The sequence below is a fragment of the Quercus suber genome, unplaced genomic scaffold, assembly GCF_002906115.3.
Source record: "Quercus suber isolate HL8 unplaced genomic scaffold, Cork oak 2.0 scaffold_882, whole genome shotgun sequence".
In the NCBI taxonomy this organism is placed as follows: domain Eukaryota; kingdom Viridiplantae; phylum Streptophyta; class Magnoliopsida; order Fagales; family Fagaceae; genus Quercus; species Quercus suber.
In genome coordinates this window covers 40,733-112,821 of record NW_027070309.1, presented here as the reverse complement: position 1 = coordinate 112,821, position 72,089 = coordinate 40,733, and the positions used below count along the sequence as shown (strand labels likewise).

At 34.8% G+C, this 72,089-nt stretch overlaps 2 protein-coding genes across 15 annotated transcripts; both read right to left on the bottom strand.

Moving 5' to 3' along the window:
• Positions 1-42,544: 42,544 nt before the first annotated feature.
• Positions 42,545-46,340, bottom strand: LOC112033304 (uncharacterized). 14 transcript variants are annotated; one of them, XR_010626833.1, is made up of 5 exons: positions 45,823-46,340; positions 44,899-45,039; positions 43,182-43,326; positions 42,975-43,081; positions 42,545-42,877 (listed from the first exon to the last, which is right to left on the bottom strand). XR_010626833.1 is itself a non-coding variant. In XM_024066092.2 (5 exons), the coding sequence occupies exons 2-5, from the start codon at positions 45,912-45,914 to the stop codon at positions 42,754-42,756; spliced, it is 306 nt and encodes a 101-aa protein (XP_023921860.2). In that variant the 5' UTR covers positions 45,915-45,923; positions 46,010-46,340; the 3' UTR covers positions 42,545-42,753. The 14 variants fall into 14 exon arrangements, 3 of the variants coding, with proteins under 3 accessions (XP_023921860.2, XP_023921865.2, XP_065624116.1); XR_002885197.2 differs by having other exon boundaries at positions 43,232-43,326; XR_010626834.1 differs by having other exon boundaries at positions 43,271-43,326.
• Positions 46,341-51,575: 5,235 nt separating this feature from the next.
• Positions 51,576-56,400, bottom strand: LOC112033137 (serine/threonine-protein kinase PBS1). Its single transcript, XM_024065921.2, has 5 exons — positions 55,759-56,400; positions 54,895-55,106; positions 54,180-54,369; positions 52,707-53,098; positions 51,576-52,576 (listed from the first exon to the last, which is right to left on the bottom strand). The coding sequence occupies exons 1-5, from the start codon at positions 55,877-55,879 to the stop codon at positions 52,097-52,099; spliced, it is 1,395 nt and encodes a 464-aa protein (XP_023921689.1). The 5' UTR covers positions 55,880-56,400; the 3' UTR covers positions 51,576-52,096.
• Positions 56,401-72,089: the final 15,689 nt, after the last annotated feature.

The window sequence follows — 72,089 nt, the reverse complement described above, 5'->3', positions numbered from 1 at the left end:
GAACTTGCATTACAAAACTCTTTCCCCATATTCTCAGAAAACCTAACCCAAGTCCAATTATTAATGGGCCCCATAGTAGGCATGATGAATTCTTTCTTTCTCCTCTCTTAAGGTTTGCCGTTCCTTTTCAGGTCGTCTTCTTTCTTCAAAGGTTCCCATGCATGCATAGCTTCGGTCATGTCATACAAATCTCTGCCCTTGTTGGGGAAGTTTCTTCTTGCCTTGTCAAGGAACCAGTCACCATCATCCCTATTCCAATAGCTTATCAGCTCATCATCTCCTTCATTTCTTACGAGGTGTTGGTCGTTGTTAGAAGAAGGGTCCAAGTTGTGTTCAAGTATGATACGAGCCGGGGTGACTTAGGTTGTCCCTACCTTTGAGGGCCATTTGGGCCAATTGTGGTCCTCCTATGATCCTACGTCTCCTGATTCATTGACATGAGACCTTTTGAAGGTCCATGGTCCCAGAGCATCCTTTAGTTACAGCTTGAAGTTGGGTAGAGGTAGGCAGACCTTCCCTTCTGCCATCACGTGATAGATGCCTTCTTGGGTCAGCTCATTTGATTCATGCTTAGCCTTCCATTTCTCAGCTTCCTCTTTATCAATTTCGGAAAGGTGACCTATTATCTTCTTAAGGACCTCAGCTTGTGCCTTTACACATTCGAGCATCTTTTGCATGAAGACCTTCTCATTTGCAGCGTCCATCTTTCCCTCTCGATAAGTCTTCAATTGGGATGTCTCACCTTCCATTGTACTTGGATTGGAGTAATGTCTAGAAAAAAAAGCCCCATTTTCATTAAGTTCAACTCCCAATTAAAAGGTTCCTTTTACTCTTTAGATGTTCTTGTAAAATTCTTGAGTTCATTTTAATGAAGCCCTAATCACAGTATCACTCCCTTTTCTCTCATGGATCCTTGCCCCTTATTTCATTGGGCTTTGGTCGATTTACAATAAAGCTCTCACCTTACTCTCATGGGCTTTCGTTAGAATGTACTTAGGAATCTTCAATCCTTTGTCTCAAACTTAGGCCTACAATGTATTCATCATCTTTGGGCTTTTCATTCTTTATTCATTATTTTATCTTTTTTTTTTTTCTTGAAATACCTTCTAGCTAGAATATTTTGTAGCCTTCCTTTCAAAGTCCATGAAGTTCTCATCATTTTGGGCCTAAGCCTGCAACAAGGAGGCCCAAGATTAGGGAAGTTCATATTGGTTTTATAGGATTTTGGATGCTAAGTCCATAGCATTTTTGTTACTTTAGGCCCAAAGTTCTTGTTTTCAAAAGGGCTTTTTCCACTTGGGCCTATGATAGCAATTAGGTTATGGTCTTATGAACCTTTCAAGCTAAGATATACCTTTGGATTTAGGGACAAGCCTCTTATATGTGAGAACATCTTTTATTTTATCCCATAACATCTTAGGGTATACCATAGCTTTAGGGTCATCCTTTCCATCTTCATACAATTTATTTGTCCTTTAGGATTAGGCGAACACATGATATATGGTTGAACAAACAAGAGATATATAAAGGGTAACTTTCACGGTAGGATCTAGGATCTCTCTAGTATGGGTAGACTCTTTAAGGCTAAAGGGATGGATAAGTAGGTCGCTCACAACTAGGTGGGCTATAATTCCAACCGAGGGCCTAAGTGGACCCCATAGTGGATTGGTAGCAAACCTTTAACGTATTCAAGGCCAATTATAAGCGATGACATAGATTATGAGTTGGTGGGATGAACTTTAGAAAATTTAGGCCTGAATGGAGCCTTCCATCTTCCCACTCATCACCAACCAAGGTTAAGGGACAAAGAAAACAAGTGATGTGTGTGCAAAAAAAGTATTGAAACAATTTTTATTAAAGTTAAGACATAGGACTCATAGGAATTAAACTCACCATCCTAGTGGAGTTGCCACTATGGGTGCAAGGGAAAGGGAAAATTAAAATTTGAGTCACCACCTAATTATATGGTCTAGAAACCATGAATATAGCGTTTTTCGAGGAAGGACCTTTGATTTTACTACCAGAGATTGGGTTTGGAGTTTAGGTATGCTCTTGGGAAGGTGTTAGGCACTTAAGATCTCCCAACCTAAGGTTAGCCTCCTATCATTGTGTCCTATATCTTAACCCTAATTAAAAAATATTCAAATACTTGTATTCTAGACTCACACACACACCAACATGCATCTAGCAAACAACATGGCATCTTTGACCCTAAATACATACTTATCCATCTATCTAAACAAAAGAGATCCAAACATATAAAAGAAAACCCTAGCATTCATCTAAAACAAAACAGCAACTTAAACATGGCAGCAAGCATATTATCAAACAAAACATATCAAAAAAAAAAATGTTAACATACTAGAAACCTTAATCATACATCTAAAAACCCTAACACGAATGCATAAACATTGCTAATGCATAGCTTACCCTTTACTCACCTCTCAAGAACACAACACCTATTGCATCAATGCATGAATATGTGAATAAATGGCATAGCATTAAAACTAAGAAAATCCTAACCTAAACCCCAATCTAAACATGTGATAACAACAAACATTTTAAAAGGCAAACAAACAATCATAGGGCTTGAAACATATGGAAAAAAGGCTTATACAGAAAAACATGTGAAGGCAGAAAACAAACAAAGAATTATGGTCTTCCGGGTAATGGTATCACGCATGCTAGAACAGGTCTGTGTATGCATGAGTTCAGCTAGCGTGCACAGGCTAGATCATGCGTACGAAGATCCTTACCTAGAAACCTTCAACACAGAAACAATGTAGAAACCAAAAACGTAAAATCTAGCAACCTATCATGCTTAAAGATAGAAAGAAAACCTAAAACTAACCTAAATAAACAAATGTAAACATAAACTAAGCAAAAGAAATAGATTAAAACAAAAATTAAAGCAGAAAAGAGATAGAAAAGTTTTTAAAGCATACCTTAAAGCAAAAGCTCCTAGGCTTGATTTTTTACTGTTTCCCTTAGTCAAATCTATCACAATTAAATGAAATAGTGATTAGTAATCTTGAGGGTGTTTGGAGAAAAAATCCCTTTTGATTTACTGTTTTCTTGTGAATATTAGCTTTTTCCCATGAGATTTCTATGTGTTTTGAAAATGTACCATGTAAGGCTTTTTATAGTTGAAAATATGGAGTTTGGAATGACTCCTAGACAATGTAGGATTCATTCCAAACCTCAGCCATTATTATAGAAAACTTACCTTTCATATTCTTCCCAAACCCTAGCTGTGTACACAAGAATGTGCCTGCGTAAGCATGCTTTAGCTCGCATATGTAGGCCGAGTGCCACTTTGGTAATTTGATTTTCCAAAAATAGATTTTTGCTCATTCAAAAGGTTATTTTTTCCATTTTAACACTCCTCAAGTCAACTTAATATTTGATTGGGCTTCAAACTGACCTTGGACCTTAAAGTTTGAGCAACATCAAGGAATGGGGGCTTGAGTCATTTGGGGTACAAAATACGGTGTCTACAACTCGGTGTGGGGAATGCCACTCCTCTACAAGTTGTACTCAGCATCGGTCATGAAGCATAGGGCAAGCATGAACTCTAGAGGATTCATCAGAATCTATGGGTCATCTCTACCCACTATTTGACACTGCACCCTCTCTGCCAAGTAGAGTGCCCTTAAGCCTACTTCTTCGAAGGGTTGGGTAATCTCCAAAGCAATGATGGCAATAGCTTCCAAATCCGAAGAAGCAGGAAGGGGCTGGCTGGCCCATGGAGTCCAGTTGACCTATAATGATACAAGGTTAGAAGATGAGTATCCTAAGGGAAATGCATGAAGAAGAATGAAAACTAGAACTCTTAAACTTACCTCATCCAAAGTTAACTAGCAAGATGGGCCCTCACTTGAGGGAATTCCCTCAAATTTAGATTGGTTTCCTGAGTTATAAGGCCATACCTAACAATCCATCGCTGCAAAAGGAAACACAAACCACAAGTTAGATACAAGATGTTACAGTTTGCAAAATGGTACAGTTTACAAAATGGTATAGTTTGCAAGATGAAACTTTGCAAGATGATACAGTTTGCAAGACTATAAGCTACAAAAGAAAATACAAGAGATGGAAAGAGAGTTAACCTCAAAGAGCTTCCAAGGCCCCACAAGCTGTAACAAGGTGCCTTGGCTAAGAGTGTTGAGGCTAGAGTAAAGGTATGCAAGACATACCTGCCCTTAGTTGGCCCTATTTGCGTTCGTAAAGTCTTTAAAGAGAGTCAACCACCTTAAGGACACCGTTTTCCCACCATTAGTGAAGAGATAAGCTCCTAACAAATATAGAAGAAAAGCCCTACCCATCCGGACATGCTCCTCCGTAGTCCTTTATAGGAGAAGCATGTAATCGGACACCAAGTCAAAGTAACAGATGGTCTCAGTGGGGTACTTCCTCCTCAACGTGTCAAGACCTAGCTGGATGCCTGACACACCATCCAAATTAATGATGGCCCCTTTAAAGCTAAGGCCAGTCATGCGGTGGAAGTCATAGGGAGTCACTGTTATCTCCCACTCAACAATATGGAAGGTATGAGTAGTATCCCATCACCTCTTGATGAGGCATTGCACTAAAGTAGCACTTGCGGACTTTTCTGGTAGAAGGCTACGGATAGGCTTTAAGCTTGCTTCCCAGATGTAAGCCCTGGATTTGGGAACAAGGAGGTTGTACCAATCCGCCAGCTTATTGGTGCTTCCATTACCAGTATAAGGGGATGAGGACTACAAAAGAAGAAGATAACATTAGATTCTTGATTCAAGTGAAAATGATGAAAAATGATGTTTACGATGCAAGAATAAAGATAAAAAGAAAGATGCAATGATGTTCAGGTGCAAAAATGACAAAAATGGATGTTTGGATTGCATATAGAAGTAAAACAGTTGAAAAAGAAGTGAAAATGGGAAGAGTAAGGCCTTTGCCAAACGTCTTGTGTACATGGGTCAAGGCCTACATACATAGACAAGAGCTTGCGTATGTAGGCCAAAACCCTCGTACGTAGAGCCTCAAGAACAAAGTTGTGTATAAAAGAACAAAGCTGTGTACACATAAGTCCAAGCTACGTATGCAAGCTCGAGCCCACACACACAAAAGCATAGACAGAAAGTGTCCTTCAACATTTTCAAGCATATATCATCCAAAATCAATCTTAAACATGTTCGTACCACTCCAAATGTGTCAAGTTTTCATCTAAACCCATCCCACAACAAAACCCACACATTTACATGGCCAAAAACACATCAAAACAACATATCAAACAAAACTTGAAAATGAGAAAAGTTTGAAAAAATTACAGATTCAGCCATAAGGATGTGATTCTCTGGCTGATGTGTCAATGAAGGAAACTCTGTCAATCTCACTGCTCCACTCTAGCGGGTGAGGAGAAATGCATCAGAGGAAAAGATGTAGGAAGTATTCTTGGCCTTAGGTGCCATTGAAGGAGATGAAGAAAGTCTAGAGAGAAAATGGGAGAATTAGATGATGTGATGAAAAGAGAAAAGAGGGAAGTTTTTGTAGAGAAAAAAAATGGGAAGTTAAAGAGTTATGAAGAATGTGAAGAGATGAGGGAGATGAAGAGAAAGAAATGGTTGGTAAACGTTGGGAAAAATGAAGAGGCGAGAACACAGTTGATGGTTAAACAACGTGTAGTTTAGACCTCACCACTGAACTCTGTGTAGTTTAGTCATGATCAGTTAAAAAAAAATCTCAAAATTGCCCCAATTAGGCACAAAGTCACCAAGGACCCCCTAATGAGCAGTAAAGGAAGTAGAAGACTCTTCCCCCAATGAAGCATGTATATCCCAGAACCATTTCTAGCAGATCACATAAACTCAAGAACACTATCCCTAGTAAGGAAGCAAAAGATTCTTCCTTAATGGATCAAGCATATCTAGAACATCATCCCCACGGAGGAGGTAGAAGATTCTTCCCTGATGGACCCAAGCATATTTAAAGAATCCCCGGTGAAGAAATTGAAGATTCTTCCCTAGTGGATCACACATCTACAAAAGTTACACTACTCCTCAGCGAATTTTCATCACTAGAAGTGGATCCATCAAGACTACTCATGCACATATCCTCCAAGAATTGAACATGCAGGCACGATAGAAAAAGATAGAGATAGAGATAAAGAAAGAGACCAAGGTTAACCCAAGGCAAGAACCTCAACAAAAAAGGTAGAAACAGAAGTGAAGAAGACAAGAGGAGTGAGTCACCTGGAGAAGTTCGAGGCAAGAGCCCCAAATGGACACCATAGAGTCTATATCCTTTTGTTGTTTGTTGGGTTAGTTCAAAGAGTGCCCTTGTTTGTTTTTCTTTTTCTTTTTAAGTGACTCTAGGATAGTGAGTCACTCACCATTTGCTTGCAAGTGGCAAAATAGGTTTTGGGAAAATGAACTTGTCATTGCTTGTTTCCCAAGCAACAAAGGTGGACTTCGGACATACGAGTCCCACGCAGCTCTTTGGAGTTGCACCTTGCTCTATGTATGCATGATGTGTGTCGTGTGTGTAGGTTGGACTTGAGTTGTACGTCGAAACAAAATGTTTTGTCTCTTATTCTTTTGATTATGTTAGCAAAGTTCATAAATCAAAAGAGAGGCATTTGTAGACACCGCATTTTGTACGCTTTACGACTCAAGCCCCTGTTCCCTAATGATTCCCAAACTCTCAGGTCAAAGGCCAGTTTAGAGCCCAATCAGATATCAAATTGACTTGAGGAGTGCTAAAATGGAAAATATAACCTTTTAAATGAGCAGAAATCTATTTTTGGAAATAAAATGACCAAGTGGCCCTCGTTCCACGTATGTGGGCCAAAACATGTGTACGTAGGCACACTCCTACGTACGTAGCTAGAGTTTCAAAGACATTAAAAAGGCAAGTTTTCTGCAATAATGGCCAAGGTTTGGAATGAATCTGACATCGTCTGGGAGTCATTTCAAACCCCCATTTTTTCCATTATGTAAAGTCTTATATGGCATATTTTCAAAACACACAGAAATCCCATGAGAAAAATACAAGATTTACTAGAAAATAGTGAATCAAAAGAGAGTTTTTCACAAAACACCCTTAAGTCAATTTTGTTTGATTGGGACATTTTCTGGCCCCAATCCTTTTAGTTTAACATTGTTCATTACATTTTTGTTGAATTTTGATAGATTTGACTAAGGGGGAATGGTTAAAATCAGCTTATAAAGCTTCTCATTTGAGGTATTCAGTCTGACTCTTTCTTTTCATTCCTTTTTCTTTTCTATCTTTCTTTTCAGTTTTACTTTTGTTTGTTTCTTTATTTATGCTTACATATGTCTTTTTTAGATTAGTTTTATAGTCTTCTTTATATCCTATGCATGTTTGATTGTTAAAATTAGGGTTTTCATTTGTGCTCTGTTTTTCTGCTTTGCTATTTCTAGGTTAGGGTTTCGAGCAGAGCTATACACGCATGCCTTATGCATGCATATGTGGGCCTTCTCCTGTGTACGTAAGTACTTGGCCTGCATACATAGCCTTCAGTATGTGTACGCAGGCCACTCCCCAGATACCCCAGTTTAGTCTTTTGCTTTTGTCTCATTTTATTTTCTTATCTCAAATATTCCTATTTAAGTTTCTTTTTATGTATATCTGTATCTCATGCCTCTATTTCACATGTTTTTATTATTATTTACCTTTGATATGCTAGATTAGGGTTTCATCTTTTGTTTCTTAGTTTGATACCGTGAACATGCATTCACATGCCCATGCACGAGGCCATAGGTGCAAAGTTGTTGAAAGGTGAGTAAAGGTAAGTCATACATTCACATTCACATGCATATGTGTTGTTATGTTTTGTTTAATGAACATGTATATGTGTTGTTGTGTTGCATTTTGTGTTTAATTGATAAATGATGTATTTGTTGCCAAGATTAAGTTACCGCCTTATCTATGACATGATAGGGTTTTCACATGTTATATCAATGCTAGGGTTGTATATGTGTGGTTTGGTTTCTTATGCTTTTATGGACGGATATGTATGTGTTTTAGATAATGATGCCATGTTGTATGCTTAGATGTATATTAGTATGTGTGTGACTTTAGGACATAAGTGTTGAACATGATTTTATCGAGTTTAAGATGTAAGACACAATGATGGGAGGCCAACCTTAGGGTTGGGTGGTCTTGGATGCCTAACACCTTTCCAAGAATGTACCTAAACTTTGAACCCATATCTCTAGTAGTAAGATCAATGGTCCTTCCTCGAAAGGATGCTATATTCATGGTTCCTAGGATCATTGCAAAACTAGGTGCCAACTCCTTTGTTGTGTCCACAGTTGGCGAACGTAGTGATGGTCAAGAAGGCAAATGGCAAATAAAGGATGTGCATCGACTTCACCGACCTAAACAAAGCCTGCTTGAAGGATAGTTACATGCTTCCATGGATTGACCTCCTCATGGACTCAACAGTTGGACACCAACTATTAAACTTTATGGACGATTTCTCTGGCTACAAACAGATCAAGTTGGATGAACCCGATTAAGAGAAAACTTTGTTCGTTATGAGCCAAGGACTTTACTGCTACAAGGTCATGCTGTTTGGGTTAAAGAACACAGGAGTGACATATTAGAGGCTTATAAACAAGATGTTCACCCCACAGATCGGATGAAACATAGTAGTATACATAAATGACATGTTGGTGAAAAGTAAGAGGGAAGATCACCACCTAGACGACCTTTGGGAGACATTCGAGACCCTCTGTCTTTATGACATGAAGTTTAACCCTAGAAAGTGTGTGCTCGAGGTATCATTGGGAAAATTTATTGGCTTCAAGTTGTCCCAAAGGGGTGTCGAAGCCAACACTAACAAAATTCAAGCCATATTGGAGATAATACCCCAAAGAACATCAAGGAAGTGTAGATTTGAAATGGGAGGGTTGTTGCTCTTAATTGATTCATCTCTAGAGTGATGGATAAGTGTTTGCCATTCTTCAAAATGCTAAAGAAGGCATTTGAATGGACCAATAAATGTTAGAAGGCCTTCGATGAACTGAAGGCGTACCTAGCATCCCCGCTGCTGCTCAGTTCATCCAAACCTAATGAAGACCTCTCCCTTTACCTAGCAGTATTCCTACAGTCATTAGCTCAACTCTTATTCGAGAGGAGGACCACATTTATTTACCTGTTTACTACACTAGTCGAGCACTCAGAGCAGAAGAAAGATATCCCCCCATGGAGAAATTGGTCGTTGCATTAATCACGGCCGCCTGCAAACTTAGGCCATACTTTCAAGCACACACCATAGTAGTTCAGACGAACAAATCCCTAAGGAAGTCAATAAAAAATCCAGAGGCAACAAGCCGATTGGTTTTATGGGCTATTGAGCTAAGTGAGTTTGACATACAGTACTGGCCAAGGGTCATGATCAAAGCCCATGCATTGGCTGACTTTGTCACTGAGTTCACAATGAAGAGGGACGAAGGTTGGAAGGTAGTACCATAAGTAGTCCGAACAGACAAATCGTCCAACCAACATACTAGCAGGGTCTGAGTAGTCTTACAATCTCTACAAAGGGACGAGATAGAGTGGGCGGCCCACCTCTAATTCCCGACAACCAACAACGATGCCGAGTACAAAGCTTTGTTGACAGGCCTTGACTTGGCTAAAGCTGCAAGGGCTTCATCAATAGTCATCCATAGTGATTGACAAGTCATCATCAGACATGTTAACAGGGATTACAAGGCCAAAGGGGAACATATGAAAAAGTACCTTAGTCTTATCAAGAGGAAAAATATATCATAATTTCATAGCAAACTTTATGCAGATCCCAAGGGAAGAGAACAAGCAGGCAGATCACCTAACTAAAGCAGCATCCGCAAGACGCATGACCGTAGGTAGTCAGGTACTATCCTTCACACAGCACTACCCTGCTATTGAAGAAACAAAAGTGTAGGTAACACCCAACGCAGCTAACTGGATTACTCCAATCATCGCTTACCTCAAAAATGGAATGCTACCGGAAGACCACAACGCTTCCCAAAGGATGAAGGTACAGGCATCGCGTTTTGTGCTGATAGTAGATGTGCTTTACAAAAAAGTTTTATCACACTCGTACCTAAGATATTTAGTTCTCGACGAGGTGGACTATGTCATAAGGGAAGTCCACGAGGGGGTATGCAGAAACCACGTGGGGGAAAGATCGCTAGTTCACAAACTCATACAAGCAGGCTACTATTGGCCTACAATGCAAAAGGACGTCCGATCTTACATAAAGACGTGTGACAAGTACCAACACTTCAACAATGTTACCAAACAACCGTCGGAATCGTTCACTTCGATGAGCGCCCCATGGCCTTTCGCCCAATAAGGACTCCACATCCTGGGACCTTTCCCCTACAATAATTCGGCAAATCAAATTCCTTGTCTTAGGAACTGACTACTTCATTAAGTGGGTGGAAGTAGAGGCACTAGCCACCATCACAAAAAAGAATGTTCGAAGCTTTGTCTGGGAAAGCATAGTTTGCTGGTTTGGAATCCCTATGGTCTTTGTCTCTAACAATAGGAAGCAATTCAATAACAATGCCTTTAAAGACTTCTGTCAGCAACTAGGGATTAAGAACCATTATTCTTTACCCATTCACCCACGTGCCAATTGACCCTTGCTTGAGATAATCAAGACTCAGCTTAAGGGGGTAAAGGGGATACGGCCAGATGAAATACCAAGTGTCTTATGGGCATGTATAACAATGACCTGAACGCCAATAGGGGACAATCCTTTCCACCTTGCGTTAGGAAATAAGGTTGTCATTCCGACAAAAGTTGGGCTAGCAAGCTATAGGATAGCTCATTATGATGAACAGAAGAATGAAGAAGGGAAATGTCTACATTTAGACATGCTGGATGAAGTCAAGGCAACAGCTGAACAACGGTTGGCTCTTTACTAGGACCTAATGGCCAAGCACTACAATAAAAAGGTTAAACCTTGACGCTTCAACATAGGAGACCTTGTCCTGAGGAAGGTGACAACCACCACCAAATATCCCACACAAGGCAGGCTAGGCCCTAATTATAAAGGACCCTACAAGGTCGTTGACTACTACATAAAAGGAATCTACCACCTAGAAACACTCGACGAGCAAAGACTACACCACCCTTGGAACGTGGAACACCTAAGGAGACACTACCAATAGTACAACAACTGCAAACTATGTTATTGCTTCTCTTTTTCATAAAAGACCATTCGAATTCCTGTTTTTCTTTATTTTATTAAGGTTATTTTTAATAAACAAACTATTCTCAAAAAATGGTGCTTACAACAAAGAGTTTGATAAAAATGATAAGTCTTACCTACAAGATGGAAAAATGACTATGGTCACCAACGGGTGCTTAGCGATTCCCAAACATAATACGAGTCCTACCTACAGGATGGATGGATGGTTAAAGACACAAATAGGTGCCTAACTATTCCAAAAATATAATAGAAGTTGTTGGGTTAAGAAAGCTTGACCCTGGTTAATTAATTCAATTACCCAAGTTAATTAATTTGGTTCAATTGCGTGCAAATCGTGAAGGCAGCAACAAATCACCAAAAATACTAAGTGCAGCGGAAAAGAAATTAGACACGGTGATTTGTTGACAAATGGGAAAAACCTCATAAGGCAAAAGCCCCATTAGGTGATTTTAAGGTCACCACTCTCAAGAATCCACTAATCAACAATCAAATAGTTACAAGTATAAGAAATCTTACCAACTACCCTGGCCTATTCCGAAATACCAACCTACAGTTGAACCGTTGCTCCAATACCTAATTGGACTTGATACTGTAGTAGCCTTCTTTCCTTTGATGCATAAACCTCCAATTTGTGACTAACCTTTACATGGATCCTAGTACGTTACTAACTCTAGCAACTTGAATAGATATTGTTAGCTATAAAATTCTTCACTTAATCAACAAGGAAGACTAGGAAGCACTTGGTTACAAAATCCTATGGTGTACAAACATAGTAGCTTCACACAGAGAAAATAAGCCTCTTGGTCTTTATATTCATGTGTGACGGTTCTTAAAATAAGCCTTATATATGTATAGGGTTGTGAGAAAAGAAACCTCAAACAAATATACAAGACTAGGCCAAATTTTAGATCTAGAAATTCTGAAATCGTAATTTTCGATAGATTAAGCTACTATCAAGCTATCTATCAAGCTTCACATTAAATCTCGATACCAGGCATTTGTTAAGCTATCATTCAAGACTTCATGAACAGCTTTTCTTCACTTGTTTCTTAGACCAATCTTCATGTCTTTAATACTTGACTTGAACAACATATTTCTTGAAGTACTAAACCCATCTTAGATCTACCCAATTACAAGTAAAGTGTATTTTATGAAAAGATTAGCCAATTATAATAAATTATGACCTTAACACAAGTCCTACCTACGGGATGGACGGAATGTTAAAGACACTGATGGGTGCCTAACCATTCCAAAAATATAATGCAATTCCTACTTACAGGATGGACGGATGGTTAAAGGCATCGTTAGGTGCCTAACCATTCAAAAATATAGTACAAACCCTACCTAAGAGGTGGACGGTTGACTAAAGACACCAGGGGGGGGTGCTTAGTCACTAAAATTCAAGTCCTATTTTACAAAGTGTATCGACAAACAAGTTCCCTAACGGGTATGCAGTGTTTCGAGACATGTTAAGTCCTATCAACCAAGCCTTATCCATGACAGACAACCAACCAAAGACAGTGATGGATGTCGAGCCCTTAAAGTGAAAATGATGGGCACTTAGCCCCTAAGGGCCCCAGGCACCTGACGGGATCAAATAATGGGCAAGCATTCAATTCAAACATAAATGACAAAAACATAAAAAAGAAATGACAAATTAGAAAAGGAAGGGAAAAACCTGAAGATTAATTAAACATTGTATTCATGCCAAAACAAGGCATCCTGATCGTTCTCAAATTAAAAACATAAATAGAAATTACAAAAATATACTAAGTAGAAGGGGCGTCAGCTGCAGGCGGACCATCGGTAGGGGCTTGATTGTTAAGTGGGGCTTGGTCATCAGTCATTGGAACAACGATCTCTCCCTCGATAGTATCATCGGCATCGTCCTTAAGATCAATGGCTCTGTCACCTCCGTGAGGGGTCATTAGGATGGAGGTATCAATTTGAACAAAGAAGAAGACCAAATCAGGGTAAAGGAGGATGATGTGCTTGCAAAAGTCCCCGAAGCCCTCACCATATTGAGCCCTCAACAAGTTGAAGAAGGGTAAAGAATCCTTGAACCCCTTGATGACATTGGCCCCAGCCTTGTTAACTTGTTCTTGGAAAGCAGCAATCTTAGTTGTCAAGTTAGTGTTGGATTTGGTCAGCTCTTCAACCTAATGGACAGCACCCTCAAGCTGGCTCACTTTGACCTTCTGGGCATTAACCTTCCCATTAAGGGAACAAATGGCCTTTTTGTACACCTTCAGCTAGTCCGCCCCTTCAGCCAAATGAGTCGTTAGACAATTAACAACTGCCTCTTGGGCGACGCACCCGATCTAAAGGGCCTATATCCTCACTAGAGGCTGAAGAACAAGGGACGGTTAGTTACACTTGGAAAAGACAAAAGAGAAAGTAAATGAATAAAGCAGAAGGGCTTACCCTCGCCAAGTCGAAGAGACCAACATCCCCCAAAGGCTCCGTCTAGTGCTCGTAGCATTCATCGAGGTTTGCATCCCTAACAAAGGATTGGACCACCAAGATGGCATGCTGCTTGTCCTTCATAAGTAGGGGGACAGACAAGGCAGCCATGGTTTCAGCGTCGACAATTGAGGGAGTGACAAGGACCTGGGAAGTCATCAAGCTTTTACCCACTCCATAACAAAGGGGGTCAGAGGTTTTCCACAAGCAGCCTACACCAGCACCTGACAAGGGGTTCGTCGTCCTCTTTAAAGGGTTCTCTCTGTCACCCAAGTTTTTTCTCTTCTACGCCACCTTAGTCGAAGGGGCAGACGAGCCACTAGACTTAAGCTATAAGGTCGTTGCCTTCTTTACCTTAAAGGACCTCTTTTTCCCTAGATCCATCTCTAAAACATCAACACAAGTCAACAGGTCAGATAAACCCTGACAGTTTAACTAAAAGAGATGAATGACGATAAACTTACACAAACGGGATTGAGTGACTAATCTTCTGGCCTCGTCCATCTAGACTGGTCTACCACAAAATGTGTGCAGGGTGTCAAGCGTAACTAACTTCTTTTAACTCCTCTCCCCTATAGGAATAGCAAGAATATGCTGCAAGAAGTCTTCCTAGTCCCCACTAATCGTCAGGTGCACCTTAGTTGAAAAATAAAAGAACGAAAAATTAGTAAACAAAAGCTAGACACCAACAAACCAAGTCTTGCATAAGCTACGACGAATCAAACTACGATAGACGACTCACCAGCCTCGTCTAAAATGCCACATGTGTTATCATACTCCTTTCCTATGCTATCCCATTCATCGGGCCTACATACCTAATTCAAGCCTTGAACAAAAAAGTACCTACTCTTCCAGTTACGGTTGGAATCAGGCACATCTGATACCAAATTTAGCGATGGCTTACAAATGATGAAATTAAAGAAACCTTTCAAGCCCATGATCTAATGAGGCTTATAGCAATAGAAAAACTCTTCAAGGGTAAGCCGGTGACAACCCCCACTCATCTACCCCCGTAGCACCTCGGCCCCAATGAAAATCTTCCATACATTAGGGTAGATTTGACTAATGGATACACTTAAGTAGTCAACCAACTTTCAGTGAAGCTCAGTTAGAGGCAACCTCAAACTTGTAATGAAGACAGCCTCATAAAAGTCGACATCTACAATTCTACTAGAATAGAACTTCTCTTTCTTTCCTACCTTCCTCAAAGGTATATCCTTAGGTATTTGAAACCGAGGAAGAAGTTTGCCAAAAACATTGTCAAAGATCTTGGAGAGAAAGTCATTCATCGACCAAATCTTGGGGAGGATAAATGGCTTATAGTCATCGCCAAACGAACTAGAAGCCTCATCTTCCTCCTCTCCCTTTTTTCCTCCTTCACCTTCATCCTCTTCCCCGTCATCTTCTACACCTTCATCCACTCCCTTATCCCTCTCTTCATACTCCATCTCCTCCTTAGAGAAATGGGCTAGAGGTTCTCTCTCTTGGGAACCCGTCAGGTACTTCGTCGTTAGGGTGTAACCCAATGAACGAACCTCATCATCGCCCTCATCTAGATGGACTGACAATGAGCAGCCACTCATCTATCACCTATCAACGGACATCCTACAAGCAACGAATGAAATCTAAGCATTCATTCACGAAGGCTATGTATTAGACAAACGGCCGGATTAAGAAAAGGGGGGCAAAGGATGAAAAGCAGAAAGATTCAAAGGAAACTTACTTGGAAGCCGACGATACGATTGCTAAACTGACGTATGAGAGCACAGAAACAAAGGACAAATCGCGAAAGCAGATGATCAACCGAGAGCTCTGATGAATTCTGAATAAAACATAAACAAAAAGGTCTGAAAAGGCATTGACCTATTTATCAGACGAAGGGACATGAGAAATGAAGCGACGCATCTCATTAGCCTTGGTTAAAAGACATTCATGCTCCTATTTAATAGAACAAACTCTAGGACAATATAATTAAATAACCATTAATACTTATCACGTACTCTGAGGTTCGTCGGCAGTCCCAACGACCCACAAAATAAGAGGCAGCTAATAAGGGCATTTTCTTCTAGTAAAGCCTTCCCCATCCGTCAGAATGAATGAATGTCGCTCAAGGTTCTTCGGCCGGCAACCGTCCATCCCCTAAGAAGTCCGCTAGTTATCACCCGATTAAACCGACAGTTGGCTCGTGTGTAAAGACCATCCGACGAAGGACTACATGTGCCAACAGAGAAGTACGTTAGGCCCTATGAAACCCTTGTATAATGAGAACTCATATACCAGCAAACGAAGCGACCATGCCAATGGATGGATGGCCACACTGACGAATGAAAAACCATGCTAACGGTTGAACATAGTCGGTCCCACTAGTCTTTGCTTTTCCCTCACTTATAAGTCTCTACATGGAAATAACTTGCACACCATGCCCAAAGACCCTACTGCATGCTCGTATCTTCTCTATATGGTAAGAGGAGCCCTAAGTTTTGGGGGCCTTAACTCTAGGATCTTCCCTGTAAGGAAAGATCCTACATGTAAAGGATCTTGATCTGACCCTACACTACTATATAAGCACTAGACCTCCACCTCTTCAAGGTATGTGGAAAATCCGTAGCTTTCACACTATTGAGTTCTTGGTAATTATTCTTTCACTAACTTAACTTTCGGAGGGTCTTTGGCCTGCACCCCATCGGTTAGAGTTACACCAGGTATAACTTAAACCCAACCTATATATATATATATATATATAAAGTTTGCCTTTTGGTTGACCACATAATATTTTGCTACATAAAATTGTGACACTTTACAATTTTCCACATTTTTTCAGTACATTTTTTTTTTTTTGGTTGAGAAAAATATTACATATTTTTTAATTGAATGTAAATTTCATTCTATATTTTGAATTCCCATTAAATCTTGACACATCACATTTTGTTTAGATTGTAGAATATTTAATTCTATATACAAATACAATCATAATAAATGTTTAATGATACTCTCTCCGTCCCAATTTATTTGTCTTGTTTGAAAAGTCAAACTTTTTAATAGAACATCATTTATTGTCTTGTATACTCGTAATAAATGACAATTAATAACAATAATGATTATCTAATTTTATATTTACACAAAATAGTATTACTATTTTTGTGTGTGTTTTAATAAGTATTAATTATAGAAGTACAAAGACTTTGCATTTAGAGCATTAATTAATTGTGATGTAATAATGAAATAAATACATTAATTTTATTTATTGATTATCTTAAATAAAACTTAGTTACAATTCTTTACACATATTTATAAGTTAGAAAAAAGATAGATGTGAATAAATAAATAAACCGATAACTTTCGATGGCAAGTGCTGGGTTAAGAGTTACTATGGGTTTATATCTCTTACTAGTCCAATGTCTTTGTTTGGGCTACGATGCAATTGGAGAAGAAACAACCACAATAGAGCAAATTCAGGTACTCACATTTAACTTTTTAAAAATTACTCACTAATCACTAACTAGCTTTTATGATGTCTTCCAAATAAAAATAATTATATGATGTCTTACCAAAAAAATAAATAAATAAATGCAATCATAATAAATTTTTAATATTATAATATTTTACATATAAGTATACTCATAATAAACGACAATTAGTAACAATAATGATTATTTAATTTCATAAGGGTCATGCTAACAAGTGTCCTTAGGGCACTCATTAATAATTTATTTTAGGAAAGTTTTGATACCACTTTTATGGGAAATGAAAAAAGCTGTCAAAATATTAATTATTTTTTTTCATCTTCTATAACAACTTCTTTAAATGAATTATTAACCAGTGCTCTAAGGGCACTCGTTAGCATTTCTCTCACAAAAATAATAAGGAAAATTCTAAAGCTACAAAGACTTTGCATTTAAAGCATTAATTAATTGTCATGCAATAATGACATAAATACATTTATTTTTATTTATTGATTATCTTAAATAAAGGTTAGATATAATTCTTTACACATATTTATAAGTTAGAAAAAAGAGGTATATGAATCAAAACAACTGATAACTTTCTATGGCGAGTGCTGGGTTAAGATTTACTACGGGTTTATATCTCTTACTAGTCCTATGTTTTTGTTTGGGCTGCGACGCAATTGGAGAAGGAACAACCACAACAGAGCAAATTCAGGTACTCATATTTAACTTTTTAAAAATTACTCACTAATCATTACCTAGCTTTTATGATGTCTTCAAAAAAAAAAAAAAAAAAAAAATATATATATATATATATATATGCACATGTTTTATTTGGATGAATGTTTTAAGAATATATGTATATATCTCCCTAAAAAAAAGTATATATAAAGATTGAAGTTATATACTTAGTTTAATATTAAGTAATGTTACATTACTTAATATTTTTTTATTGGATGTGAATTTGACAAATTCATCGTTAGATTGCTTTTTTTCTAACATAGTTTATGCTTGCATATTTTCAAGATAATAAAAAATGAATAACTATATCATCAATCAAATGTTTAAACTATAAGTTTATGTATGTTAAAATTATGCATAAAATATGATTTATGGATTGAGTGGTAATTAATATTCAATTGGCATGAACTTTGATGTGTATGTTAAGAATATATAATATGTAATCCAACAATGTGATTCACAAAATATGAATTAGGGGTGTCCACATGTTAGTTTGGGTCTAGTTTGTGCCCAACCTGCAATTGGCCCTACCAAATCATGTTAAGAAGCTTTAGACCCGCTGCCGACCAATGAGGGATTCGGTTTAGACGGGTTGGATTATGCATCAAGTGGCAGTTGGTTCGTTCGAAATGGGAAATAATGGAGTAACAAAAAAATTTCCTAGATCCAGCAAAGGTTTCACCAAATCTGGTGAGATCTAGCCAAATTCAAATAAAGATCTCTACCAAATCTAATGGATATCTCATCACATGTTAGTTTGGGTCTAGTTTGTGCCCAACTTGCAACTAGCCCTACCAAATCTTGTTGAGAAGCTTTAGACCCATTGTCGACCTATGGGGGATTCAATTCAAATGAGTTGGATTATGCATCAGGTGGCAGTTGGTTCCTTCAAAACTAGAAAATAATGGAGTAATGACAAAATTTTTCCTAGATCCTACGGAGGTCTCACCAAATTTGGTGAGATCTAGCCAAATACAAATAAAGATATCTACCAGATCTAGTGGGCATCTCGTTGAATCTAGTAGATCTCCACTAAATCATCGCCTAAAAAAACTTAGATGTCATTGGATTTGGTGTTTTTCACTGTTGGATTGGGTGGTTCAGGTTTTGGAAGAGGAAACATGCCAACCGACCCACCGATGTTGGTTTGTGGCAAGGACTTGCTACAGACCACTGGAGTAATAGGTTTGAGCAGTGGATGGTTTGGGTTTGATTACCGGATGGCTTGGATACTCCTAAAGGAATTCAGTAAAAAGTTATTAGGTGATCTAATATTGCTTAGAATTAATATGAGGGCATGAATTTGGTGTGAGTGAGGCTGGGTTTCCTCATTGATAAATTGGCTTTTGGCTGCACTTTTACAAAGCAATACACTATTGAGATATTTATATTGAATTAACAAAATAGCTTTGGATTAATCAAGTGAGAATTTTTTTTATTTTTTAGGTCACAATTGATTATCTTTTTAACCCAAATTGTGATTTCAATATATTTTTGATATGGATGAAAGGTAGTTTCAGAAAATATTAGATCTAAGTATTTTTTAGAAACCAAACCCACATAACCCAAATTAAGTCAATTTGGTTCAATCAATCTTCGTGTTTACCCATATTAATATAACATTATATTTATTTTTCTAGTTTAGAAGTCATTTTTGCATCAGAAACAAGTATTGGTGCTTCGTCAGACTAGCAATGTGCCAAAAGAGTATATGGTTTTGGGTTTTTTAAAAGAGTCCAAATTTGGTAAGGATGGGGGTAAAACCAATGTTTTACACTATCCAATAAATGATTGTCACATCAGCATTTTACTTGAAATTCTATACATCCTACCATACATAATAACATCTCAATAAATTCTCAATTTGATTGAATTTATATATGGATATTAGAATTAATTGGGTGTGGTTGTGCTTATTCTTAAATATGTGATAAAATGATGTGGCATATTAGGATTGGAGGAGTAAAACATGGGTTTTACACCACATCTTTATAGAATTAATCTCTTTTGAAAAAGGATGGAAGAAGGATATAGAAATGGAGAAGAGAGTGGGGAATATGAAGTGAAGACAAAAAAATTGGGAAACTGACATTAAAAGAGCACGAAAATTCTAGGTATAAAAGTGAGAATAGAAAATAGTTTGTTTGGAATGGATAATTTATCAAAATTTGTTAAAATGTATGTTTGTTATGTTTAAACCCCTATAAACTCAGATTGTTTAACATAATTAATCAACCAAATAGTTACTTAGGTTGATTTTTCAGGTCTAGGTTAAACTCATGCAACCATATTACTAGTGCAAAAAAGTAAATAAGATAGCAATATGATGACCTAAAAAAACCAATGAAACCAACAATTTCAAAGTAAAAAAACTGAGAAAGATTTAACCTAGCTATCCTCAAGGTAAACAAATTCACTATGATAGAATGGAAGTTTACAATAGATTTTCTCCCTAAAATATAAAACTATCTCTTGTAGAACTTACTCATACAACCACGTGTAGTTCTAACTCCACGAACTCTTCTGTTTGAATTTGTTGAACACAAACACCCATGTTTGTGACTTTGAGATCCTATTCAAAGGTTTTTAATCACCATTAGTAGTAGATCTTTAAGTAGCCACTTGTTTCCACCAATTCTTGATTGTAGATTGTGTTCTAGTAGATGCTTGTAGAGTTAAAAGGTTGCAGAAACCTCATAGATCTCATTGGAGTAAGTCACAAGACTTCCAAGAGTTTCTAAAATGTAATTAGGGTTTTCCTTTTATACCTAGTAGTGTGAAACCCTAAACATTTTCATAGGCTTTAGGCCTGATTTAAAATCTACAGAATACGACTTTCAATCGGTCGAACCTTTTTTTTTTTTTGATAGGTTGAACTTCATAGAATCTAAACTCTTCTTTTTGCAGCTTGATAGTTCTTGAATCTTGACTTGAACAAACTTAAGCAATGTATAACACCTAATCTAGACATGTTTTTGTTCTCGGTTTGCCAACATACATAAATTTAGAAACTAAACATTCAATCCTAAATATTTAGAACCTAACAAAGTAGATTAAGGAAAAACAAGTATAATATTATTAACTTAAAGAAGGAAACAGTCATGCTTGTTTCTATGGTAGAAATCAAAATGAGTTTTATTGCATTAAAGAATCGAGCTATGTTGAGTAGTGAGTGTTTTTAAGCTAGAGTCAACAACTAAAGTTAAATATTTAAGTTTGGCTTGAGCTCTAACCAAGCCTATAAATGATGTTCAAGCTTGAGTTCGTTATAAAGTCTATAAGCTTGAGTACGGTTTGATTCATTAATCAACCCAAGTTCAAGCTCAATATCAAACTTTTGAGATTGAGATGTAACACAAGTACATTATGAAGCTCATATCTAGTTTATTATCAAGCATATTTATTTTAGAAGAGTGGTCCTAACACTTGTTTGTTTTATTGAAAATTTTTCTATGAAGACAATTTTCGCATTTTCCTGTATTTGGTAGCATTAGAAAAAATCAGTCAAAGAAAAATTATCTTTGGTCAATGGAAAAATCTATTAAAAATATGACTTATCTTTTAGAGATTTTTTTTCACTAAAATTTTCCGAATAACAACGCTATGTCACACCATTCTAAATAAAGGAAGTTAAAAGGCAATATAGAAACTATTAAAAACAACTCTATCTCATTTTTAAGGTCATCATCAAACATATGAAAATGAGATAGAAAAATGACTATTTAAAAAAAAAAAAAAAAAAGAATCAATAATGAAATAAACAGTGCGTAAGTCCTAACTTGTAATTACTTAAAGTCATAGTAAGATATATGTATATGTTTATTTGTCGGGCTCATATAAAGTTTATTACCAAGCCTATAAACAAGTCTTGACTCAGTTTGTTTTGTATTGAGCATTAATATTTATGAACTTGTTCGTGAAATTTTATTTTATTTTTGTATTCACTTGGCTCGTTTATTAAACAAGCTTAAAACTAAAACTCAATCTTAGCTTATTTATAAACAAACATGAACACATTTTGTATCGAGCTAAGTCCAAATTGTTCATGATCAATTTGGTTCATTTAGAGCCCTATTTTCATTCTCATAACAGCATCACCATCTTGAAGGGAGAAAATAGAGGACAGTGGTGCTAGGTGTTAATTTCTGTGGCAGCAGTCAAAATGAGTTTAATGTTATCATCGTCTGGAAATGAGGAAGTGAAAACAGTGGAGATTAATGTTATTGGTAATGAGGGTAAGGGAGACAAAAGAAAAGATAATAAGAAAAAAGTGAGTGATGTGGAAACAATAATTTATACCTTTAGTTTTGTTGTAAATCAATAGTGTTAAAAAGTGTGGTGAGCCTTTTGGTACTTCTTGGTTGGACTGCTTCCTGCTGCGTTGTGGCCCAATAGTTCTAGGGTAAGAGAGTCGGGACTGGCCTAATTGAAACTCACCTCAAGCCAGCTTGTGCACAAGCTAGGACCCCTTTGCTGAGATCTTTGTTACGTGCCCATGGCAGAAGACGCTGTCACAAAAATGTTATAGCAGGAGGGCATAATATATCAAGGCGAGAAGAATATATTTGTTGACAGTGATTAAACCACTTTCCTTGTAAAGAAAACACAGTAATATGGGTACGACAAAAATAGGTTAGTGACAATAATAAGTGGAAAAGAAACAATGTTAATGCTTGATCAACTTAAAGAAAGGAGTGGTTAGTCTGCCGTGCTTGGTTCCTTAGGAAATTTAAATCTAGGAAGGGAACCACTCTTCAATGTGAGTAATCTCACAAGGAAATCCTGCCATGGAAATTGCCCACTTTGAGAGAATGGGCCTAAATGGCTTATCCTCAAATCCTTTTAATCTTACTAGAGAGTAGGCTGTTGAGAGGGAGAAAATGGAATAGCCTACTGGTGCAAGCCCTTATCACACTCTTGCTTCCTCACCTCATTTTTTTAGCCTCATTGTTTTTCTATACTCTCCATTTTCTTTCTAATTCCTATGTTCTCCCTTTTCTTCCTTATGTTTTTTCGTTTCTTTTCTTTCTTGCTATTCTTCTTACTTGTTGCCTCTCCTTCCTTTCATTGTTGTCTCCATTGTGCACAGCTAAGGCCTTTTTATACTATCTGCAGTGATAAGTTTTATTGTTTTACCCCTCAACTACTTTTGTCCTGGTGTGGGTGTCCTTCCCAAACTATCCACTAGCTGCCCAGCCATCACCATTGTCCTGTGCTGGCCATGATACATTCCATTCCCAAACAAAAGAGTCTTGTTTTCTTGCTCTCCATGGCATTCCCATCTGGATAAGGGTTGGGTATTCTCTCTTACTAACTCCTATGGCATGCACCTAGTGATTCCAGCTCATCTTTCCCTCTTTTGGGTAGTATGTCATCCCAGCAGGACATTTCCCCTAAAAAAGGTTAAGCGGGAACCCCAGAATAAGATTCCCCCTTCTCCCCACCGCCAAACTATACCCTCTCTTACCTCTAACCCATGGCCCACCGCCCCTATATTTGCTAGGCACAAATGGGTGGTGCCTGAGCCTTGTGCGTGCTCCACTTTCATGTGAGTCCTGGCTTGTCTACTGTTCATGTGTTTGCCATGGCTTGGGGGTTTGTCTGGCCTTTGCTACACATTCTGCTGCTCATTCTTAACCTCTTGTGGTATGAATGAATCGCTTAGTCTTCATTCTTTGCACCTCATTTCACTCTTTAGGCTAGGTCTTGTTTGGGTATGGGCCTTTCTTCCTTCAGTTCGGGCCCTATCTTTCTTTACTTTTGGTTTGTGGGTCAAATAGTGTTCCTGCCATGCCAGTCTGTTGCTTTTACTATGTTACCACTTGGCTTCTACTTCCTGGGCCTCTTTTGGGCCTACCATGCACTTTTCTTTTATTCGATTCACGTTGCCTAGTGTTTTCTGCGGGGTTAATCCTCATACCATCTTGGGCTTCCTTGGCCCATTTTATTCTTTTAGGCATCCTTGGCCCATTCCATTCTTACATTCCCATAGGCTTTTGCTATGTCTTTTGGGATTTCCTAGCCCAATTGCCATATTCTTTACTTTCGAGGCTTGTTGGCCTTTGTACCAACCTCATTTACTAATTCCTTTCTTTGGGCTCCTTCGGCCCATTTTTGCTTGCTTTCCACTTCTTATAATTCTCATGGACTTACTACTTCCTTCTTTGGGCTCCCTTGGGCCCATTTGCTTCCTTTGGGTCTTTCTACTATTTTATAGGCCCATGGACCATTAAACCTGCCATTCGGGCTTAATGGTTTTCTTCTCACTTTGCTAACTCTTCTTTCTTATTCCCTTCTATATTGTTGGGCTTCTACTTGCTATTGGGTCTTCTTGCCAAAGTAGGCATCAACAAAAAGTGCATAACTCTTAACCAGTTATACTTAATGTGTAACTTTGAACTAATCTCATGGAAAACAAATGATTATAAATACAAATATAAAAATGTTGATTTTTTATTTTTAAAAGGTGGTAGCTAAGACCAAGAGATAAGACACTTCATTAAGCAACTATGGTGAGCAATCAAGGACTGAGGTAGTAGATATGGACAAAGTCAGGATTTGAGTTAGGGGGCGACTCTGTTGTTGGTTATGTGCAATGGTTCCAACCTCTGACTCTACTGCTACTTAGCCACTTGTGGGATTTTTTTTTTTTTTTTTTTGGGAGTGTGACTTTGATGTTGCTACTAGATAAGGATAAAATAATTTTATTTAAATTTTTTTAAAGGGCCGGGTTGTTTGTTTTGGATAAAATTGGTTAATTGGTCTTAATTTGTTTTAGATTTATTATTGGTAATTTTTGTTGTAGTACTAATTTTTTGGGCGTGTATATTTTGTTTTAGATTTTAGATCTATAGGTTTTTTTTTTTTTTAGTCTTTACAAGGAGGAATGCTAGAACTATAATTTTTTTTACAAATTGCTAATGTAATGAGTGGTTATTAGTAAGTAAAAAAGTGGTGTAAGTGGTAGGCCAAGTGCAAACCAATATGAATTTGCTACCTTAACAATTTGTAAAAATGTTGTAGAAATGTTTGTGACAACATCATTACTCTTAAAATAATTAATGATATTATTAAAGGGGGAAAAGTATAACTTTATCATACAAAATTACTAAAATTAGTGTCGAGTATGTACTAATACTTATATATATATATATATATAATTGGGGAGGGCGGAGGGCGGACAACGCCAGGGGGGGGGGGTGCGGGCGGGGCGGGGGGTGTGTGGGGGTTTGTTTGAATTAAGCATGCCTCCATCTGTGGTAGTAGATGTGGCCACTAAAAAAAGAAAAACCTAGTAGGTTTTTTTTTTCTTTTCTTTTTTTTCTTTTTTTTTTTAATAAATAATTACAACATGCTACTAACCCCGCAACTCGAACCTTTTCCCCTTTAGACCCCAAGCACTTTGTGCATAGGGAGGTGCCAATTCAACTACAAGGCCTTTGGCTTGTAAGGTGTTATATATGTTATATTAATAAGTCAAAATTAAAACCAGCTTCTGTATACAACTACAACCTATAGTTGGATATTAAGGAAATTCATTAATTAAATTGGTACTTAGGTTTCTTCATTTTCTTTAAATTTTTTTTTAAAGAAACCGATTTAGAAATTATTTTATTATTATTATTATTATTATTATTATTATTATTATTATTATTATTATTATTATTATGTAATTAATGCAAGTTAGATAAAATAGTGAATAATTATAAAAATGTAAGATTTCCATGACATCCTAATCCTAAAAACAAAAAATAGGAATCAATTACATATATGACTATAATAGTTTTAATTGCGTTTCCAAAAAAAAAAAAATTTAATTCCAAAAAGGAAAATGATGTTAATATTATAGTTGGACTCTTGGAAAACAAAGACATGCATTATCCCTATAATTTGCCAGAAATATGGCATTTCTTACAACAATACCAGGGAAATATAATAAATTAGAATACTTATATGAAATTTCTAATCTTTTAACCATTTCTTTTTTTTAAGAATTGAGATTTTCTCATTGACATGTACAGGAAAGTGATGATCGTGAATTTGATTGTGTGGACATATACAAGCAACCGGCTTTTGATCATCCTTTACTTCAGAATCACAAAATTCAGGTACTTACTAAATGCCAAATATTTTGGTATCCTTTTATTTTTTTAATTTGTAAATAATTAGGATTCCATTCTTGTACTATAAATAATAATTATAAAAAAAATTATCCACAAAGTTTAAGGTTAAAATCCATGATAAATATTTTTCTTTATATATATATATATATACAAAATAAAATTTCAACATTTGGAATTCGCCCACTCTATGATAATTGTTTTTATATCATTAGGCCAAGACACTAGTTGATTTTTTGTACAGATATGTTTTAAACCGGAATCTCTTACCCAATTTCTCGATGACATGAGTCTTTATAGGTGAAGCTAACTATAATTTACCATGATAATCCATTTTACAAATATGATAATGAATCTAGAACCCTACTTCTGTGTCACTGGATGCATTAGAAAAAGTCTACATACACAAAAGTATTTGACAACAAATTTCACACTTGTTGAGATAGCAGTTTATAATTGGTGTGCAACAAAGTGATAATAGTGGTGTCCCATATGAAATTGATGTTGCCAACAATTATATTTTGTCAATTCAACAAGTTGTGAAAAAAATTTGGGAAATTTATTGTGTTTGTAGCATTGCTCTATATATATATATATATATATTTAATGGTAACATTTGTTTCTAAAATTAACAATTTATTACCTGAAATAGGGGTAATAAATAGATTAATATTTTTCCAAGAAAATGTTATTGTATAAGTCAAAAAATAAAATAAAAATTCAATGATTTATTGCTCTCTCTCTCTCTCTCTCTCTCTCTCTCTCATATGTAGACACTCTATTTTAAATAATAATGAATTTAGATAAATATAAGGGTTATCGTTTTTTATAATTCAATAGTTACAAGAAAGGAGATTTGAACCCTGAATATATATTCATTGAAACAAATAAGAATGTATCAACTAAATTACAAGTCTCTTGACATGATTATCATTTAATATATGGTTGAACTAGCTTGAAATCATTGCATATGCACAAAGCCTCTTTTATTTTTATTTTTGATAAGTAGATATTGGTGCCAACGTTTAACCCAACTCGCGAACACAACATGGGTTTTTACAGGTTAGGGTCGGCCCTTAGCATGTTTGGGCCAGGCCTTAGCAAGTTTGGGTCATAAACAGAGATTCAAAAATGACACGATAAGAAACGTATCATAAGCGAGTCAACCCACATGACCCGCAATAGACACATGTGACACACTAATTTATTTGTGTCAACCTGAACTGACCTTTTTAACACAACCCATTTAACTCGTATAACAAATAAATATTCATTTTATTTTAGATTTCTCAAATATCTTTTATATTCAACCTATATTTTAAACTTAAAAGAAAATGGAGTACTTACAAAAACTTACAAGTGATATAGTTGTAAATTGAAACTTTCTCTAGTCATGATCAGTCTACTGTTTGCACAAACTCTTTCAATATTGATACTTAACGTTTAGTGAGTTCTGTTGATGTTATATTTTTATTGAACTATGTTATTTTGAATTTGGGTTAAAGTGTATGCACTTCTCTTAGAGTGTAAAGAACTTATTTTTAGATCGAAGTTTTATTTTTGTTGATCTATGTTATCTTGAATGTGAGTTGAAAATTTGAAAGTAACTTGAAGTGTATGGTTTACTTTCAAGTTGTAAAGAATTTATTTCTGTTGCGATGTTATATTTTATATTAAGCGGGTTGAAATGGGTTGTGTCACATTTGTGTCAACCCAACACGACCTGTTTATTAAGCATGTCAAGTGGGTCGGGTTATGTCAACCCTCTTCATTAACAAGTTGGGTTAGGGTTGAAGAGTTATAACATGATTATAAAATGGATCAGGTTCAGGTTGAGGCATTTAGTCGAATACACTTACCTTGATAAGACACAAACCCGAAACACTAACCCAAATTGACACCCCTATAAATAGATAATAGAGGAGGAAGAGGTGGTGTTTGAACTACTTGCCTGGAGCACTATAAAAAATGCCATTACTTCTAGATTATCACTTAAACCCATATATGCACGTACCCAAGTAACAATCATAATTGTACTCGAGTTAAATGCATTGCTAGGGACGTTTCCTTTTGAATTATTCCCCTCATGGAAATAAGTATATTAGCTTCTTCACATGCACTGCACAACACGCCTATTCAGAGGACCTTTTTTTTTTTTTTTTTTAAAAAGAAAAGAAGTGTAAAAGTTCTAAATCTTTCCAATCCTTGTCACTATTAGAATAACAATATAAGAAGGGTATTCTTTCCCATCAACTTTTTAATTTTTATTTATAAAAAGTGCCGGTAAGCAAGTAAACATTAGATTTAAAATATGTATATTTTGTAGGTTTTAGTAGCTCAACTGGTAGTCTCTTATTATGAAACAAGATATTTAGGGTTTAAACCCTACCTATACTAAAAATCGATTAGTATGTTGGTATGATAATAAAGAATAATCATTATGGAGTGTATATCAAAAAGTAAAATTTTGAAATATTATCATATCTATGAAAAAAAAACTTTAATATTTTGTGTTATAAAAAAAACTCCACATGCATGTCAAGAGCCTTACCAAGAGTTTATGAAAAATTGTAATATATAGCTTTTAATTTTTATATTGAGTACAAACCAATTTTATGTCTGCTAAGTGATTAAGCACTACATAAAGAAGAAATTACACTTCACAAAAAGAGGAATGCGTTCGGTACAACCTAATGTAATAGGACTTTTTGAAGAAAATACACAAGTTAACAATGAGAACAAAGAACACAAAATATGTTTTATTGGTAATAATAATAAGATTACAATGCCTAAGTTACCAAGCCTACCCCTAGTTTATGCAGGGCAATGACTCGTGCTTACAAGCATGAAGTAAAAATCTCCGAATTCCGGGAATGAGAGAATTGATATCTCAAATTTGATAAATGAGTGGGTGTATGTTTTGTAAGAGATTATTTTTCTATTAACACGTGTCTTGACAGTAATCATCACCTTCCACATGGCTCTCACTTGATTAAGGCCTTGCAAGGTGTTTTCTCTATATATTTACATGCACTAATATTGGTACTTTTAATATTTCCCCATATACCATTATTTAAATAATTGGCCCAACGGTACTTTCATTGTTTTCTAAACTAATTAACATGAAATTAGTTTAACTTTGCAGATGACTCCAAGTTTTTCAGGAAAGGTGCTAAAAAATTACGACATACCAATTGGTAAATTTTAGGAAATTGGCATTCAGGACGAGGGTTGCCCACCAGGAATGGTACCTATTATGAAGATTAAATCTAATCAACAAAGAAATACAAATTCTTTCTCAAAATCTCATTCAAAAAACTTTCGCCAATTAGATGCCATTTATCCGTATTACCAAGTATGTTTCTTGTTTATATGCACTTTCTTTTTATTACTATAGGTAATACATATTATTTTTGTGGAATTATTTCGTGCTCAAATTCTTTTTTCTTTTCCTTAATAATGGCTTCATGGATTTTGTGGCACTTCTATGTTCTGTCATCTCTCAAAAAGATGAGTTTGAAACGTCCTTTCAAGCTTAGTGAGACAATTATTTTAAGTGTGGACTTAATCTAGATCTCTTAAGTGTTAATGTCGTTAATTTCAATACCAAACTTTTCTCAAACCTAACCTTAATCATTTTCATATTATCTTTATATATTAAGAGGATTCAAAAAGTTAGTAATGGCTTCGAAAATGTCAAAAATATCCCTAATTTAATTAGATAATCTTTATTTCTTAAAAATAAAAAATAGAGTTGAAATTGTAATTTAACAAAATTCAAAAGAAAAAAATTACTGAAGAAACTATTTTCCCAAAAATTAGCATACACTCTCTATTTAAATATATCTCACACATTCTCTCCAAAAAATATATCTCACACATTTGATATATTTTTTTCTAAAAATTAACACACACTAAACCCAACGGTTTACTCATTTTCAAAATCATAAATTTTAATTTTTTTAAAAAATTTTAATGTGTAACCTCACTAACAATGGACAAATTCAAATTGAAAAATTATATTAAATTCAAAAATAAATAAATAAATAAAGCAAGCCCCATCGCACGTCCATAGCGCGTGTGACGAGGCTAATATATATAATTAACCACTTATCCAATAACTGTCTATATTGACGTATATAAACCAGTTTAAAGGCTAAACTTAGAGGTTCACTATCACGGCATTATTTGCTTCTTGTATTATTCACAACATTTGAGTTTTAGTTAAAAGAACATTTGAGTTTGTGAATACAATAATTAAGGAAATTTTATGATAAAACTCAGTACCATACATTAAATTTTGCACAACATATATCATTTACTAAAGTTATAAAGAATATTAGATATCCTCTCTCACGACTTTTATAAAGTTTTTCTGCCAACGGCTCTCTAGAAACCCTGACGGATAGTAGAATTCAGTGCCTACTTTCGGGTGAGGCTGCCGATTTTCTCTTCTTCTTTTGCTGTAGTATTACCGAGTGGACTTTGGGATGGAGCTTCTAACAGAATTGTGGGAGGGCTTCTCACTATCTAAGGCAGAAGGGAGTACATACCAAGTTCAAGAGAACGAGACGGAAGGGCGGTACATGCTTGCGGCAAGATTCTTCACAGGGAGAGTGTTGAGTATGGAGGCCATAGCCTGAACGTTTAAGCTTCTCTAGCACACCAAGAAAGGGTTTAAGGCAAGGGACATGGGAATCATAGGGTGTTATTTGTGTTTGCAAAGTGGTCGGATGTGCAGAAAGTACTGATGGGAGGAGGGTAGAGAGGAGCTCAGACGTGAAGAACCTAGTTTTCGATAGGACAAACTTTTGGATACAACTTCATGACTTCCCTAGTAGCAGCCTAAATGTGAGAGTGGCCAGGGATGTAGTTTCGATTGCGGGGGTAGTTGTGGGGACGGATGCTGGTAGTGATGAGTGTGAAGAAATCTATTTAACGAGGTAAGGGTGGGTATTGACATCACAAAACCTCTTTGCAGAGGTAGGAAGATTGTGCTGCGGAGTGGTGAGGTTAATTGGGTTAGTTTCAAGTATGAGCAACTGCCTAGTGTTTGTTATTGGTGTGGTCGTCTCACCCACCATGACAAGGATTGTCTCGATGGTTTGAGAAGGAAGGGGGCGGCGAAAACAACAGACCAATAGTTTGGTTCATGGCTGCGAGCAAACACCCCAAATTTGACGAAAAAAATATGTGGTTAGGGTGACTGGGTACAAGGAGGAGATTAAGGAAGATGCTGCGACTTGTCAAAGCCCAGAAAGGGATGATGTGGATGAGGGTTACAAGCAGGTGCCATCAGGTTCTGGGGTTGAATCCAAGGATGTCTGTGGCAAATAGTGGGGTTGGGGATGAGCGGTTTGATTCAATGGAGGGGGGCAATGAGCTGATTACTGTGGACCAACCCGACTAGGTGATGGTAAGTCACAGGAACGGGAAGGTGATGGACTTGAACCGAGGGACGTGTGCTTTCCTAAGGGCAGGATTGGTGAGCCAACATAGGTGTTCTTAGACCAAGAGTTTCAGACACAATTGGTGGACATCGACAAAGAACTGACAAAGTTCGATGGCAAGGACAAGGAGGGGGAGGAAAATGCTGCTGAGAGGCCATGTACAATGAATTCCAGGGTATGGAGTCAACAATCTACCTAAAGAATCTGTTTGCCCAAACTGATCTGAAGAGGCAGCCCCACTTGAATAAGAAATCCACTCGAGTTGTCAGAAAAATAAGTGGTGCAAAAGGGTCACCGGAGATGAGGGAGCAAGTGCTTACAAAACGTGCTAGATAGGGCTTTGAGGAGGATTCCAATGATGCAAATAGGTGCTTGAAGAAAAGGGTGCCAACAATGATAGGTTCAACAGTGGCGGCTAATGATCAGCCTTGCCAACAGTAATGAAACTCTTAGCATGGAACTATAAAGGGTTTGGGAATCATCGTGGAGTTTAAGAGCTAGCTGATATTGTGCAAGCACAAGATCCCATGAATTTTTTTTTGTTAGAAACATGGTCAAATATATAGCATATAAGATGGATTAGAGACAAAATTGGTTTTGATGGTTCACTGTACCAACTACTAGGTGGGGTGGTGGATTGGCTCTCCTTTGGAGAGCTAGTGCGAATGCTTGGGTGGATAGTTTTTCGATCTACCATACTGATTCTATTATACTGATTCTATTATTAATGATGGCTCGAAGAGTGCGTGGAGACTAACTAGGTTTTATAGGGAACCAGATACAAGTAAACGGGATGATGGATGGAATATGTTACGTATGTTGAGCTCAAAACCAAATCTACCTTGGTGTTGCTTTGGAGACTTTATTAAGTTACTTGAGGTGAAGGATAAAAAGGGTGGGGTACCTAGGGCACATAATTTGATGCAAAGCTTTCGTGATGTCTCAGACCAATACGGTTTTGTGGACTTAGGATTCACAAGGCCGAATTACACATGGTATGGGAGACGATGGGAGGAGTTGATATGGGAAAGATTGGATAGGGGAATAGCAAACTATGAGTGGTTAGCTAGATTCCCCTCTGGTAGGGTGAAGCATTTGAACTGTTTTACCTCAGATCACCAACCAATTCTTTTGTCTCTTGCTGCTAATGGTGAATAACAATAATGAAGACAGAAGCCATTTTGGTTCGAAGCTATGTGGACTACGGATCTAGCTTGTAGATAGGTTATTTCTAGGGATTGGGATTGTACTACTGAGGTACACCTATGTTTAAAGCAACTAGGAAACTACAGAGATGCAAGAAACGTTTAAAAGCCTGGAATCAAGATCATTTTGGCAATGTGCAGGGAAACATAAAGCAAGTAAAAGATAGGTTGTGGAGAGCAAACGAGTTTTCAGCCAGGTCAGGGGATTCTAGAGAGGTGTCTAAGCTAAAATCTGAGTTAAATGCGTTGTATGATAAGGAAGAACAGATGTGGAAATAGAGGTCTCAGATTAAGTAATTGAAACATGGTGATTAGAATACAAAATTTTTCCATGGATTAGCTACTCAAAGATAGAGAAGGAATTTTATTAAGGGACTATGGGATGAGAATGGAGTATCACAGGAGGATAAGGAGGTGGTTTTAACCTTGTTGAATAATTTTTACACATTTGTTTTCCTCTTCAGACCCACAAGAATTTGAGCGTGTGCTAGATTGTGTTCAGGTCATGGTTAGTGATGAAATAAGGGATGCTCTAGCTCAACCATATACCAGTGAAGAGGTGGGAGCAGCAATCATAGAGATGGCCCCACTTAAAGCACCAGGCCCTAATGGTATGCTCCCTTTATTTTTTCAGTCTTATTGGTCTGATGTAGGTATGGATATTATTCAAGCTATGTTGTCCAGTTTAAATTCAAGCTCTATACTGAAATCTATAAATCATACCTTCATTACTTTGATTCCAAAAGTTCAAAACCCAGAAAGGGTGATAAAGTTTAGACCTATTAGCTAGCCTCTATAATGTGATCTATAAAATTGTTAGCAAGGTGATTGCTAATCACCTCAAACCTTGGCTCAATTCTATTATTTCAAAAACATAAAGTTCTTTTATTGCTAATAGATTAATTACTGATAATATCTTGATAGTTTTTGAGTCTTTGCATCATATGAAGACTAACTACACAAGCAAGAATGGTTTTATGGCATTGAAGCTAGATATGAGCAAAGCTTATGATAGAGTGGAGTGGGCTTTTCTTGAAAACAAAAATCCTTCTGAAGATGGGCTTTGAAGAGTCATGGGTGGCTTCGATAATGGAGTGCATTACCATAGTCATGTATTCTATCTTGGTGAATGGTGAACCGAAGGGCCTAATTACTCCTTCAAAGGGTTTATGATAAGGGGATCCTCTAACCCCTTATTTGTTTCTATTTTGTGTGAAAGGGTTAAATGATTTGCTTAGTAATGCAACCACGAGAGGAGAGATAAGTTGTTTTTCACTCTGTAGAAATGGGCCTAAACTAACTCATCTATTCTTCGCAAATGATTGTCTATTGTTTTGCAGATCTACCCTAGAGGAGTGCAACAAAATTCAAGAGTTGTTGGTTTATTATGAGACCACTTCAGGCAAAATGATAATGCGGCCACGAGAGGAGAGATAAGGGGGTTTTTCACTCTGTAGAAATGGGCCTAAACTTACTCATCTATTTTTCACAGATGATTGTCTATTGTTTTGCAGATCTACCCTAAAGGAGTGCAACAAAATTCAAGAGTTGTTAGTTTATTATGAGACCACTTCAGGCCAAATGATCAATAAGGAGAAAACAACACTCTTTTTTAGCAAAAACACGAGTGAGCAAACAAAGGAGGCGAACAAAGTGGCTCTAAATGTCTCGGCAATGTAGCATTATGAGAAATACTTGGGGTTACCATCTTTTATTGGGAGGAATAAGACAGCTTACTTTATTCAAATAAAAGAAAGGATTTGGTCAAGAATGCAAGGATGAAAGGAGAAGCTATTATCGCAGGCAAACAAAGAAGTTATGATTAAAGTGGTTGTCCAATCTATCCCAGCCTACTCGATGAGTGTTTTTAAGCTTCCGGTTGGTCTATGTAAGGATATTGAAGCTATGATTTGAAAGTTCTAATGGGGTAATAGAGACTCCAAGAAAATCCATTGGATTATTTGGAGTACGTTGTGTTCATCTAAATCCATTGAGGCATGGGATTCCGATATTTTCAAAAGTTTAATCATGCTTTGCTGGCTAAGCAGGTTTGGTGATTCAAAGCTCACAAGGACACTTTTTATATAGAGTTTTCAGTGCTAAGTATTTCCCAACTAGTAGTATTCTTGAAGCACAAATTCATCCTAAGTGTTCTTACGCATGGAGGAGTATATTGCAAGCTAGGGGAGTTATTGTGAAAGGGGCTATTTGAAGGGTTGGTGATGGTCAAAAAATTGATGTGTGGCAGCATCATTGGCTGCCTGATCCCACTCACAACAAAATTTGCTCTCCTAGAGCTAATTTGAGGGTAGAAAGGGTGTGTGACTTGTTCCACAGAAATAAGAGAACTTGGGACCCCGGTAAGCTTAAAAGTTGCTTTATGCCTTGGGAAGCCAAGATGGTTAGTCGGTTCTAGGTGAGTGAGGTTTGGTATGAGGATAGGTTGATCTCGCCCTACACAGTGGATGGAGAGTATAGTGTCCGAAGTGCATACCGTCTGTTGGCTACTGATGACACTCAAGGCATGCCGAGCTCTTCTTCTCAGAAGTTTTGGAAGAAGATTTGGAAGATCCAGGTCCCTAACAATGTGTGTCATTTTCTATGATGTGCTGTCAAGGATTCCTTCCCAATAAAGCAGAATTTGAAAGCATGATATGTACCTGTGGATAACACTTGTGACCGCTGTGATGAATTTTCAGAGACTGTCCTGCATTGCCTTTGGTTATGTGATAAGGCTCGATCTGTTTGGTGGTCTAATCCAAGTTTTTAGTTCTTGATCCAGAAACGATGTCGGTCTTTTTACTATCTTGTGGAGGTTTTATTCAATGAAGGTTCAAATTATCGGATAGCTCTATTTGCTACAATTGCCTGGGGATTAGCATAGACACAATCGTATGAGAGTTCATCAGCCCGCTTGGCAACTTCATGAAATTGGTGATCGAGCAAAAGAGTTAGTTTAGGAATTCCTCAAGCTCGTTGGCACCCTCCACCGTTAGGCTGCTACAAAGCCAATGTGGATGCTGCTCTATTTGAAGGCTTGGATTGTATGGGGATCAAAGTGGTGTTTCTGGATCATGAAAGTTGTATTATTGCTGCTTTGAGTCAGTGGATTTGCCTGCCCCAATCAATAGAAATGGCAAAGGCCTTGGTAGCGAGAAGGGTAGTGGTCTTTGCTAAGGAGCTTAGTCGGTCTAACGTGATCATTGAAGGAGACTGTCTTCAAGTTGCTTAAGCTTTGGCTGCCTCGGGTTGGTGTAATACATTATTTGGTCAGGTGATTAAGGAGACTAGACAGATTGGGGTGTCGTTGCAGTAATGCCAGTTTTTGCATGTTAGACGGGAAGGTAATAGGTTGGCTTATTCCTTAGCCAGGAGAGCAATTTCAATTACAAACATGGATGTATAAGTAGAAGAACTACCTAGTGATTTGGATAATGTATTCTAATCCAATTTTTTCTTAATTTCTTAATAATACTACACTTACCTTTTTATCCAAAAAAAAAAAACAGAGAGAGAGATAACCTCTCTCTCCCTCTCTCTCTCTATATATATAAATTTGATGATTATACATGCTTTCTAATACTGAGGATCATTAGTATTAGATATATTTGATAATTATATGTTTATTTTTGTTACTAGTATGCTACACTTTTCCCATCATTGGAAAAAGGAGTTTATCATGGAGCTCGAGCATTCATCTCTTTGGAAAATCCAGCAGTGAGTGCGGAACAATTCAGTTTGGCTCAAATTTGGGTTCAAAGTGGACCCAATGGACATGCTGCTCTTAATAGCATACAAGCTGGTTGGGGAGTAAATGACAAATTGTAGGTCTATATCTCTTTAATAATAACCATAATATTATAACTTTCCTTTTATGCTTCACGGAAGACATCAAGTCACGTCATGAGTGGTACTCATTTTTTGTTCATAAAAAAAAATAAATAAATAAATAAAAACCTTTCCTTTTATATGTCATAAATCATAATACACTTCAGTGATAATAATTTGATGATAAATAAACATATATGCGAGATGGGATTTCTTTCTTCTTCTTTTTTTTTCTTTTTTTGTGGGTGTGGCAAAATGAAATCATTGCCCAAATACATGTCATCAAATATTTTTAGAAGCTCCCTATTGGGTAATATTTCCCTCTTCCTCTTAATTCAAAAGAAAATCTCATAATTTTTAATGATTATTTAGGTGCACCCAGGAATATACAATGATACCCTTACGCGATTCACTGCATATTGGACAGTAAGAACCAACATCATTTTCTCTCGTACCTATACCCTATTATGGGTACTTTCTGAATATTCACTTCTATATATATTTACAGGCAGACAACTATCGGGATACCGGTTGTTTCAATATTCTGTGCTCAGGGTTTGTACAAGTGCATCCTAGTATTTTCCTTGGTGCTCCTTACAGCAATACTTCCATATATCAAGGACAACTATTCGTTACAGATATTATGATATCTCAGGTAATACCATTTTTTTTTTTTTTTTGATAAAATCTCAGGTAATACCTTGTCCATTAATTTGAGAAATCATACTATGATACATGACTATTTTCTCAAATAAATCCTCTATGGTATTATTTTTCCGATGAAATTATTTCTAATAGAAAATCAACAACATTATCAATGTATTTGACTTGACAAATAATGTATTTTTTTAAAAAAAAATCAAAATGAATCCGTCTGATATCATAGGACAAGGGTTAAGGAAAAAGAGATGACTAAGTCTCGTTATATAGCCCAAAACCTATAAGATGCTCAAAATCAACCACATTTATAGTAATTTACTAATTTCTCATAAATCATAAATATTATTTTACAAAATTATATTTTTAAAATTATTGCTTGATGTAAGTAAATTAGACAATAAAAGCGTCCATTCATTACCCATTCAATATCTTTTCACACTACAACCAAAATATATTTGTACTTTTGAATAGCAATTAGGGCGCTTAATGAAAATTTCTGTTAAAAATGAAAGTAGGATAAAGGAAAGATTCAAACCTTTTTTTTTTTTTTTTTTTTTTTGAGAAAGTGGAAAGATTCAAACCTTGATGAAATGGTTTTCATCTAATTTTATTTTTATTTTTATATATGATGGCATTAAGTAGTAAGTATACTCTATTTAGTCACAACCAAATAGAAGCCAAACTTGCTTACGCTATATATATGTTGCAAAAAAAAAAGAAGCTTCATTGGCTACTTCTATGGCTTTTCTTTCATTCTAATTTAAGTGATTTCCATTTTTAGCCATCGCTTTTTGCTATATACATATCGCTGAAGCTGTTATGCGTATTTAATTTTCTTTATTTGCTCCATCCTTCCTTTAATCTCTAAGACTCTAATGAGTCTAATCCACAAATCTTTAATTCTATTTAAGTAAATATCTATTTGAGGAGATAGAGAGAAAACTAATAAATCATTGTTTTTGCAAAATAGCATCCTCCAAATATGTGTAGCAGTCACCTTTTAGGACTTTTAATTTTATTACAAAAAATGCATATATTTTTTTGACTTCTACTCTCCTTGTAGCTGGTTTTGCATTCACTGATACAATATCATTTGAATTTCTAAAGAAAATGCTCAATCTTGGAACTTGGAATTTTAATTTCTAAGAAAGAGTTTGATGAGTTTCTGTACATAGGAAATAAGAGAAAGATTGAGAGAAAATTTTCTGAGACTTTATTATCTTGCTTGTTCAATAACTGAGAGTAATGGAAAGCTTATCTAGTATACAATTAAGCACATATGGCTCTGATCAATTACTCAAATGTCATCGCATCACTTGGTTAACATCTTCTACTCTTTGAACCAGACTCCCCTTCTCCTCTTTTCCAAAAAAAAAAAACTCATTCTTCCTCAAATAATAGAAAAACTCATATCCAAATTTTATTGTATTGTTGCCTTTAAAATTAGTATCTAACTTTAAAATGGTTAGTAGAGTACCTCTGTTAACTTTGTAACTGAGGGGTATCAAACTTAAGTAAAAGGTCATCCTAATTCCCTATAATTGAACCATAGATACACTTAACTTATTATTTTAAGAGATTTATAAAAAAAAAAAAANCTCTCCCTCTCTCTCTCTATATATATATATAAAGAGAGAGAAAGAGGATCAATGACATTGACCACATCATATGCAAAAGTGATCATTTGTGCAATTTACAAAAGCACTCACTAGATAGAAAAGAATTCAGACCCTTTTGTAATTGCTAGTGTTGTAAGTCTTGTCTTTCTACTCTTTCCTTCTCCATCTCCTATGTCTTTTGTCTATATTATCTCAAAAGAATAATTTAAAAAAAAAAAAAAAAAAAAAAAAAAAAAAAAAAAGAAGAAGAAGAAAAGAATGTTCATATCATATATTTAATTGATTTTTATGAGAAGTTGCGGTGTGTTTCAATTTTGGTCATTTTTGACCCATCATATTTTATTATGCTTCATATTAGTTTTGGTATCCATTTTTTTTTTTTAGTAATCAAATTGTTAAGCGTCACGTAAATGGCGTTAATTAAGCTATGTAACCTATATATAATGCCATGTGTTAGCAGGCTACAATAAAAAATAGATGGTTTGATTTATATGAAAATAGAATAAAACTTGAAGGGTAGAAGTGGAAATTTCAAAATGAAAAATATCAAAATGAAATTATGAAAATAACACCAAACTTTAGGATCCAAAAATGTACTAAGTCTATATATTTGATAATTACTTTTTTTTTTTTTTTGATAGGTGTAAATTTGATGATTATACATGCTTTCTAATACTGAGGATCATTAGTATTAGATATATTTGATAATTATATGTTTATTTTTGTTACTAGTATGCTACACTTTTCCCATCATTGGAAAAAGGAGTTTATCATGGAGCTCGAGCATTCATCTCTTTGGAAAATCCAGCAGTGAGTGCGGAACAATTCAGTTTGGCTCAAATTTGGGTTCAAAGTGGACCCAATGGACATGCTGCTCTTAATAGCATACAAGCTGGTTGGGGAGTAAATGACAAATTGTAGGTCTATATCTCTTTAATAATAACCATAATATTATAACTTTCCTTTTATGCTTCACGGAAGACATCAAGTCACGTCATGAGTGGTACTCATTTTTTGTTCATAAAAAAAAATAAATAAATAAATAAAAACCTTTCCTTTTATATGTCATAAATCATAATACACTTCAGTGATAATAATTTGATGATAAATAAACATATATGCGAGATGGGATTTCTTTCTTCTTCTTTTTTTTTCTTTTTTTGTGGGTGTGGCAAAATGAAATCATTGCCCAAATACATGTCATCAAATATTTTTAGAAGCTCCCTATTGGGTAATATTTCCCTCTTCCTCTTAATTCAAAAGAAAATCTCATAATTTTTAATGATTATTTAGGTGCACCCAGGAATATACAATGATACCCTTACGCGATTCACTGCATATTGGACAGTAAGAACCAACATCATTTTCTCTCGTACCTATACCCTATTATGGGTACTTTCTGAATATTCACTTCTATATATATTTACAGGCAGACAACTATCGGGATACCGGTTGTTTCAATATTCTGTGCTCAGGGTTTGTACAAGTGCATCCTAGTATTTTCCTTGGTGCTCCTTACAGCAATACTTCCATATATCAAGGACAACTATTCGTTACAGATATTATGATATCTCAGGTAATACCATTTTTTTTTTTTTTTTGATAAAATCTCAGGTAATACCTTGTCCATTAATTTGAGAAATCATACTATGATACATGACTATTTTCTCAAATAAATCCTCTATGGTATTATTTTTCCGATGAAATTATTTCTAATAGAAAATCAACAACATTATCAATGTATTTGACTTGACAAATAATGTATTTTTTTAAAAAAAAATCAAAATGAATCCGTCTGATATCATAGGACAAGGGTTAAGGAAAAAGAGATGACTAAGTCTCGTTATATAGCCCAAAACCTATAAGATGCTCAAAATCAACCACATTTATAGTAATTTACTAATTTCTCATAAATCATAAATATTATTTTACAAAATTATATTTTTAAAATTATTGCTTGATGTAAGTAAATTAGACAATAAAAGCGTCCATTCATTACCCATTCAATATCTTTTCACACTACAACCAAAATATATTTGTACTTTTGAATAGCAATTAGGGCGCTTAATGAAAATTTCTGTTAAAAATGAAAGTAGGATAAAGGAAAAAAAAAATATTATAAAACACGAAGACCTGTCATATTGTTTAGCACATTGTTGACATTCCCAAAAAAAAAAAAAAAAAACCAACAACAACAACAACAACAATGATTCCAATTAAAGAGACACAATATAAAGGTTAAATGTCTCAATTTTATTTTGTGAAACGTTTGTTGATAATTCCATTGGAATGCTCTTGTGAATTAGATTATTAAGGCTATGTTTGGTTTACTAGAAATTTGACGAAAACATAAATATATATATATGATCTGAAGCAAATCAGGATGACTTTTTCTTCTAAATTTTAAAGATAATGTCAAAGCAGTCAGAACTGTTGACGTTTGTTTTACTTGATATAGGATAAAACGAGTGGTCATTGGTGGTTAATAGTGCACAATCTTACGAAAATAGGATATTGGCCAAAGGAGATTCTCCCTCAGTTATCCAATGAAGGAAACTTTGTTCAATTTGGCAGCATGACACATACAACAGATTCGAGGAGTCCACCTATGGGGAATGGTCGCTTTCCAAACAATAATTTAGCAGAATCAAGTTCTTTTACACAAATGAAGACTATCAATTCAAGTTACATTGAAGATGATATTGACTTCTCTTTTCAAACTTATGTTAGCAGCAAAGCATGTTATAATGTGAACTTCTTGGGAGATCAGGGTCCAGATTACGTGCAAACCATGGTGTTTGGGGGACCTGGAGGGCTGTGTGGTATTTGACAAGGTTTTTTTTTTTTTTTTTTTTAATGAATAAGGGTTTTTAATAATGTAATAAATATGTATGCTTACCATTTGTAAACATTAGAATTTTCATGCTATTGAGATGGCAAAGATTTTAATTTTTGTTGGTTGTGTGTGTTGTTAATAATATGACTACAATGTGTGAGTTTCAATTAGCTCAATTGATAAAGTTTTTAACGTTTGAATAAGAAATTTAAGGTTCAATCCTCACCTACACCAAAAACTAACCGATGACTTGGTCTGATGATAAAGAATTATAAACAGAAGAATATGTCATAAGTTGAAACTCTCTAAAAAAATAAATAAATAAATAATACAAATGCAAGGCTATTGGTGTGATGATGTGTATATCGAATTTAAAACTAGGTTGAACATGGTTTAATTTACAAGCTTTTGTTGTACACAACAAGCAAATGAAGAGAAAGAGGCCAAATAGAAATTAAAATCCACAAAACAAGTTCCTCGTTTAAATGAGATACGGTCTAAGACTCATGACCAAAACCATGTCACCATTCGACACCAAGTTTTGAGGTCTATTACTCCCATCCATGGTGTTTTTGGTGACACGTGGTTTATAAGTGATGTGTGTATAAGTAAATCCCATTTAATATGAAGCCATTTCAATTTCATCAAGGAAACAAGATATTTCGGTATCATTTAATATAAAAATATCGTTTCGAAATTACCGCTAATTAAATAAATATAGCTAAAATCCATATACTCATTAATCAAAATCCATATAATTTGTTAATGATATTTAAAATTATAAATCTATATCTTATTTAATATGATAATATTTAGCTAAAATTTCAGGTCATTTATGATAACTAGTCACTAACCCGTGCAATGCACGAGAAAACTATTATGTACGTAGATGTTAACAATTATTTGTCCCATTAGGATTCTAGCCTCAGAAATTTCTATCCTTGATATGAAACATTAAATTATGTAATGAAAAATATAAATCAAACTTAAATTTAAATTAAAACTAAGATTCTAATCCTTAACACCCTCAATTATCCAATAAATATATGAAACAAATTTAAAGAACTACTTAATTAATATTTGAAATAAATTGAAAGGCAACTTTAAAGTATTATTTGTATTTTCTTCCTTTGTTACTTCATAATGGTCATGAATAACTCCTTTTGTTTTCCTTGATTATAAATGTTGGTGTGAGTTGTACGTTGCTTTCAACATCAACTTTTTGAAACTCTGTAAAATCACCATCTTGCTCACTTGATAAGTTGTTGTCACATTCATTTGAAGTACCACTAATGTAAGCCTGTCAATAGAATAGGTTGAGAAATCTACTACAACATATAGAAGTTAAATATCAAATTTGTAATTTTTCCATATTAAAAAAAAAAAAAAATACGTACTTTCGTTATTTTATCAAGCTGAATTACTTTGTCAACTTCTACAATAGAGTCAAAAACTTTCTTGACGATGTAGAATTCTCATCCATACTTGAGATTATAGTCATTAACTAAACAATTAAACCAAACATAAAACCAAGTTTGAGAGAAACAGAAAACTTAAATATGCAATCACATTCCAATTTCAAATTCTTTTTAGTATCATATTACCAATAATATGCAAGAAACAGTACAGAATAAATGAGAAGACTGGTAAATACTTGGCTTTTCTCGTCCTGCAATCGTATTAAGAGTCTTACATGGATAAGGATCCACAGTTCCAAATAAGCCAAATAACAAAATGCCAAATCCCTATCTGCAAAACAATAAAATCCAATTTTCAGCCAACATTCAAGAAATAGAATAGAACAAATTGAATAAACCAACTACAACCAGAAAAGAACTACAAAAGCGGATAAAAAAGTACAACAAAGCATTTAGAACATGAAAATCATCCAAGTCATAGTTAGGAATGGCCAAACACTACCTATCAATCACATAGGTAATACCTCCCTTCATAACAAATACAATTGAGGGTTGCTACTAAATGTGCGAGCTAAAGTAAAAAGTTCAGTCCAACACATAGAGGAGACTGTCCAACACGTAGAGGAGAGTCCTAGTAATCTAATCATTATTGATTCTGAATATGAAGGAAACAATATCAAAGGAATTCAAATTAAGATCATCCAAGGCAGTCCTGATATATATATTCAATATGTTTTATGTATTTGCTGAGAAATTTAAACAAACACATAGAGAACAAACACAAAGATAACCAAAACAAAACCCTCAAACCCACATTGCTCCACTTATAGAACTTGACATAAGAAACATAAAATTGGTTTTATCATAGGTGCTAAAAAGTACTTAATACATAAAGTTATTTAAAAACAATGCAGAAAGTTATTCAAAATAGTGCAGATTTTGTGAAATAGTGAAATGCAGTGCAAATTTTGGTTGATTTTGGTTGTAAAAAAGTGTAGATTTTAGATGTAATATAGTGCAAATTTTATGTATAAGAATAGTGCAAAAAAATAACGTTTTGAAGAAGAAATCTTTTTAACAAATTGGATCCATAGACCAAATTTTACACACAGAGAACAAACACAAAGATAACCTAGACAAAAAAAAATCCTAAAGCCACTATTAGTAAAATCACATACCAACCAATACAAACTACAAATTAAATCATAGGAAAAAATCACATTGCTCCTTTTATAGAACTTGACATAAAAAAAAAATCCTAAAGCCAAAGTCCATTAGTAAAATCACATACCAAACAATACAAATTTTCAGCTATGAATTGCGATTGTAATAAATAATCTCTAAAAAAACATTATTTATAATATAATATAGGGTTTTGTATTTGCTAATATACTTGAAAAATTAAAAAATTATGTATTAGCCAACATACTTGAAATACAATGGGCTGGATCCATGTGTAGTTGAAAATAGTGGTTGTGATGTGATTCTGATCTGTGTTTTTGTTTTCTATGGGGAAAACAATGGTCAGATTTGGGGACCTTTTATATAGATAGCAATGCATCAACTACACACTAAAAAAAGAAAAAAAAAATTACATAGCCAACTTTTCATATTTACATTACTAATTAAATTCATGAACATGGTCAATGTTTCGGTATCTTATTTCACTAAACAATCAATGAGTAAAATAAGAAACATAGAAATATGATACACACCAACATTGATGTAATAGACTAAAAAAATAGAACTAACATAGTGTTGGCAATGCAAGAATATACTGAAGGTTCATTTCACTTATAAATGGCCTCGTTGAATGGTCAACAAGATAAAAGAGATATGAAGGAGAAAGCACACAATTAAAGCTACTAAAAAAGAAAATGAGCATTTTAAACTTATTAGTTACCAGTACTGCCCAAAAACAATGTAGAGTATGAAAAATCAGCAGATCCAAAGAGAATATATATTGGAAACTTAATTGGATTAGGAATCTCTCCACTTATGACTATCAACCTTAGCGTCAAAACTTCTCTCTTCTTGTATCCATCTGGGTTGGAAGAAACAAAATGAGAAAGAAACATAAATCTTGCATACTTTCATGGGTGGAGGACCCTAAAATCATCATTAACATAAATCACAAATTACAATGAGAAAGAAACATTGTTAAATCTACATTGAAAATTTAAACACAGCCAAAATTCAAACATTTTTTGAGGGCTAAGTTATTACTTTTCATAATTATAGTCTTCAAATGCTTTGGCTAGGCAATTTGATCAAAATATTGATTTGAACTTAAAGCATCTCTTGAAATAGCCACCACTACAGAATGATGTTATAAATTATGGAGAAACAAAGACTATTTTTTTCAATCAATAATAGAGAATTAAAATGTGATTCAATCTCTTTCTTTTGCCCACAAACTACAAATACTAACCTTAAAAACAAATAAATGCATACCAAATAAAATCAATCTAAACCATCATATTCAGTTGAGTACAAAATCAAGGAAGACAATAAGCAAGCAAATTTATATTTGAGAATTAAAAAAGAATCTACTAAATTGAATTGATTATAGATTATAACTTAGCTTTCTTAGTCCATTAGTTATTCACTGATAAACACAATCCAAAACAAACTTGGACTATGCTTAAGGTCAAAAACTATCTTTATAAGTGAGGCATTTCGTCGAACACTTTAAGGGTGATGGGGTTGGCCTCTTTTCTCTTCTCATGCAATGAAGAACTATCAGAACTACTAGTTTCCAAACTTTCCATTGTTTATTAAACAAATTAGACAATCCAAAATTAAAAGAAGAGAGATAGAGATAGACCTGGTGATGCCAACAGTGATAACCGAAATGGCAACTACACCTCTGCTAGGATTCACTTGGCGGTGGGACTGAGTAATTGGCATCATCATCATTGCCTGCAACTAAAACTCAAAAAATGAGATTTAGAGAAAATCGCAGAGAGAGAATTTCATGAAAAGCAGATCAATCAAATAGGAAAGAGAATGACAGAGGGGGAATCATTTATCCTAATTGGCTCTGTGGCTGAATCCGTCTAGCACATTGGCTGCCTTAGGTATAGGGTTCACATTGTGGAGGAATATTGGAGATACAGATTGATAATTAAATTTGGTTTCCAAGGGAGGCGAGAAGAGAAAGTTAGGGAAGTATCGATAGTTGGGGGGAGAAATAGAGAAGAGAGAGGAGAAGCATTTGGCGTTTGGGATTGATTTTCAGAGTTGGGTTTTGGCAAAGGAGAAGGGTAGAGAAATAGAGAAGAGAGAGGAGAATGAGAATGGTATTTAGGATTGATTTTCAGAGTTGGGTTTTTGGGACTTCACAATTTTACACGTTTTATTTTAATATATATATATATATATATATTAAATTGAATTTAAATTTTATTATATTTTTATACTTTCTAAAAGAATTTTGGCATAATATTTTTTGGCAAAATTACCGTATTGGTCTCTAAAGTTTACCTCCTAAGCGCTTTTAGCTCCTAAAGTTTCAACTGAGCGGCATTAATCCTTTAAGTTTCAAAACTAAACACAATCATAATAAATGTTCAATGGTAGAATATTTAGTTAAATATATAACCAAAATTATAATAAATATTGTTTGGGAATAGCTTATTTAATTAAAATTGAAAATTTTTTGCTAAAAGTACTGTAGATAAAGGTAAAAGTTAACTGAAAAAGTAGAGTGTGACCTATAAATAGTATCATAAAAAGTGCAGTGACAACCATGAATAATAGCAAAAATAAGCTAAACGGTAAAATAAGTTGGCTTTTTAGGCCAATGCCAAACGCAATCCTAGTAAAGAAAGAAAAGAAAAGAAAAAATTACTATGCTACATTAAAACTTTTTGTACATTGTCCAAGTTAACAAGAAGTTCCAATAGAAAGTTCACAACCCATTAAATTAGGTCTCTCCACATCTGGACTGTCCAATTTTGATAGACACATGGGTCTGACTGGTTAGTACGGGTGGCAAAATCAACTCAAACCCATTTGCCTACCCAATTAAATCCAAGTAACATTAATATTTATTGGGTTTTAGTTGGGTACCCAATTAGACCAAATTATAATCCAAATATCATTTCTACAAATTCTCCAACTCTAAAATACCCCAAAACCACTGAAAATTACCAAAATACCATCTAAACCTAAAAACTGACCAAAATAACACCTAAACCTAAAGATGACCAAAATACCCCTAAAACCTAAGAAAAAGACCAAAATACCCTTAAACCTAAAAAATGACTAAAATACTCCCAAACCTAAAAATTGACCTAAACCTAAAAAAATGACCAAAATACCATCCAAAACTTAAAAAATGACCAAAATACCCCCAAAACCTAAAAAATGTCTAAAATACCCCCAAAACCTAAAATATGACCAAAATACCCTCGAAACCTAAAAAATAACCAAAATACCCCCTACACCTAAAAATGACCAAAATACCCCTAAAACCTAAAAAATAATGACCAAAATACCCCTTAAATCTAAAAAATGACTAAAATACTCCCAAAACCTAAAAATTGACCTAAACCTAAAAAATGACTAAAATACCCCTCCTCGAAACTTAAAAAATGACTGAAATACCCCCCAAAACCTAAAAAATGACCAAAATACCCCTAAACCTAAAAAATGACTAAAATACCTCGAAACCTAAAAATCACCAAAATCCCCCACCCCAAAAAAAACCTAGAAAACGATTGAAATAACCCTTAAACCTAAAAATGACCAAAGTACCCCCTAAACTTAAAAGAAAAATGACCGAAATACCCTCTAAACCTAAAAACCACAAAAATACCCCCCTAAACCTAAAAAATGACCAAAATACCCCCTCTAAACCTGAAAATTACCAAAATAACCCCAAAAACCTAAAAATTAACCAAAATACCCCCTAAACTTAAAATGACCAAATTACCCCCTAAACCTAAAAATTGGCCAAAATACCTCCTAAACCTAAAAAATGACAAAAACACCCTCGAAACCTAGAAATTGACCAAAATTCCCTCTAAACCTAAAAATGACCAGATTACCCCCTAAACCTAAAAATTGGCCAAAATACCCACTAAACCTATCAAATGACAGAAATACCCCCTGAAACCTAAATATGACCAAAATAACCCCTAAACCTAAAAAATGACCATAATATCCCAGAAACCTAAAAAAATTACTAAAATACCCCGAAACCTATAAAATGACAAAAATGCCCCTTAAACCTGTAAGATGATAAAAATACTCCCCAAACCTAAAAAATGACCAAAACCCCTTTAAAACTAAAAAATGACCAAAATATTCCATAAACATAAATAAAAATAAAAATAAAAAAGATCAAAATACCCCATAAACCTAAAAAAAATGTCTAAAATACCCCGAAAACCTAGAGAATGACTAAAATATTCCCAAAACCTAAAAAATGACTAAAAGACCTCCAAAACCTAGAAAATTACCAAAATAGCCCCAAAATATAAAAATTAACGAAGCACTCCTAAAACCTAAAAAATTAGTGACATTCCCTCGAAACCTACAAAATGACTGAAATACTCTTAGAACTTTTAATTTGATAAAATTACCCTCAAAATACCCCAAACCCCTATTTTGGTAACTTTAGAGGCTTTGGGTGTATTTTGTTCATCGTATAGGATTAGTGGTATGTTGGTCATTTTAGATATTTTGAGGGGTATTTTGGTCGTTTTATAGGTTTAGAGCTATTTTGGTTGTTTTAATGGTTTTAAAGTATTTTTGGTCATTTTAGAGGCTTTGCGTTATTTGTGGCCATTTTAGAGGTTTTGGGTTTATTTGAGTCATTTTAAAGGTTTAGATGTATTTCGTCACTTTATATATTTAAGGGTATTTTGGTCATTTTTTAGATTTTAGAGGCATTTTTGGTCATTTTTTAGGTTTAGTGGGTATTTTGGCCATTTTATAGTTTTAGAGGGTATTTTGTCACTTTTAGGTTTCGAGGGTATTTTGATCATTCTTTAGGTTTCATGGGTATTTTGGTAAATTTTTAGGGTTCGGAGTTATTTTAGTTATTTTTAAGGTTTCGGGGGGTATTTTCGTTATTTTTAGGTTTCTGGGTTATTTTGGTCAATTTTTAGGCTTTGGGGTTATTTTGGTCATTTTTTCGGTTTTAGGGGTATTTTGCTCATTTTTATATTTTGGAGTTATTTTGGTCAAACTTTAGGTTTCGGGTTATTTTGGTCATTTTTTAGGTTTTAGAGGTATTTTGGTCATTTTTAGGTTTCAGAGTTATTTTGGTCAATTTTTAGACTTCGGAGTTATTTTGGCCATTTTTTATGTTTGGGGATATTTTGGTCATTTTTAGGTTTCGAGGGTATTTTGGTCATTTTTAGGTTTCAGGGTTATTTTGGTCAATTTGTAAGCTTCGAGGTTATTTTGGTCTTTTTTTAGATTTTAGGGGTATTTCGGTCTTCTTTTTAGGTTTAGGTTGTATTTTGGTTAATTTTTAGGTTTTGGGGGTATTTCTGTCATTTTTTTTAGATTTAGTTAGTATTTTGGTAATTTTTAGATTTCAAGAGTGTTTTGATCATTTTTTAGGTTTTGGGAGTTTTTCGGTCATTTTTTAGGTTTCGAGGGTATTTTGGTCAGTTTTAAGTTTCAGGAATATTTTGGTTATTTTTTTGTCTATAGGGGAATTTTGGTCACTTTTATGGTTTCGGGGGTATTTTGGTTTTTTTTTTTTTTTAGGTTTCGGGGGTATTTTGGTCATTTACTTAGGTTTTAGGAGTATTTTGGTCATTTTTAGGTTTTAGGGTATTTTGGTCATTTTATAGGTTTTGGGGGTATTTCGAACATTTTTTGGTTTTTGGGGTATTTCGGTCATTTTTTAAGTTCCGGCAGTATTTTGGTAATTTTTAGTGATTTTTTTAGCATATTTGGTCTTTTTTTTTTAGATTTAGGGGTATTTTAGTAATTTTAAAGGATTTTAGGAGTACTTTAGTCATTTTCAAGTTTAAGTGGCATTTTGGTAATTTTGATTATTGGGTAATTGGGTGGGTTGGGGTTTACTCATAATAATTGGGTTGAGTTGGGTTTGGGTTAGGAGTAATTACTTAATTGGGCAATAAATGGGTAAATGGATTTTATGTACCCAACTCAATTATGCTTACTCCAAACTCACCCATTCGACACCCCTACTGATTAGTAATTGATTAGTGATCGGTCCACTTTTATGAATTAAGATTATAATGGACACATATGCCTGTTGGCTAATCCATGTGCTGATGGGAAGAAGCATATTTCAAGTGAGGGATCAAGTATTTAAGAAAAATGCTAAGAGCCTAAAGACTAAAAAGTTACACAATTTTTACTTTAACTCATCATGTAATTTTTTATGAACACGGTGAGTTGTGACAAAAATTGTGTAATTTTTTGTGGTTTTAGGCTCCGAACATTGTTCAATATCTAAAAATAAGAAATTTCAAGTCATTATCAGCAAATCTAGTTTTTGCTGCCACAATTTTATGATGTACGTTACAGAGAAATGCCGAGTCCACAACAAAAATATTAAACCTAACTTGAAGTTGATGATAAGAGATTTAATATTTAAAATAGAGCACTGCAAAAAAAGCTAAGAAAACAATAATTAACATAGTCATTTGCTGTTGCTAGGGACATGGTGGCTTTTCTTCTTGCTGCAGCCTGCAATTGTCTTTGTCCCTCTAGATGTTGTGATAGGGCTAAATAGAATAACTAATTTTTCTTCTAACAATACTACAGATTCATGCATCAAAAGTACACATGTGGAAAAGTATACGTTTCTTTTAGTAAATATACTATAATTAAAAAGCTCATTTCTTTTCTAAAACACACCATATTACATCTCTAGATACTTTATTATATACATTCCCAGGTCAATTAAACTCATATGGAGATCTTTAAACTTCGCTATAGTTCTCAGTTAGATGTCTAAGTAAAATACTTCTATATAGTTTTGAATATTTCATTTGTTCTTGTGTATAGGTATTATTATTGTTCCACTCATTGGGTATTTTGTTATCACTCAAGATCTTATTAAAATTGTTTGTCAATCATCCTACACCCATGTCCCCCAAACACTTTCAAATTTTCTTGAGAACTTCATCAAGTCCCATGATCTTTCCCATTTTTATTCTCCCAAATGTGTCCTTTACTCCTTTACATTATTTATCTGAATTCATCGAATAAATCTACATCTATCTTCAATTGGATTACTCAATTCGCTCAAATATCTTGCTTGATCTCTATTAAAAAGCTAATCAAAATAACTCTTCCAACTTTCTTTTTAATATCATGTTCTAATACTAGACACTTTTATCTTCTTCCTTAATACACTCAACACACTTCAAGTTTCTTACTTTCATTTCCCGTTCTTATACTAAATACTAAATACACCTCATCATAAGCCTTGGATGTAGTCTCTCACATAGCCATTTTTGCAATAGAGAATAATTATAGTGGCAAGCAAGAGCGAAAATCAGAGAGCATGGATGAGATGGAGAATATAAGGATAGCATCTAAGTAGCACATAGTACAGACCAGAGTGTGTTACATTATACATTGACAAAGTAACTGAGTCCATTAGTTTGATTTTTTATTTTATTTTTGAAGTTGGTGAAGAAGACTACATAGTACAGAGTAATAACAGACATTGTTTTGTTCAAAGAAAACCTACAAGAGCCAGAAGAATCATATCGACACAGACATGTTTACTCTCAAAATTTTTAAAATACGACCTGTTCTTCTGCTCCCACTATCCTATCAGACAATGTACACTCTCCATAATGCTTTTTTTTTTTTTTTTCTTTTTCGCCTTCACGTTTGATAAAAAGGAAATGGAAAATGGAAATTTTGAGGGAAAAAGAAAGGGAAAGAAGTTAAATTAGAAACATGCTAAGCACCAAGTTCTCTTACAACAACCCTCGTATCTCTCCCTCATTGGTAAGAAATGGCCAAACACCTTGAACATACCACCAGCTAAAAGGAAACATGAGATGAGATTCCAACATTTTGTCAGCTTGCCTGATGAGTCAGCCGGAAAGGAGCCAAGGTGGGGACATGGTGCCCTGAATGTACACTGGCTACCCATTGTTACCATCAAAACTACCTTGGGCACTTTGTCGTCTTTTCTCTCGCCAGTTCTCTCCCCACATCTTGGCCTCAGCAACAGCTCGTTCTCTATCTAAATCCCTGTTTAACATCCTTGCAGTTTCTCTTGGGGAGTCATCTTTCTCAGACCCTTCAAAGTCCCATCTCCGGCCAGATCCTCCGCCTTCTTCATTCTTTAATATCCTTCCTACTCTCTCATCTCTGTTTCTTTTTTCATCCTTATCACCTGAGCCTCTGTGGCCATGCCCGGTATTAGGATCATATGCCTGGTTTGCCAGATATGAGAGAGCAGTTACCACATCCCCAATGAGAGGACGGGTGGCAGCCTGTTCCTGGATGCACATGGATGCCACAGCTAGAGCCTGGTATAGACCCCGCATAGGGTACCGCCCTTGTAGTTGTGGATCTGCCAATTTTGAAAATTTTCTACGGTCATTGAACAGTGGACGTGCCTGCACTCAAATAAAAACACCATGACCACTTGATTATCACATAAGTGGAGGAGCCTAGACATGCTAGACCCACACAGCCAGTATGAGAGAAGATAAAGTTAACTAAACAACAAAAGTTTAAGAAGATTACCCATGTGACAAGGTTCTGCTCTCCATGGGGTCGGGTGCTATCAATGGCCTTACGTCCAGTAATCAGCTCTAAGAAGACTACCCCAAAACTGTAAACATCAGACTTCACTGTCAATTGTCCAGTCATGGCATACTCAGGAGCACAATAACCATAAGTGCCCATTACCCTGGTGGAAACATGTGACTTGTCTCCAACAGGACCAAGCTTTGCAAGCCCAAAATCAGAAAGCATTGGATGGAATCCTTCATCCAATAATATGTTCGATGACTTGAAGTCCCTATAAATAACTGGAGGATTTGCTTTGTCATGCAGGTATTCCAACCCCTTTGCTGCACCAGCAGCTATTTTCATCCTTGTGTTCCAATCTAGTGGTTCCTTATCAGGAGGGAGATCTGCAAACAGATCAATATACCATTGATGACATCCCTAAAATTAACAACAATTCTATATTTTATTTTTGTAGTAAATAGTGTAATTTTATCAGTCATAAATAAGTAAAATACGTTAAGTTGCTTATGCCCCTCCGCTAAATGGTTTTACTTTTTTAATTTAAAAGAAGGAAGATGAGAAAGCCGAAATTGTGCATTTATAACTTCATCCAAAAGCATCAAACAGAATTCATACTCAAGAGCTCATAATTAAGTTCCAGCACTTAATATAGAACTTCCTATTTGGATCCAGTACAAATAAGAAAAAAAAAATCTTGCTACACCATAAAGCATGATATTGTAATCCGTTTGCATATAATACATTTCCTTAAAACACTTAAGTATGAGACAAGAAGACAAACATGCGAGACAATGTATGTAAATACTGAACATGCATTGACAGCACAAAAGAGCTCAGAAAAGAGAATAAAATGAGTGTCAAAGTCAAAGCAGAAAAAGAACACGCATAAACTGTCATTCATCTCCCCAAATGAAAAAATTCCAGTTGGACATACACCAAACAAGTTGTGAGCCTTGAAAAAGAGTTCTTCAAGATAACAACATTCACACCAAAGTTCTATTTCAACACCAGAGAGCCCATATGTATCAAGGGAAAAGGAAAATCACTACATCATCTTTACACTGAAATTGGTTTTGAATTTTTTATCAAACTAACTCAACTACCCAACTCACATGATTTCCAACAGTCCAATCCCTTCCCATCTTATTTTATCTTTCCTCCTCAGCAACAGTAAAGAAACATAGCTTCTAGTTGTAAAGCATGTTCAGAATTTGTACTCTTCCTATTGTTGAAAAATCACCTCAGGAAGTATTTTAAATCATGATTTCTCAATAACAATATTCTTCATTGGATGCATGAACACAGGCAGGGCACAAAAGCTCAGTTTGAAAAAAATGAAAAAATAATTTGAATCTATTTTTCTCGGTAACTCAAAAATCATTAAGTAGACAAAATAAACCAAACAAGTGAAAGAGGACAAATCTTCTTATCAAAGAAACAGAATAATATGCAACAAGATGTTACCATGTAGGTGATCTTCTAGAGAACCCAAGGGCATGAAATCATAAACAAGAAGTCGCTGGTCCCCATCAGCACAGTAGCCAATCAGATTCACTAGGTTAGGGTGATGTAGAAGGCTAAGCATCAGAACCTCCACTAGAAACTCCCTGTTACCTTGAAGACCATTTCTATCCAATTGTTTAACAGCAACAATCTGCAAATGACAAGAAAAAAATTTAAGATTTTTTTTTAATTGGTAAGTTACATGCGCACTCAGCCTCTCTTGACTATAGGGAGAAGGAAGTACTAGTTGAGCTACAACTATTTGGCAAAGTTAAGGAATATGTAAACCGTGTTCTCATTCATAATCTCCAAACCATGTAAAATTGAGTTGCAATTCCTTACATAAACAAGAAAATAGGTAACTTCCAAAAGACATCAGAAGCTGCTAGAATGGAGGCATGTTTTGCCATATTATTAGGACCTCAGCATTTCAGCCATGACACTAATTTAATCTTAGCCAAACATATCGAGATTAATTGATTTAAGAACTTTCTGTATTTTGTGTTATTTTTTCCTTCAATTACTGTATCTTGAGGTCATTATGACATATTCAAATTAAGAATTTCTTCTTTTTTAGTGTATTAAATATGATTATCAACAAAGTTTCTCCAGAATGATTATATCATCCCATTAGTATTAATAAGGGACAACATCAAGCAACAATTAAGGAATTTACCTGACCAGTACTCTCAAGTCGACCCTTGTATACACGTCCAAATCCCCCTTCCCCCAAGAAAGACTCTGGCCTGAAATTCTTTGTTGCAGCTGCAAGCTCACGAAAAGTGAATGTTTGAGCAGCGATATGGACACCGGGAACAGGTCCATCCTTGGGACTTGGTAATTCCTTTTTGGTCCCTCCATTGGCCCTTGATACAAGTCTGTCAGCTCCTACAAATTCCATCATAACAAAAACGCAGATCAATAAGTATCATGCAAATTCCAACTAAACACTCAGGGACCAAGCTGTATATAAGAAATAAACTCGGGGAAGATTCTAAAGACCACAAAGATCCAATCATATTGGAAAAACAAAGGGAACTCCATTAAGCTATAACCTCAACCAATATGCAATCATTAAGATCAAGCTTGACTGCCAAACTCTGAATAATTTTACTAAATTCAGCTATGCCTTATATTGTTACACCAAATTATGGGCATCCTCTAATATTAGTCATTCAGTTACTATTTGAAGCCAATCTTTCAACAGTACTAACAACCATCAGATCAACCAAAGCAATCAAATCCATCATGAGATCTTAACTTTCAATTGAAAAAAAGAAATGGATATTAACTGTATCGAAATCTGGTGGGGTCTACTAAAGACAGCAAAAAATGAAGTTTATAATCCTCATCGAAATAACTAATCATCAACGATAAACAAGAACAAAATTTAAGAAAACAGGCATCATGAACACGTCCTTTACAAACATAAATAAATCAGAAATACCCAGATCAGATCAAGAAACAACATGGCAAAAACATAAATATATTATAAAATAAAATAAAAAATAAAAACTGAAAAGAAATGTTAAGAACAAACCAGAAGGCATGCTGGAAATGTTAGAAGAGACCATGGGAAGAGCTTGCTTTCGATCATCGCTGGGTTTCTGGGTATTCAGCTTTTCCTCCTCCTTCGAATCGAAACACGAGAAGCAACCCATTTCCCCAAATCAAACAAAGACAGCTCTTTCAAAATCGAAAACAAAAACAAAAACCAGATGTATCCAAAACTCAATCCAATCTAGCTGTTCATAATTCGAATCCAATTATCACAAAAATCCCATCACATAGACATACAGAATTCACGGCATCCTCATCTCTCTCTTTCTCAATCCGATCAGGTTGGAGACGATGACGAAGATGTCAAAACACACACACACACACACACACACACACACACAAAAAGAGACAAGACAAAAGCAAGCGAATCCAAGTTTCGTAAACACAAAAAATAACAATAACCAAAGAGAAACAGATAGGAAATAAATAAATAAATAAATTGGTTTAAATGAAACAGAGCTGTGTGAAGAAGCCGGCTTTGTCTTCGCCTTGGTTTCCACTTCTCTACATGACACAAAAAACACGCACACAGTCTCTCTCTCTCTGGCCTCAGTTCCCCACTCTCTTTGTTTGACCAAAATAAATATGGGAATTGTTCGCGTTGTCTCTCTGTGTGTGTCTTTCTCTTTCTCTCTCTCTCTAGATTTTATCTTTACTATATCCTAATTAGAAGTTACTCCTATGTAGTAGAAGTAGACTAGGTAGTAGGAGTAGTTTAGTATTTACCAAAACGGTTTACCTGCTTCCATCAAAATAATAAATTAAAAAAAAAAAAAAAAAGCAGTTTACCAGAATTTTTTTTTTTTCTAAATTTTTTGTATAGCAATGTTATAATACAATATTTTTCATAATTTTTTATATAAGTTGTTGTCATTAGAATGATTCACATTTTTATTAGACACCAATCACAACATCAAACCTCATTAGTAATTAAGAAAAAAAGTTATTAAATTAATTTTCATAAAATTAATTTTCTTTTAATTGTTATAATAAGTAGGGGATGTTTCTTATCGTAAAAGAGATGAAACAATACCAATGAATCATGGGACTATTTGAAAAAAAAAAAAAAATACATGTTAGTGTAGCATTCTAAAGTTTTCAATAGCTTTTTGCTACATACAAAATAATAAGAAATAAAAAAAATAAAAAGTTTATAAGTTAACTAACGGATTGACACTAGCTTATTTAGCATTTTACTTTTTTTGTTTGTTTGTTTTTTTTTTTTTTGGCTAAAAGTGGACTAAAGTATAATTTTACTTTGAGAAAGTAAAAATTAAAAAAAAAAAGTTTAATTTTAGCATTTTACTTTTTTTGTTTGTTTGTTTTTTTTTTTTTTTGGCTAAAAGTGGACTAAAGTATAATTTTACTTTGAGAAAGTAAAAATTAAAAAAAAAAAGTTTAAATAATATATATAAACAAAATCATTTCAAAATTAAACGAAAAAGATAGTTGTAAATAGAAAGTTGGTTAATTTAGAATATTAATAAAAAGTTTTAAAAAAATTAAAAATTCTACTATTATTGCTTAATTATTAGGTAAAAGGTGAGACAAAAATTTTAAAAACAAAAATTGCAAAACAGATTCGTGTTCTTAGAACTTTTTTTTAGCAGTCTCATAACTAACTATACATGTGGTGGGATATAGGCGACGAATAATAAATCATAGGTGAAACACGTCACTTTTATTATGTACTAATTACAATAAACTATTTTAATAATTATAAACACTAATCATATCTGATGGATGTAAAATAATATCTCGCCCACTATTATGGTTAGATCAATGCATTTTATGGTCCAGTGCCACAACTTTTAATGGGATTTATTTATATTTAGATATTAATTGTTATGTTCTAAATATTTAGATATAAATGTTTAGGTTCTAATGATTTCTTTCTTAAAAAAAAGGTTTTAAATGATTTATTTGTTGGCAAACTATGTACACAAACTTTTCTGGGAATAAATCTTAGTGTCAAGTGTGTTAGACATTGCTCAAAGTGCTACAATTCAAAATTCAAGAATGTAGAAGCTATAGGTTTAGGAATTAAATTTCAGGCTGTCTTGATCGATCGAGCGAAGCCTTCAATTGATCGAGATGCAATTTGCAAAATTTTAAATAAATTTCGTTAACTCATCAAATGTTTAGGGTTTTAGTCCAGAGTTATTTGGAATATAAGAAAAACCCTAAAACACATTTTTCAAGTCTTGGAGAGCTACTTTTTTTAGATCTGAGAGATTTTGTGCCTTCTACTCTTTCAAGCATCTACTGGAAATCAATCTATTCCATAAGTATCAGTGGAACAAAGTTGCAGCCTAAGCTTCAGATATCAAGCGTACTGAAGATCTAACGTGTGAATTAGAGATTCATGTTAGAGCAAATCCACATCAAAGAAATCTAAGAGTTTTAGAGTTAGGTTTGATAATCATAGTTAATTTTACTATGAATTAATTATTTTTTACTGTAAACTTGTATTTGATAGTAGATTGTTCTTCTTGGGATTGTTCTCCCAAGGTTTTTTTTACCTTAAAATTGGTTTCTTTTATTGATTTTCCCAAGTCATTATATCTTGTGTTGTTTAGATTTTCAGTTACATGATATGATTGATATACTGTTAAACCTAAGGCTTGCATAATTGACCTAATTAATAACTTGGCCTTAAAATCAAGTTAAACATTGATTGTTCAAGGGTCTAAAATATAACATTAATTAAGTAATATTTATTTAAATTTAAATAATGAACGATTTCATAAATAAATTTGTCTTGAAGAAGTCCCGTTATTTAAGTGCCTACCACGTAATGAAAGTTGGATTTCGGTAACTAATTTGTTTGGAAATCTATTAATTCTTTTTTTAATTTTGATAGACCGGAAATGGAAAAAGTTTGTTCATCTTTCAGGTGTTTTGGAGATTGAAAATTTTACACTTTTAAGCTTACACAAATAGAGTAAAATGCAATAATAGAGTGCACAACATTTGAAGAGAGGATCATTTTTTTGATATAATTTTGTTGATTATTTTATAGTTAAAAGGGGGTCTTGTAAAATTGGTGGCAAATGACCTTGACTTGCCAGAGAATGCCCCTTTGGGAATAGCTATTACGTTGGAGACCATATGGAATCTAAGGAACCAAATTCTACACAAGGAGCTCAAGGTCAACTTGAATTGGCTACATGGAACAAAGTATATTGGAGCATATCTGATCAACAAATGGCAGGTTCATCAATAGATCCTTGTGTTCGGTGAGATGGCAAAAACCACGTCCGGTACAATCAAAATCAACATGCTGCAAACCCAGATTTTACAGTTGGTTGCAGCTGTGGCAAGGGATGATAGAGGGAAAATTTTAAAAGATTGGGCTAAGGAACGAGAATATTGTGATGCTATTGAAGCAGAGGCGGCTGCATTCACTTGGGCGTTGAAGTTGGCTTCCTTGGGAGGGTATCAGAAGATCATGATTAAAAGTGACTCAAAGCTTTGTATAGACGAATTAATGGTGACCGTGAGAATAGTTGCTAGAACATTAGAACCTTACTTGAAAATGTATTATATCTTAGGAGTTCTTTTCTTAGTTTCTCTTTCTCTTGTGTTAAAGGGGAGTTAAATTATGTTGCTCATGCCTTGGGTAAGGCTGTCTCTCCCCTCAACCCAAGTTTATGCTGTAATAATTCTTCCTTGCCTCACATGTTTTAAGTGCATGGAAGATGGATTTGGCTTCCTTTTAGTTTAATGGAAATTTTGTTTAGCAAAAAATAATTAATAGAGGTCTTCTTCCATTTGAGGGCTTTATCCATTGCCAAAGTGGCCTAGGGTTTGAGCCAACCTAGCCTATTATAAGATGTAACAAATACATGCCTAAAATTTCATCCATAATGGAGGTAGCTATGCCCCTCGATATGGGCTAATTATGTTCATAATAAGGATCATGGCTAAAATTAAGGGCAAGATCACAAGAAAATGCTTATATATTGGGAAATTCAAACTATAAGTAGGTATGCGAATAACGAGTTCAAATCTTCTGTCTCACTTTTCCTGCTCCACTTTATACTCCACCAATAAATACTTGTCACATGTTCACCTAATTAATTAAATACTATCATTATTGACTTATTAATACTACCATTATTAATTAATAGTAGTATTTAATTAATTAGGTGAACATGTGGCTAGTATTTATTGGTGGAGTATAGAGTGGAGCAGGAAAAATGGGACAGAAGATTTGGACTCGTGAATAATAACCCCCTCCCCTCAAAGTACTATTTTGACAGAAAACTACTATGGCTATTGACTTAATTATTAGTGACTTATCCCCACTAGAGCTCACCTATGTGAGCGATGTTGGGCTTCATCATCTTTTTTGTCTTTTGGTTCCCCCTGTGACTCGGGTGAGATGCTTAATTTGCTCAACCTCTCTTTCTACTGTTTGAACTCATTATCAACAATGAACTTGAGAGCACGTAAATGCCTCTAAGATAGTTGCATGAAAGAAGTTGTTGCCTAGTTATAGGTCTAGGAAATATTTATTAACTCCAAGATAAAGGTCCAATCTCGTACCAAAGTTGTACCGGTTTGACCAATGGAACGATATATTTCGGTACCAGTCAATACCGATGTACCATTTCAAATTTACCGTTATTTTTTATATTTATAAATATATATATATATATCTGTGTGTGTGTGTGTGTGTGTGTGTGTGTGTGTGTGTATTATAATAAATATAAAAATTTACCATAAAATATTACCTTAATTCAGAACAAATTATTTATGATTTTAGACTTTAGCATCAATTAAAAGAGAGAGAAAAAAAAGAGCTTAATTGTTCATTGTATACTAAGAAAACAAAAAATACTAATAAGTTAATGCAAATAAATTATCATTCTGCCCTTACAAAAATTCAAAAATTACAAAACTAAAAAAATTAAAAAAAAAAAAAAAAGCTTTTTTCTGTATAGATCAGTACGCCCAGTACCAACTAGTATTGCCCAAAATTGGCTGGTATGGTCGGTACGGCCGGTATTTAAACTGGTATGAAACGTTGGTATTTCGATACCAGTATACGTACCAGTACGGTGCATACTGGCCGGTACGATCGATGCCGATACGGTATCAACTACATTGCTACATACTTGATTGAATTATGAGTTAAAGTATGATCAACGGGAAAGGTTAGGCACCCCAGATTGCTTAACCACACAACTAGCCCTCATTATTATCATTGAATTGTGGTTAAAAGTGATTTACTTAATAGGCCTTAATGCATGCACACTCACATCCTAATCCTAAAGTTCGTCCATACTATAACTAAATAAGGAATTATGTAAAGAAAATGATACAAGAACAAATTATCTCAACTTTGACACTTAGCTCCAATTAATGGTTAAGTCTCATGCAGGAAATCCTTAATTGAATGATTGTCTTCATTTAACTTTAAGTATCTTCTTGAAGGATTTGATTTACCTCTAGTACTTTTTTAACTGAACATCTCTTATTGTTTTAAATATACAATGGCAAGTGGTAGTAGGTTTTAATCTCTACATTTTATTTAGTTAGTGGGTGGTGTGGAAATTTCTCATTAAAACAAAAGGAGATTCCAGTTAAAAAAGTACTAGAGGTAAACTAAACCCTTTCTTGAATTAGTCTTCTCATTAAGTGTGACTTCACCCTTTAGATGATTCATTCTCAAGTCAATTAATCATTAATATCCCTTAGCGTTAATCTAATTTGAATTTGAATCTTTTAGGATGGGTTTGATTCCAATAATCATTATCTATTAATCACTTTCATAATTGGCTCTTAAATTCAAATTTAAATGAGATTAATAGGAATAATTGAATGTTTAAGGGATGATTATCCTAAAAAGATTTGAATTGATTAGGATTATTGAGGTTTAATGAATTGTAAATTTTGTAATCTTGAAAGGATTTGTAATCTTAATCATTTAAATTTGGTTGATTATAATCTTGAAGATTCATTTCTTGATTTAATCACCTAAACTTAGGTAATAATGATCTCAAAACATGAACTTTTGTGGAGTATTTTACACAGTTTTTACTTCATCCCATGCTGGAGTCAGTACAGAGCTGATTGAGGCCATCCAGGTTAAGGTGACAGATAGAATGAATACTGTACTCCTGCAAGAATTTCATGCTCATGACGTGGAAAACCACTGAAGCAAATGCACCTGCTAAAAGCGCCCGGTCCAGATGGTATGCCTCCCATTTTTTACCAGTACTTTTGGTCTAATGTGAATTCTATTGTTATAAAAACTGTGTTAGACTTTCTTAACAATGGTGTAGCTCCTCCTAAGTTCCATGAAACACACATTGTACTTATCCCTAAAAGGCAAAACTCGGAGAAAGTGACAGATTACAAGCCAATCAGTCTCTACAATGTGGCCTACAAGCTTGCATCCAAGGCAGTGACATTATATGCGAAAATCAGAGCGCTTTCATTTCAAAGAGGCTTATCACAAACAATGTCCGGGTGGCTTATGAATTGACGAATCACATCAACAGGAAGAAGAAAGGTAGAAATTGAGAGATGGCCCTAAAATTATATATGAGCAAGGCATATGACCGAGTAGAGTGGGGATGTCTACAACAAATCATGGTAAAACTAGGATTTCATGAATGGTGGATAAGCCTAATGATGAGGTGTGTCTCTTCAGTGACATATGTAGTGCAAATTAACGGTCAGCCATACGGCCACATTGTCCTAACACGAGGGCTGTGGCAAGGGGATCCTTTATCACCCTACCTATTTCTCATTTGTGCCGAAGGACTGTCAGCACTACTACATAAGGCTGTCTAAAACAAGACCTTCAAAGGTGTGGCTGCCTCAGCTAGGGGACCCACTATCTCCCATCTATTTTTCACTGATGATAGTTTGATATTCGGAAGAGCCATGGTCAAGGAGGGTGAGGAAATTTAGCAAGTGCTCCAAGTATATGAGGAGTCCTCTAGTCAACAACTCAACAAAAGCAAGACCTCCCTCTTTTTTAGCCATAACACTGACAATGACACTAAGGAAGCAATAAAAGCAATGTTTGGAGCACAAGTCATCAAGCCACACAAATCCTATCTGGGCCTGCCTTCGCTAGTGAGGAAATCCAAAGGAAACACGTTTGCACAATTGAAGCAAAGGGTGACAAACATGCTAACAGGGTGGAGGGAAAAATTACTATCTAATGCCAGAAAGGTGGTACTGATTAAGGCGGTAGCTCAGGCAGTGCCATCTTACACGATGAGCTATTTTAAGCTTCCAAATACTCTATGCGAGGAGTTGACTAAAATGGTTAGGCAATTCTGGTAGGGACAGGTAAAGGATGAAAAGAAATTAGCATGGCTAAGTTGGGAGAAAATGTGTCTGCCGAAGGAGAGGGGCGGTGTGGGATTTCAGGATTTGCGATTATTCAACCTTTCTCTGTAGGCTAAACAGGGGTGGTGACTCCAAAAAAATTCCTCCTCACTATTTTACCAGGTCTACAAGGCAAAATACTTCCCAAGTTGTGAATTTGTGGAAGCTGGTATAGGGTGTCAACCTTCATATGCATGGAGGAGCATCATGGTAGCCTAGCCACTAGTGCGACGTGGACTGAGGTGGTAGGTGGGAGACGGTAAATAGATTAAGGTCTAGAAAGACAAATGGATCCCAAGCCCGTGAACATATAAGGTTATTACGCCTGAGTGAACACCGAAGCAAATACAGTGGGTCAATGATCTTATTGACGAAGATAGCAAGGAATGGAAGAGGGACTTAGTTAGCCAATGTTATCTACCTCAAGATGCAGATGCAATCCTAAGCATACCCTTGAGCGACACCGGGGTAAGGGATAGAGTGATATGCTGAAAATAAGGACGGGAGGTTCACAGTCAAAAGTGCGTATAGATTGGCATAGGAGGACCAAAGGGATAAAGAGATGGCAGAAGGCTCAAACCAGTCAACTATGAAATAGACCTGGAGAAGACTCTGGCAAATGAATTTACCAAACAAGGTCAAGCACTTTACGTGGAAAGCATGTAGAAACATCCTAGCAATGAAGAAAAATTTATGGTGGAGGAACATCACAAAAGATAGCACATGTGAGGTCTGTAGGGAATGGAGTCCATATGCCACTTATTTTGATTCTATGATCATGCGAAAGAGGTGTGGTCCTCATGGTAGCTCTCCTTTCCGTTTAAGATTCATCCCTCATAGGATTATATGGATGTCATATGGCACTTACAAAAGTGGGAAGAGTCATGGCCAGGAATTTTGGAGGAGACTTTCATGATTTGCTAAGGGATATGGAAAGATAGGAATGAAGTTAGACACGGGGGCAGGCTTCGGAGTGGACAAACTGTGACGAGAAGCTCTCTTAGCTTACTTGAGGAATTCCAAATGGCAAACAAAAGACCAACGACTACTGCAGAAAGGAATCATGTCCTAAAGTGGGTCCCTCCATAGGCGGGATGCTATAAGGTGAATGTTGATGGGGCCATATTTTCTAAAAGGAAGCAAGTTGGCGTGGGAGTGGTAGTACTAGATGGTGTAGGACAGGTGATAGCAGCGCTATGTAGAAAACTGTACCCTTCGCTGGGGCCATTGGAGACCGAGGCTAAGGCTATGGAGATAGGGGTCACTTTCGCATTGGATGTCAGGGTCAGGGACATGACCTTTGAGGGTGACTCGCTGGTGATATGCAATGCTATCCACGGTCTGACTAAAACAGCTCCATGAGAACAGAATGTAGTCACAGGAATCTTTAAACATGTTCAAGATTTTTGCACTTTTTCTTTTTCCCATACCAAAAGACAAAGGAATGCCCATGCCCATGTATTGGCTCAACATGCAGTTAACGTGGAAGACTTTGTGGTCTAGCTTGAGGAATGCCCTGGCTATATTTAGCATGTGTGTATGCATGATGTACTCTCCTTTTCCAATTCTGAATAAAATATTGTGAGCTTTCTCATCACCAAAAAAAAAAAAAAAAAAAAATTTGATGCAATTAAGAAGAATAATAATAAAAATATGAGATGAATCCAATAATTATTTTTTTTAATTTTAAGTTTCTTTCCTTGAAAGATGAGGAATAAATCAATTTTTTGAGTGTATATAGCTAAATGTATATGTGCAAAGTAATAGCTCCTCTTAGTCTTTTCTCTTAGAATTTCTACAGCACCTCACTACTTTCAAAATTTAATACGTTGTTGTGCTAGATAAAGTTGAAATCCATTAATTTAATCGTTCGTGTGTGTGTGTGTGTGTGGGGGGGGGGGTTCTATTTATAGAAATTTCATGATTAGCATTTAAGTATGTAACCATGTAGTATCACATATTGAGTGAATTAAGTGCATACCATGATTACCGCTATCAATTTTTGAAAGCCGAGCTACAAATTGGGTAATATGGGTATCTAACACCTTCTCATCTTTGTAACCTAGTCTTTGAATTCAAATCTTTAGTTTGAAAACTAATTCCTTATCATTTTTCCTTTATTTTCTAGATTGTAACTAGCAAGAAAAGCAATGTAATTTCCTATTTTGTATATTGTAACTAGGATCAAAAGTCTTGTAATTTTTTTATTAGATTGTATCTAGGAGCAAAGCCATCTAATATTTCTTTCTTTAATTCATTAATGTAATTTATTCAATTATCAATAAATACATATATTCATGAATGGTTTTTTTTTTTCCTTAAAAAAATAAGTTGCGAGTTGCAACTCCATACGCATACACACAACAATTTTCTTATGAGATGATCTAGAAAAAGATCTCTCCACAACATGTATGAGATCCACTCATGTAGATCTCACATATGAGAGGCAGGTCTTATGAGATACCTTCTCTACAACACACACCCTCTAAGATTTTCAAGACCCTTAGTTTTAGCCTAGTTATGCAAAAAAAAAAAAAAAAAGGATCCCCACAAGAATGCTATAATAGAAAAAGAAAACAAATAAGTTTCCCACAAAATTTTTTCCAAAAATCAGGCCATATCTTAGAAAACCTTTTTCTTTGAAACAAATAGAGCATAAGTTTGACAAAGGAGATAAAATATAGTTTCCTCCAAAAATTTATTGAGTTTTTCATACAAGCCATTCCTTCTATCGTCATCTTTTTCTTCTTTCTTCTATCATTAAAACCGTCTTTTCCTCACCATGGTTGAAAGTTGCTTTCTCTAGCCTCTTCATTATTTTTTTCCTTGGAATTTGTGTGTGTGTGTGTGTGTGTGTGTGTGATCACTAGGAAATGAGGATTCCTTTAGGTTGGTGTTTGAATTTTGGAGTTAGGATTGGTGATAATTATGTGGCCACTGTGTGTGTGCTGGCTAAGGTTTGATTTGGATGTGGGTGTTTCTATGGGTTTTAAGGGGGTTGGGTCAAAGAGCTTTTTTTTTTTTTTTTTTTTTTTTTTTTTTTTTTTTGCTGGATACATCGTGGTGGTTGGCTAGATGAAACTTTGGAAATTTTGCAATAACAATTACAAAGTTTCGGGAGAAGAAAGAAAGTAGAGAATGGAATGAAGAGAAAGGAAAGAAAAATATATGGTTAAGAGATATTGGGTTTTAGGTCTAAGATTTTGAGTGGGTCACACTCACACACATTATAGGGAAAAAAAAAATGAGAAGTGGAATGGGAAAGTGGAATCCTTATATTTGGAGATTTTAAGCCGTTCTTCAAAAAATGAGAAATGGAAAATGTATTCTAAGTAAAAAGCATATGACTAATCTCGGAATGCATACCAAACACTTAATTAGTTTTTTAAGACATTTTGTATCTAGAAATTTGTGTAAGACATTCTTCGAAATGCCAAACACAACCTTAGATCATCAGCATTGGTGGAGGCAAATTTTTTAGATTTTAGCAATTCAAAAATCTACTTTATCTATTTTGACACACCACTTTATAACACACCCAACATCAATGGTTCTATATTTTTTAGCACTTCATTTTTATATATATATATATATATTATTCTTTATCTCTTTCTCTCTCAACGATCACAGGCCACAAAATCCGACAAAAACTCGCAAACACATCAATGATCACAGGCCACACAAACCACACAAACTACAAGCTAATCAACAATCACAACCACCACCATAGGCCAATCAATTATCCACGACATCCACAGCAACCCATGGCCTAGTCAACAAACCCACCACCATCGCAACAACCCACAACCCAATCAGAACCCACCCTAACCACCACAAACCGACCCACCACACCCATAACAATCTACCACCACTGTGACCAAAACCCATCCAACCCCACCATTGTGACCAAAACCCATCAAGAAAAGCCCAAGCATGACCCACACAATTTAACCCATAACGTGATATACCATTAAGAGACCCATGGTGTGATCCACGACATGATCCACCTTGAAGAGACCCGCGATGTGACCCACGAAGACATGGTGTGAGTTTGATCTAAGATGAGAGAGAGAGAGAGAGAGAGAGAGAGAGAGAGAGTCGGTCTGGTTTGATCTTGGGAGAAGGGAGGAACGGGAGGGAGAGAGAAAAAGAGAAGCTGAAAGAAAAAAGAATAAAAAAGAGAGGAGTTGATAGAAAAAGAATAAAAAAAAATGAATTAAAAGCAGGTAGCAACTTGTTATAGTGAACTGGTACTATAGCAAGTTGTCAAATTTTTTTAACTATGGCACCACCAATGTAGAATAGTTTTTGTAGTTTGTGCTGCTAAAAATAGTATTTTAACAATTTAACACCATCAATACGGATGCTCTTAGAACTAAAAAGTCTCCCGTCCCAAATATGTACTCAAATTTAAACTAGAATCTAGAAAGATTTTCCATTTTTATAAATAAAGAACCTATGATAGTACTTACTAGTTGAGTACATGTGTATGATTTATTGAGAAATTTAAGTAAACTTTAAAGCTAGAACTAACATATGAGTATATGACCAAGGTATGACTCCCATGAAATTTTAAAATTTTTTAGTAGTATGTATTATTATACATGATTTGCAAATTTGACAAAAAAGTTATAGTTTCTCTCCTCCCTCCCCTCCTCGAGAAAAAAAAAAAAAAAAATTGAAAACTAGCTCACATGCATTAAAAGCTAGCCTAAAATACCTAAAAGGAAAATGTCCACCTGGCCCAAATCTAGCCTGGCTCCTCCTCAACAAAGGGCAAAAGTCTCATTTTTATAAGAAAACAAAAATAAATCTATTATTAGTGCCAAAAAAAAGAAAAAAAAAAGGCTTAACTTAAGGGTGATTACATTTTACCACTCTAACCTATATCCTAAATTACACTTTGCACCAAAATGTTTCAAAATAAACGGTTAGCATCCTAAACTATGACCCGTATTACACTTTGCACCCATTGTCAATTCTACTATTATCTTGGATGGAAAACTAAAGTTTAAGGTGTAAAGTGTAATCGAGAGTATAGTTTATAGTGGTAAAATGTAATTTCTCATTTGTTTTTAAGAGATTGAGAAGAGAGGCATTTGGGTTCTTTTCATGTGGTGTCATCTAAGATAATTGCAGAATTGATGGTAGGATGTAAAGTTTAACACGGGTTACAATTTAAGGTACTAACTGTGCATTTTGAAAGTTTAGAATACAAAGTATAATTGAGAGTATATTTTAGGATGGTAAAGTGTAATTTTTCCTCAAACTAAAAACTCTAAGCTAGTTATTGTCCCAATAAGGTTGTGTTTGGCATTGGCTTAAAAAACCAGCTTTTTTTTTTTACTATTTATCTTATTTTTTCTACTCTTTAGCTTATTTTTGCTACTATTCATGGATTCCACTACACTTTTTGATACTATTCATGAGTCCCACTGTACTATTTCAGCTACCTTTTAGATTTATCTACAGTACTTTCAATAAAAAAAATTTAGTTTCAGCTAAATAAGTTTTTCTCAAATAGACTCTAAGAAGAGTAAAACAAGTGAAGACCTATAAGTTGTCTACAATTAGCTTATCCAAAAAACAAAAAAAGTTGTCTACAATCATGGACCTGGCACCTTGGTAGCCCGTTCATCCCGGCTGCGAATATCATAAAAAAAATGAATAAATATTTTTGAATGGTGCCAATGATGACTAAAAATGAAATAAATAATCTATTAAATTATTTATAGAGTGTTTGTATTTATACTTATTTTTCTAGTTTTTAATACAAGTACAAAATGAGCATTTTGAGCCATAAATATTTTCAAAACTAGATTTTGAAACATAGTTTTCAAACAGATGATAATAGTCTACCATCTTATAGTATACCCTCTCCAAAAAAAAAAAAAAAAAAAAACCTTATAATATATTAGATAATTTCTATCATTTTTTTTTTTTTGAGAAGAAAGATAATTTCTATCTAACTCTTAATTACTATGTATTTAACACAAAAAATAATCATAATAAATTTAGGGATTTAACATAAAGTTAAATTCCATTTTAATAGATCACAGACAATTTAGTTGCAATGTATAAGAAACGTTTATTTTATGTCTCTTTTCTTTTACTTATTTTTTTTTTTACACCGAATAAATACTAGTTTTATTATATATATGTGTGTGTGTGTGTGTGTGGTGAAGGCTATTTTGTACTTATCAGACTCTCTGATTTGTATTTGCCAAAAACCACTCTACATGTCAAATTTGTTGAAAACCACTGCTTTGCTAGGCCTATTGACTAAGTCTTTCTTGTTGGGAATTGGGTACTTTACCCATTCTAAGACTTTGTTAAGGGGCTTGTAGTTGATGACTAATCTAGAGACACCTCTCTCAATCTCAGCATTTTTCTGGACATAAAAGGCTGGATAGGATATATTTATTTATTTTTAAAATATAGCATATTATTTTAGTCCATACTTTGACCCCAAAGAAAAAATTTTGATTCTGTCATTCTTCGACCATTTTCTCTTTTGCTGGAAGCCTAAAAATCAAAATCAAAATCAAAATGATTTTTAACTGTAAGGCTGAATTTAATCAACCATCTTGTTGGCTTTATTCCGTACCAAATTTACTTGTAATTCAGTATTTAGAAACCCTGTATTTAGGTGGGAATCATATAAGGGTAGTGTGTGAGAGAGTGTGAAGAAATGTTCAAGACTGTGCAGTGAAGCATGGACTCGCGACTAGATCTTACGGGTGGCTCGCGGCTGGCAAGCAACCAGAAGATGCACACGAGTGAAGCATGCAAAGAAGCTAAACCGTCATGCCAGCTATAGCACTACAGGACAAAAAGTCCAAACTGGCCATTCAGTTAGCTTGTGGCTTGAACTCGCAACTCAGTCAAGTCGCGAATCCAAGTCACTAGCTAGCTCTGTTTTGAAAAAACTGACTTTTCCCATTCTTTTCTCACCCTAGTATAAATACCCCTTATACCCACGAAATGTAGAGAGATTCCAAAGAGAAACCCTAGAAAAAAAAAAAAAAGATTGACTCATCCATAATCTTTATTTAGAGACTTTTCAAATTCCTCTACTCTCATCCTCTCGATTGATACATTCTTGAGAGGTTCATTACCCAAATTCTTTTCTCACCATACCCACATTTATGAGAAGACTTTTTGGTACTTTGGGAAGTAGTTAGAAAGAGACTAATGGTTACTGGTTGATGCTATGGGCTATAGTGGAATCCGGTAAGTTAGAAAAGACAAAAGTTCAGCATAACCTCGTTGGAACAAGAAGCTTAGAGGGCTTAGGTACATTGAGTACATTAGGCTTGAAAGGTCTTTTGCTGTTCATGTATTCCAATTTCATTTTCTAGTGGATTATTGACCGCTTGGAGGGCGGCGGAGTGGTTTTACGCTAAGAGTTTCAGTTTTCTCTTCGATAATACATCGTACATTGTGTTGTCCTTGTGTTTGCATCTCTCTTCCTTTTATCTTTGCTATTTAATTTCTGCTGTGGATATGATTTTATTTGATTTAGATTATTTATCAATTCTATTATAAGTTTATGTTCATTTTCCGCACGTACATTGTTTGATATTAAGCTTGAATTGGTAATTTGTAAATTAAGAATCTGAACGTTCAAGGGTGTTTCATACGCTATTTGAATATTCATTAACCTTGATTAATACTACTAACTTACATATCCATTAGAAAGTGGATGAAATCGGGTATGATCATTTGAGCATAAAGCAAGAACTGACTTGAAATTAATTATGTGCGCCTCCTTTTCTGCTTGCTAGTTACTGCCACTCGCTGCTCGTCAGCATTTTCTTTTCACAACGGTGAAATATGTGATAACATTCCCACTAAGAATAGAACAAAGAATCATTTTTAATGAAGTAATTTAGGTCAAAGTAGTAATGATGAAGATCCTATTAAAAAAAAAAAATAATAAAGTAATGATGAGACAAATCTTTTTTTTTTTTTTTGATAAGATGATGAGACAATTTTAACTCCAGAGAAAAGCTTTTATTTTTTATTTTTCTTTATTGGATCGGTAAGTTTGGGGAATATTAATAAGGCTATTGGTAAGAAGAAAGAAGGAAACTAAGATAGTCACTTCTCCAAAACTTAAATTGTGCACAAGTTACATCATTCTAAGCATATTATGGAATTCCCATAATAATAAATAAATAAATAAAAAAAAGAAAAAGAGCATATTATGGAAGGGACAAAATTTAGCTATAAAATTGGTTGTAGTATAATGTTACAATTTTCTTCAATAAAATAAATATTACTACATATATTTTGAAAATTTAACAGTTAAATTGCATGATTTTTACATTCTTAGTACATATGTCAAATTTTGTGTCAATTAAATATTATTTACTACATGATTTATAAGTTTATATTTTATACATAGTTTTAAACTACAAAAACTTATAATTTAAAAAATTTATTGATAACATAGCTATTGATCTTTAATTTTCTAGAAATTTTGCAATTATGGAGAATATAATAAAAAGATGTAATACAATGGTGGATTTATCAAAAATCACCTCAAATAAAAAGATATTGAGTAAAATTATAATTTTAGGCTACAACAAATTTTGTAACTAAACTTTATCCTTATAGAAGTTACAAGAACAAGTTGAGAAGTAAGAGAATGCGTATTGGCTTGAGGTCCTTCCTTTTTTAAGCATATATTTCCAGTACTGAAGTAATATTCTCCCAATTAATTGATAGGTCATGAGGATTGGAATGTTAAATTCTAATGAGTGGAAAACCCATGAAACTTTTTGATAGGGAATCTTAAAAGGAAAAATCTCCAAGTTCAATAACCCAAAACCAATCATGAATTCTAGTTGAAGAAATTAATCGCTTAAACCATTTTTTCACAAATCAAACCGGAGTTGGACATTTATCTACATGTAGGTGTTTATATTTAGAGTAATGTTAGGGACTTAGGGA

Coding starts and splice junctions, on each gene's coding strand:
- LOC112033304 (XM_065768044.1), bottom strand. CDS start 45,914: ATGATGATGATGCCAATTACTCAGTCCCACCGCCAAGTGAATCCTAGC. Junction 43,327..45,005: donor AGAGAAGTTTTGACGCTAAG/GTTGATAGTCAT, acceptor ATTGTTTTGCAG/ATAGGGATTTGGCATTTTGT. Junction 42,878..43,270: donor AACTGTGGATCCTTATCCAT/GTAAGACTCTTA, acceptor TTCTATTGACAG/GCTTACATTAGTGGTACTTC.
- LOC112033137 (XM_024065921.2), bottom strand. CDS start 55,879: ATGGGTTGCTTCTCGTGTTTCGATTCGAAGGAGGAGGAAAAGCTGAAT. Junction 55,107..55,758: donor CATTTCCAGCATGCCTTCTG/GTTTGTTCTTAA, acceptor TGGAATTTGTAG/GAGCTGACAGACTTGTATCA. Junction 54,370..54,894: donor GACTTGAGAGTACTGGTCAG/GTAAATTCCTTA, acceptor TGTCATTTGCAG/ATTGTTGCTGTTAAACAATT.